General features: G+C 37.1%; 6 protein-coding genes across 6 annotated transcripts; all 6 read right to left on the reverse strand.

The window, feature by feature from the left end:
- Positions 1-6,211: 6,211 nt before the first annotated feature.
- On the reverse strand, positions 6,212-7,144 carry LOC121454231 (olfactory receptor 5B3-like). Its single transcript, XM_041661487.1, has one exon. It carries the CDS (start codon positions 7,142-7,144, stop codon positions 6,212-6,214), a length of 933 nt encoding a protein of 310 aa, XP_041517421.1.
- Positions 7,145-18,436: 11,292 nt separating this feature from the next.
- On the reverse strand, positions 18,437-19,393 carry LOC121454726 (olfactory receptor 5B2-like). Its single transcript, XM_041662157.1, has one exon. It carries the CDS (start codon positions 19,391-19,393, stop codon positions 18,437-18,439), a length of 957 nt encoding a protein of 318 aa, XP_041518091.1.
- Positions 19,394-29,886: 10,493 nt separating this feature from the next.
- Positions 29,887-30,813, reverse strand: LOC121454226 (olfactory receptor 5B3-like). The gene has a single exon (XM_041661473.1). The coding sequence runs from the start codon at positions 30,808-30,810 to the stop codon at positions 29,887-29,889; it is 924 nt and encodes a 307-aa protein (XP_041517407.1). The 5' UTR covers positions 30,811-30,813.
- Positions 30,814-43,715: 12,902 nt separating this feature from the next.
- Positions 43,716-44,642, reverse strand: LOC121454223 (olfactory receptor 5B3-like). Its single transcript, XM_041661471.1, has one exon. It carries the CDS (start codon positions 44,637-44,639, stop codon positions 43,716-43,718), a length of 924 nt encoding a protein of 307 aa, XP_041517405.1. The 5' UTR covers positions 44,640-44,642.
- A 10,889-nt stretch (positions 44,643-55,531) lies between these two features.
- LOC121454298 (olfactory receptor 5B12-like) lies at positions 55,532-56,512 on the reverse strand. Its single transcript, XM_041661563.1, has one exon. It carries the CDS (start codon positions 56,510-56,512, stop codon positions 55,532-55,534), a length of 981 nt encoding a protein of 326 aa, XP_041517497.1.
- Positions 56,513-64,751: 8,239 nt separating this feature from the next.
- On the reverse strand, positions 64,752-65,699 carry LOC121454232 (olfactory receptor 5B2-like). The gene has a single exon (XM_041661488.1). It carries the CDS (start codon positions 65,697-65,699, stop codon positions 64,752-64,754), a length of 948 nt encoding a protein of 315 aa, XP_041517422.1.
- Between the last annotated feature and the right edge of the window lie 6,390 nt (positions 65,700-72,089).

The following is a 72,089-nucleotide window of genomic DNA, read 5'->3' on the forward strand; positions in this document are numbered from 1 at the left end:
AGATATTCCATACTTTCTTCATCCATTCTTCCATTGAAGGGCATCTAGGTTGTTTTCAGGTTCAGGCTATTACAAATAATACTGCTATGAACATAGTTGAACAAATGCTTTTGTCATATGATAGGGCATCTCTTGGGTATATTCCCAAGAGTGGTATTGCTGGGTCCAGGGGTAGGTTGATCCCAAATTTTCTGAGAAACCGAAACACTGACTTCCATAGTGGTTGCACAAGATTGCATTCCCACCAGCAATGGATGAGGGTACCCCTTCCTCCACAGCCCCTCCAGCAAAGGTTATCGTTGTTGTTTTTGACTTTAGCCATTCTGACAGGTGTAAGATGATATCTCAAAGTTGTTTTGATTTGCATTTCCCTGATTGCTAAGGAAGTTGAGCATGACCTTAAGTGTCTTTTGGCCATTTGAACTTCTTCTGTTGAGAATTCTCTGTTCAGATCAGTGCCCCAAATTTAATTGGGTTAATTAGCATTTTAAAGTCTATTTTTTTGAGTTCTCTATATATTTTGGAGATCAGACCTTTGTCTGTTGCGGGGTTGGTGAAGATCTTCTCCCAGTCAGTAGGTTGCCTTTGTGTCTTAGTGACAGTGTCCATTGCTTTACAGAAGCTTCTCAGTTTAACTAGGTCCCATTTATTCAATGTTGCCCTTAATGTCTGTGCTTCTGGGGTTATACATAGGAAGCGATCTCCTGTGCCCATCTGTTGTAGGGTATTTCCCACTTTCTCTTCTATCCTTTTCAGTGTGTTCGGGCTGATATTGAGGTCTTTAATCCATTTGGACTTGAGTTTTGTGCACCGTGATTGATACGGGTCTATTTTCATTCTTCTACAGGTTGACATCCAGTTGTGCCAGCACCATTTGTTGAAGATGCTTTCTTTCTTCCATTGTATACTTTTAGCTCCTTTATCAAAAATGAGGTGTTCATAGGTTTGTGGGTTAAAATCCAGGTCTTCTATATGATTCCATTGGTCGACTTCTCTGTTTTTATGCCAGTACCACACTGTTTTCATTACTGTAGCTCTATAATAGTGTTTGAAATCATGAATGGTAATGCCTCCAGACAATCTTTATTATATAGGATTGTTTTGGCTATCCTGTGTTTTTTGTTTTTCCATATAAAGTTGATTATTGTCCTCTCCAGATCTGTGAAGAATTTTGATGGGATCTTGATGGGGATTGCATTGAATCTATAAATTGCCTTTGGTAGAATTGCCATTTTTACTATGTTGATCCTCCCAATCCAGGTGCAAGGGAGGTCCATCCATTTTTTGGTAACTTCTTCAATTTCTTTCTTCAATACCTTAAAGTTCTTGTCAAATAGATCTTTCACTTCCTTGGTTAGATTTACCCCTAGATATTTTATGCTGTTTGTGGCTATCGTGAATGGTGAAACTTCTCTGATTTCCCTCTCTGCTTCCATATCCTTTGTGTATAAAATGGCGACTGATTTTTTGGAGTTGGTCTTGTATCCTGACACATTACTAAAGCTGTTTATCAGCTGTAAAAGTTCTTTGGTGGAGGTTTGGGGGTCGCTTATGTACACTATCATATCATCTGCAAATAACGAAAGTTTCACTTCTTCCTTTCCAATTCAAATCCCCTTGATCCCATTATGTTGTCTTAGTGCTATTGCTAGAGCTTCAAGCACTATATTGAAGAGGTATGGCGAGAGTGGACAGCCTTGTCGTGTTCCTGAGTTAAGCGGGATGGCTTTGAGTTTCTCTCCGTTTAATTTGATGTTAGCTGTCGGCTTGCTGTATATAGCATTTATTATATTTGGGTATGACCCTTGTCTCCCTAATCTCTCCAAGACTTTTAACATAAATGGATGTTGAATTTTGTCGAATGCTTTTTCATCATCTAATGAGATGATCATATGGTTATTTTCTTTCAGTTTATTTATATGCTGGATTACATTGATAGATTTTCGTATGTTGAACCAGCCCTGCATCTCAGGAATGAAGCCTACTTGATCATAATGGATAATTTTTCTAATGTGTTCTTGGATTCGATTTGCCAGTATTTTGTTGAGGATTTTTGTTTCGATGTTCATGAGTGAGATCGGCCTGTAATTCTCTTTCCTGGTTGAGTCTTTGTGTGGTTTTGGTATCAGAGTAACTGTAGCTTCATAAAAGGAATTAGGTAATGACCCTTCTGTTTCTATATTGTGGAATACATTAAGGAGTATAGGTATTAACTCCTCTTCTAAGTTCTGGTAGAATTCCGCATTGAAGCCCTCTGGTCCTGGGCTTTTTTGGTAGGGAGGTTTTTGATAACAGCTTCTAATTCTTCGTGACCAACAGGTCTGTTTAGATTGTTCACCTGGTCCTGGTGTAACTTTGGTATATGGTATTTATCTAAAAAAGTGTCCATTTCTTTTACATTTTCCAGTTTTGTGTTATACAGGCTTTTGTAATAAGATCTGATGATTCTCTGAATTTCCTTTGTGTCTGTGGATATGTCCCCCTTTTCATTTCTGATCCTATTAATTTGCACATTCTCTCTCTGCCGTTTGATTAGTTTGGATAGGGGTTTTTCTATAGCTTTCAAGTGGGCTGTTAAGTCTTCAATATGTGCTTTATCTGTTTTCTTCAGTGGGCACTTAGTACAATGAACTTTCCTCTTAACACTGCTTTCATAGTGGCCCATAAGTTCGAGTATGTTGTTTCTTTATTTTCATTGAATTCAAGGAAGACTTTAACTTCTTTCTTGATTTCTTCCTTAATCCAGGTATGGTTCAGTAGTTGACTGTTCAGTTTCCATGATTTTGTAGGCTTTCTGGGGGTAGCATTGTTGTTGAATTCTAACTTTAATCCATGGTGATCTGATAAGACGCAGGTGGTTACTAATATTTTTTTGTAACAGTGTAAGTTAGCTTTGCTACCGAGTATGTGGTCAATTTTCGAGAAGGTTCCATGAGCTGCAGAGAAGAAGGTATATTCTTTCCTCTTTGGATGGAATAATCTATAGATGTCTGTTAAGTCCATTTGCTTCATTACCTCCATTAATTCTCTGATTTCTCTGTTAGGTTTCTGTTTGATTGACCTGTACATTGATGAGAGAGGAGTGTTGATGTCTCCTACTATTAGTGTGTGCTGTTTGATGGCTGCCTTGAGTTTTAGTAATGTTTCTTTTACATTCGTGGGCGCTTTTATATTAGGGGCATAGATATTCAGGATTGAGACTTCTTCCTGATGAATTGTTCCTGTTATGAGTATTAAATGTCCCTCTCCATCTCTTCTGATTGATTTAAGTTTGAAGTCAACTTTGTTAGAAATTAGTATGGCCACACCTGCTTGTTTCTTAGGTCTATTTGCTTGATAAGCCTTTTCCCAGCCCTTTACTCTGAGTAGGTGCCTGTCTTTGTGGTTGAGGTGTGTTTCTTGTAGACAGCAGAATGTTGGATCCTGTTTTCGTATCCAATCTCTTAGCCTGTGCCTTTTTATAGGTGAGTTGAGCCCATTGACATTAAGTGATATTAATGACCAGTGGTTGTTAACTCCGGTCACTTTTTTAGTAGTAGGGTTTGTGTGTTTCCCTTTTTTGAGTTGTGCTGGTGAAAGGTCTCTAGATGACTGAGTTATTGTGGGCATTGTTGGACTCCTTGGTTAGTGATTTTCCTTCTATTATTTTCTGTAAGGCTGGATTTGTGGCTACGTATTGTTTAAATTTGTTTTTATCCTGGAAAATTTTGTTTTCTCCATTTATAGTGAACGAAAGTTTGGCTGGATAGAGTAGTCTGGGCTTACATCCATGATCTCTTAGTTTTTGAAGTACGTCTATCCTGGACCTTCTGGCTTTCATGGTTTCCATAGAGAAGTCAGGTGTAAGTCTGATAGGTTTACCTTTATAAGTAACTTTGCCTTTTTTCCTTTGCGGCTCTTAATATTCTTTTTTTATTCTGTATATTTTGTGTTTTGATTATTATATGGCAAGGGGATGTTTTTTTTTGATCCAGCCTATTTGGTGTTCCGTATGCTTCTTGAACCTTCATAGGTACCTCTCTCTTCAGGTTGGGAAAGTTTTCTTCTATAATTTTATTAAGTATATTTTCTGGACCGTTGAGCTGCACTTCTTCTCCTTCTTCTACTCCAATTATTCTTAGGTTTGTTCTTTTTATTGTGTCCCAAATTTCCTGAATGTTTTGTGATGAGAATTTGTTGGTTTTGCTGTTTTCTTTGATCAGTGTGTTTATTTTCTCTATGGTATCTTCAGTGTCTGATATTCTCTCTTCTATCTCTTGTAATCTGTTGTTAGTACTTGTCTCTGTTGTTCCTGTTCGTTTATCCAGATTTTCCATCTCCATTCTTCCCTCGGTTTGTGCTTTTTTCATTGCTTCCATTTCATTCTTCATGTCTTGAACGTCTTCCCTAACCTGTTTGATTGCTTTTTCTTGTTTCTCTTGTCTTTCTTGTGTGTCTTTGAGCGATTTATTCATTTCCTCTACCTTTTTGTTTGTAATTTCTAATTGTTTATGGCAGTTTTTCACCTCCTGTTTAAGGTCCTCTATTATTTTCATATAGTTCACTTTTGAGTCGATTTCTTCTATTTCTTCAGGAGTAGGGTGTACAATTCTTCTTATTTTGGGATCGCTGGGTTCTGGTGGTGTCATGTTGCCTTTCAGGTTGTTGGAGGAATTCTTGCATTGGCGCCTTCCCATCTCTTCCTTCAAATGGAGCCAGGAGAGGCCTGGTCTCTTGGTCCAGTCTTTGCTGTGATTGACTCTCTGGGTATATCTCTTCAGTGTAGAAGTAGGAACCATTCCCGTCCAGATGGGATTCCTCAGCAACCGTCCTGATGGGATTCCTCAGCAACTAAACAGGGCCGCCGGTAGCCCAATGATCCAGGGCCAACAGGATGATTGTAGCAAGGGGGGGGGGTATCCAGGAGCTTGCAGGAAGCCTGGCGCCGGAGCTGAATGTGCCCGGGCTCCCTTACAGGGGACCCTGAGGCCTGCCCGGTAGGCAGGCACTCACCGCTCTGGGTGGGTAGCCTTAGTTTAGGAGCTTAAATCTGTACTTGAGCACTGGTCCTAGCATACAGCAGGGCAGGGTTTGGGAGGGGTGCTGGGGGGGCTGGGTCGTGCGAAAGAAAGACGGCCCTGCAGAAGGAGCTGGGGGAGGGGGGTTTGTGCTCTCTTCCGGGACAGTCCGCCCCTAGATAGCACACACTCACCCGTCCTGATGGGATTCCTCAGCAACTAAACAGGGCCTCCGGTAGCCCAATGATCCAGGGCCAACAGGATGAATGGAGCAAGGGCAGGGGGTGGTATCCAGGAGCGAGCAGGAAGCCTGGCGCCGGAGCTGGAGGTGCCTGGGCTCCCTTACAGGGGACCCTGAGGCCTGCCCGGTAGGCAGGCACTCACCGCTCTGGGTGGGTAGCCTTAGTTTAGAGCTTAAAACTGTACTTGACCACTGGTCCTAGCATACAGCAGGGCAGGGTTGGGGAGGGGTGCTGGGGGTGCTGGGTCGTGTGAACAGATTAAGTTATTTTAAATAGTCCCTTGTAGATATACCTTTGGGATGAAATGTCTTCAGATGATTAGTGTTTCAGAAAACGTGCACAGCGGAAATATATTACAAGAAGGAATGGTACATAACATTAAAATATTGACTCAACTAAATTATGTCAGAATTTTTGGAATCTTGACAGGAGACATGTAGAATAGAGAAATATTTCTTTTTGTATTGATGTCATAAAAAATAAGGTAAAAGCCATTTTTCTCATTTTATATACTAATTATAAATATAAGTATTTAAGTTAACAAGGAAGTTCATAACAACTACAATGAAAAGTAAAAATAAAATAAAACAAAATAAGAAAACATTGAAACATCCTAGAGGACATCCCTAGAAGTATATTTCAATGAGAATTAAGACTCCAGTCAAGTTGACAAAAAAGATTAACTATTACAATACATGAAAAAGAGAAAGCAAAAAGAAATCATTGCATAATAATGATAAAATGACTTTTTGAAACCTCAAACTCAAAAAATATAAAATATTTGTATTGATGTATTACAATTCTAATTCTAAATATAAAGTTTTCTGATTCTTGGAAGAAAATGATGTTCAGGGGCATAATGAGAAGTCAGATATTGAACTAGTATTATTAAATACAATTAAGCATGAGATCTGACAAAAATGAATTTAAATCGTCTATACCACAAAACATATTATGTTATAATCATAATGATTATTTTTCCTTCAGAACTATTTTTATAAATGCTCTCTTGACCTCCTTGTTCCTCAGGCTGTAGACTAGAGGATTCAACATAGGGATAATCATGGTATAGAACACAGACACAATTTTGTCAGTGTCCATTGCATGTCTAGAGCTGGGCTGCAAATACATGAATATTATTGTCCCATAGAAAATAGAGACTGCAGTGAAGTGGGAGGCACAAGTAGATAAAGCTTTCTGATGTCCTGCTCCTGAATGCATCTTTAAGATCGTTATAAAAATTATAATATAGGATACTAATATTATTATGAGAGCAAAAAATATATTGAAGCTAGCTAGAAAAATAAGAACCAGCTCATTTACACGTCTATCAGAGCAGGAGAGAGCCATGACTGCTGGCATTTCACAGAAAAAATGATGAACCACATTAGACTTACAGAAGGAGAGACTGAATGTATCTCCAGTGTAGACTGAGACATTCAAGAAACCAAGAACATAGCAGGCCATGATCAGATACACACACACACTTGTATTCATGGAGGAAGCATAGTGTAAGGGCTTACACACTGCTGCATAGCGATCATAGGCCATCGAAGCCAACAAGAAATTTTCCACAGTGGCAAAAGCTGCAAAAAAGAACATCTGAGCAGCACAGTCATTGTAGGACATGATCTTGTCTCCTATTAGGAGCCCAGACATGACTTTGGGAGTAACAGCTGAAGAGTAGCCAAAATCAACCAGGGACAAGTTACCAAGGAAGTAGTACATGGGAGTGTGAAGCCGAGAATCCAAGAAAATCAACAGGATCATCCCCAGGTTACCAATCAGGGTAATGATGTATATGAGAAGGAAGGTGATAAAGAGGGGAAGCTGCAGGCCTGAGTCATTGGTCAGTCCCATGAGGATAAACTGTGTTACTTCTGTCCTGTTTTTCATCATCGTCATATTCCAGCCACTTGATGTTCTGTGGCAATGAGAAAGAAAATGAATATTAAAATAATGAATATGAAATTGAGAAATATAAACACAAGGTATAAACATTAATTGAATTAATAATTTATTGGAAAGATTCTCAACCAAGTTCTTGACTTTGAATGCCAATTTAATGTGTTTGCTACATATATGTTCACATGCTATTAAATCTAAAAGGTAATACATTTAAAAGTGGTATTCATCAGTGTGCACAGAGTGAAACACTTTGGAGAACCTTCTCCTAAAAGGATGTTCTCATTAACCTCTCCTCATAGAGCTAAAGAAACTATGTAGAAAATGTAGAAAAACTGAAAGACCCAGAGAGATGGGTTGCTCTAAGGAAACAGTATCTTCCACACACAGCAAGACTGATATACATGTGAACTCACAGAGACTATGTCAGCACTCAAAAGTTACAACCAGAATGGGCCCTAAAATGAAGATGGGACAGTAGATGCAGGCCTAAACTTCTAAACAAGACACAACCTGTAAATGGCACACACTGGAAAAGAAAAAGTTACTTTTCTACAATAAAGTCTCCAGAGAAGTTGCCATTAACAAGAAGAATTGGATTATACACAAAGAACATCAGGGTCTTTGTGAGATTTTTCTCAAATATTTGTTCTGTTGCGTTTTGATTGTTTAGTTTGGTTTTCCTTTTGTGAGATTTTTTTGAGAAAGACTGAGGGAGAGAGAGAAAAGACATAAAGTTGGTTGGGTAGAGAGGATCTAGGAGTAATTAATTAGAGAAAAACTTTATCAAAATATATTGCAAAAAAATTAAAAATTAAAAATGTTTTGTACATATTCTAATTAATGAACAACAAATAAAATAAATGAACAACAAATAAATATATCTTCCAGTTCACCTCTGAACTCAATTAAGTTCAATACTTGACATTTGTCACCTGCCGACAACCAATTTAAATAGTTAGATTGCACTTATTATCCTCTCTCAATGATATGAATTCAGAAAAAAAACACTAAAACAGGTCTCTGTTCATTCACTCAAGTGTATTTTGTCACTTAAACAAGGACTTTTTCCTTTTCTTTGTTATTTATGTTTTGAGGTTATTTTATTGCCTCCTGTGATATAGAACCATATTCTAAATATAATAGACAAACATACTCTAAATATAAAACATCGGTGTCATTCATGTCAGTTTTTTAAATCTTAGCTTTGCATATCACATGAGAGCAATCAATAAATTGCCTATGGTGAAAATGTCTATACTCACTTAGAACTTAGTTTTAGGAAACTACTGAACATATTTTTACTTTTTCAACAACTCAGAGTGGATACATCTGCCCCTGCTTTGACATAAATTATACTTCTTACTGTATATTCACCCTTTACCATTTTCTTGTGGAGAAACACTTAGTCTTATATAAAGTCAGCAATGGAATGATGCTTATATATGATTACAAGTACATGCTTTCCTAGTTGTATTCAAAAGTTTTTAAGTTCTCTGTGCAGAGAAATTAGAAGAATGAGCACTAACATAGATCAATGTCTAAATTAACCATTATTAATTTCTGCTTTATAGGTAATATTATGAAAATGTTGCCACTGCCACATATTTTGTAAAGTCTGGCTGTAAGGCTGAATAAGAGATATCAGCGAAAATCTCAAGAGAGAGTTTACAATTTAAAACTATATCAGTCTAATGTTTATCTTTGAATATTTTTTCTCACCGATTCTGAAGCTCCTATCTAATTCTCTGGTCCGATGTTAACTATTATCACTCAAAAATAAATTGATCATTGAAGCATGGCCTGAATTTCATTCCTTCAAAACTGCAGTATGAATTTGTATTTGTGTTTCATACCCACATGCAAATCTGGAGGAAATTATACAGACCTATGAAGTGCTAGAGACTTCTCCCAGGAGTCTGTCTATAGCTTCTGTCCCTTCATTATGTGGAGGAAGCAATTAAATGACCCAGGGGAATCACATTAGTTACTTTAATATGCACACATAATTTTGCTTTACTCTTATTAATTTGTTTTGAACTTTAAAATTAGTAACAAATCTTTTTATTTTACTTTCTTTTGGGTACATTCTATGACATATCAAGAAATCTTAGGAAATAGTTTTAATGGGTGATTTACCTTATTTTTATTTTTATTGAAAAGAGTTTCTTCTCTTATATAATATATCCTAAACAGTTTCCCTGTGTATTAAATAAGTGTGCGAAGTAATAGACTTTTCATTATAGCATTTTCCACCTTTTTTCTGGTTGGCCCACTTCTGTCAGTCCATTACTCCACCTCCTTCCACCACTGCATGCTGGTGCTACTCCTTTCCCCAATAATTCTCCTTTCTCAGAAAATACTTTCCTCACTTGATACCTCTAAATGGGTCACAGTGTTGGATGGGTATACATAAGCTTAGGAGAGAGAAGAAAAAGAGTATAGAAAGTCATAAAATAAAGCTAATGCTTTAAAAAGGGGGGGGGGGGTAAAGTCTTAAAAGAGACAGTGTACAGATAGTCATAGATAAAAAGAAGTAAAGAAAAATAAGCCAGGCAAAAATGAAAAATTCACAGAGAGTCTGGATTCTGTATATTATTGTGTTTAATTTTTTTTTTACTGTGAAGGAGTTAAGTGCAGAGACATTTCATTGTATGAGCTGCTAGGCTAAACCACCATGTACATTATTACAAAAGTATAATGGTTTCAGAATTTGGGTCTAAGGATGTGATGTTTTGGAAAAGAGGTTCTTCTTTTGTTTTCAGAGGATGAGACCCTGTGGATTGCTTCTAGACCAATATGGTATGACAGACCATGCCCTCCTGAAAGGTTGTTGTAAACACCCTTAAAAAATTACTTCACTCAACTGCTGATTGAGATGTACCTAGCATACAGGATACACCATAAAAAACCTGATTAACAGCGCTTCCATACAGCACGAAGCAGTTTGGAGAGAAAAACTATGCCCATATTCCCAAATATTGTTTATAAATATTCTTTTACATTTAAAGGGGGCTATGATATAGATATGAATAATTTGCATTGGTATAAATCTTGATTTATTGATACAAACTTAAGGTCAATTTTGTTATAAGTGTATGTATTTCTAATCTTGATTAAAGTATTGTGAATGCGTAGTTCATTTAAAATGTAATGTATAATTAGAAAATATAGGTTGTTAATGACAATCTTCGATAATAGTTAAGTTTGTAGTCATGTTAAATTTTCTAGATGTACTAAGATATATTTTAGTTAGATAGGCATTCTTTATATCTTTCAAAGAATATGGCATTTAAAATGCTTTAATAACTTAGAACTTCTCATGACAATGAGACATGTCTGCTCCTGGCAGCACCAATCTACTTCAAGAGGAAGATGGTCATCAAAGAGGCTCCTTATGGAGTTGGTTAGCCATTTGGGGAAAAAACTTCTCTTGCTTGGACTGATGCATAAAATGGACATGAAGAACCCATAAAGAGATGACTGCTGAACTTGTCTAAAGATGAGATGATACTTCAGGGTTCCTGTTTCATAAAAGAGTCTGTGAGACATTCTGCAGGACACAAAAGAAAGTGACTGAACTGTCTTTAAAATTTGCTGCTTCATGGAAATGTCTGCTGGATACTATGGACCTGTAGGCTGAAGATGGATGCCCCAGCAGTACAGAAGAACTTTGGGTGACTGTACAGGCAGCAAGATGTCTCTGTCAATTCTTGAGTTTTAGAAGTTGCTTACTTCCAGTTTACATAGGTAATATTATATCCTATCTTTGATAAGAGTTGAAGAATAGATAGTTATAGTTTTCCTTTGTTATGATAAAAGATAAAATAGATATAAATATTGTAACTGTAATTCTTGCTTGATAACTGTTTTGTTATATGTAATTTTACTATGTTAAAGTTAAAGCCTTCCTTTTTGTTTAAACAGAAAAGGGGAAATGGTGTAGGTAGGAGGTCCTTATGTTTATGTGTTGCTTTCATTGGTTAATCAATAAAGAAACTGCTTTGCCTGAACTTAGGTAGAAGACAGAACTGAATTCAGGGAGGAAATAAGAGTCAGAGAGCTGCCATGGAGACACCAGGTCAGACATGCTGAACGGTAAGCCACGACCTCGTGGTGACATAAAGGTTAATCGAAATGGGATAAATAAAGATGTGAGAGTTAGCCAATAAAAGGCTAGAGATAATGGGCCAAGCAGTAATTTAATTAATAGAATTTCTGTGTGGTTATTTCGGGTGTAAGATAGCCGGGCAGCCAGGACAAACAGTGGGCCCTTTCCCTGTAACATCCATTTCTTTGAGAGAATTTTTCATTTTCTCTTTACGGGCCTCAAACATTCTCCTAAAGTAATTTTTGGGGTTATTTTCTTCCGTTTCATATATGTTTGGTTGCTCAAGTCTTGGTGTTGTAGGGCCACTAGTTTTTATTGGTGTCATGTTGCTCTTTGTGGGGCTGAGCGTATTCTAACCATGTCTAACCATCTCTTCCTCTGATTGGTGTAGTTGGGGCTGTCTGTGACTCTAGTGATCAATCTTTCAGGTGCCAGTGGATCCAAGGCTCAGATGGTTGCTCCTTGTGTTGCAGCCAGAGCCATTGTTTCAATAATCATGGAGGTCACTTGGTGTTCCTGGAGGTCACTCAGCACTCCATGGGGTTGCTGTGCAATATCAGGGGTACACATGGAGGTTGCTTGCTTGGGGCTGCTTCCACTGAGGTCACTCCCTTGGGTTTGCTCTGCATGGGTCACTGGCTCAGGCCTGCTTTGGTGGAGGTCACTGGTTTGGGCCTGTTCTAGTAGAGATCACTGGCTCAGGCCTGCTATCTCAGAGGTTGCTTATTCCCACCCAGTCCCATAGAAGCCTCTGGCTTGGGACATCTCCCTCAGCAGTGGCTCCCTTGTACCTGCTCCTGTGGATGTCGCTGCCTCAGGCCTGTTCTGGTGGGTATCACTGGTTGAGGCTTGCTTTGGTGGAGGTCACTGGCTCAGACCTGCTTCTGTCGATGCCTGGGCCTGCTCTTTCAGAGGTTCCTGACTCATGTCTGGACCCACAGAGGACTCTGGCTTGGACCTGCTCCCTCAGAGGTCACCCCCTTGAACCTGCTCCTATGGGGGTTGCTGCCTCAGGCATACTCCAGTGGCTCAGGCCTGCTACCTTAAAAGTCACTGATTCATGCCCAGTCCCACAGAGGCTGGCTCAGGCTCACTCCCTCATCAGTGGCTCCCTTGTACTTGCTCCTGTGGAGGTCACTGCCTCAGGCCTGCTCCAGGGGAGATTGCTGATTTAGGGCTGCTCCAACAGAGCTTACTAGCTCAGGCCTGTTCCCATAGATGTCCCGGCCTGGGCCTGGTCCTGCAGAGGTCCCTGGCTTGGGCCCTGTCCCTTAGACTTATCTGGCTCAGGCCTGCTTCCTCAGAGGTCTCTGCCTCAGTCCTGAACCCGCAGAGGTCTCTGGCTTGGGCCTGCTCCCTCAGTGGTTCACTCCCCTGTACCTGTTCCTGTGGGGATTGCTGCCTCAGGCCTGCTCTGGCAGAGATTTTTGGTTCAGGTCTGCTGCTGCAGAGGTTGCTCTGAATTTTACGAATTTTCTGTCTCTTCTTCCACAGTGATTCCTTAGCCTTGAAAGTTTGTAAGGATACCCCTCTTAAGGATTAGTGCTACAAAGTCTCTCACATTCTGCAATTGTCCAATTATTAGTGATTTTAGTGAAAGAAGAAATTTCTATGATGAGGGTTGACCAATGTAATGATCTACAGGTACATCATAATTCATCATGGTCATTTCATTGCTGTGTTCATTAATAATAGTATGTTTTCCCCTAGGGCCCATGCTTACCAATCATAGGTTCTTGGCCCCTTTAGGTTTGTCAAGCATAGGTTCCATGTCATGCAGAGAACCTAAAATCCAATCCAAATGTTTTTGGCTTCTCTCATACTGTTTGTGTCAGTGATGCACCTGGCAGGCAAGTAACTGTGCTGTCTCTCAGAATTGGTACTTATGTCAGGCTGATGATTGCTTTTCTCCTCTGGTAGCATGGGTAGTACCTGGCAAACTATGAACTCTAGTCATTAGGGGTGAAGCTTCTAGTTAGGCAACAGTTTAATTTCTCCATTTGTTCCAGTAGATATTAGATGTTAGACAACATAAGTAAATGTTGTCTTCAGCAGTAGGGCCTTACTGTCAAGTTAGAAAGGTGACCAATAGCATTGACAATAAACTGTGAGGTTTAGAGAGGTCTATGGATCCCCTTTGGCCAAAGACTGCGTAAAGCTCTGACCAATTTTGGGTAGTAGGGGTCTCACTAACTAATATATAAGTTTACGTGGGACATTTTTCTCCCCCCACATATTATAATGCAATTTCTATCCCTTTCATATATGTGTATATTTTAGAAATCATTTACAGTAGTTGTTCTGCACATAGCTTTGGAAATATCTTTAGTGTTAATTGTCCCTCCCCATATTTATTCCCTTCACTCCCATTCTAATCTCCCAGTTAATTCTTTCCTCTGGTTTTCTCTTTATTATTTTATAACACTATATTCTATTGTTCTTCCCCTCCCCACTCCATGGCTATTTACCAGCTTCTTAACCTCCATGGTTGTAATAAATGAAACACACATATCTAAAGCTTAAAAGAGGCTATATGCTATAAAAGAGACAATTCTTGTGTTTCTAAATCTGGGTTGCCTCACTCAGATTGACTGTTTCTGACTTCATCTCTTTACCTCAAATTTCATTTTTCTTAACAACTAAATAATATTCTATTATAAAAATGTATGACATTTTCAACACATATTCATTATCTTGTGGATATCTAGGATGCTTTCATTTCCTAGAAATTATGAATATGACATCAGTGAACATTGATAATCCCCGTTCACACTGATTTTCATAATAAATATACATATATATATATATATTGTTTCTTTCATTTCTTTAAGAGAATTTTTCATTTCATCTTTAAGGGCCTCAAATATTCTCCTAAGGTTAATTTTAGGTCATTTTTTCTGCTTCAACTGTACTGAGGTGTTCAAGTCTTGCTGTCATAGTTTTTGTTGGTGTTGTGTTGCTCTTTTTGGTGTTGAGTGTGTTCTTACCTTGTCTACCCATTTTTCCCTCTGATTGGGGTAGTTGGGGCTGTTTATCTGGTTATCATTCTTCCAGGTGCCAGTAGAGACAAAACTCAGATGATTGTTTCCCATGGTGGGGTTGAGGCCATGGTTCCTGTCACCTCAGAGGTCACTCAGAGTTCCCAGAGGTCACTTGGCACTCCTAGAAGTCACTACGCAATTCTGAAAGACTTTAGTCCTACTCCCACAGAGATTGCTTGCTTGGGCCTGCTCCCACAAAGATCAGTTGCTCAGGACTGCTCTCCTGGATATTGCTCTCTCATACCTGCTCCTGTGGAGGTTGCTGGTCTACTAAATGTTGTAATCTTAGGAAAACATAAGATGAGGTTCATCTTAGTTCTGGTTTAAGATAAGGTACAGACCATCATGGCTGTGTGATAACAGCACATCTATAGTTAGGAGAAACACAGATAAATTCTTGGGCCCACGCAAAATCTACTCTTCACTTATGCTAAAATAATAGTTCATTGGAAGGTACCTACAGTCAGAGTGATCTTTCTCTTTCAAATGATACTTTCTAGATATAACTTCATAGATAAACTGAAGGTTTGTATCCATAGTGATTCTAAATCAATACAGGTTCAATAAAGACTAAGTACCCTAATGACATAAAAAGTACAAATAAAATGATTAAAAGGAACTATTGCTAATGTTTTTTTAGAAAAAAAAAACAAAAAATCATTTAAACACACATTTTTGAAGTAATGCTTTCTTTTTCCCTAGGAAAACAAATAAACAACAACAAAAATGCTCTTACAGAGAGAAGGGTAACTTCAGAAACCAGAATTAGTATGGGTTTTAATAATATAAGTAGTGCATTAAATGACTCAATAAGTATCATTCTAATGTTGTGTGTCATCCTTAGTCATCAGAGAAATGCAAATCAAAACAACTCTGAGATTCCACCTTACACCTGTAAGAATGGCCAAGATCAAAAAGACTGATAAAAACTTACGCCGGTGAGGTTGTGGGGTAAAGGGAACAGTCCTGCATTTCTGGTGGGAGTAAAAGCTGGTACAGCCCCTTTGGATATCAATATGATTATTTCTCAGAAAATTAGTAAACAACTTTCCCCAAGACCCAGCAATATCTCTTTTGGGTATATAGTCAAATGACGTTCAATTGTACCACAAGGACATGTGCTCAACTATGTTCATAGCAACATTGTTTGTTATAGCCAGAACCTGGAAACAACCTAAATGCTCCTTGACTGAAGAATGGATAAGGAAAGTGTGTAATTTACACAATGAAGTACTATACAGCAGAAAAAAATAATGACATCTTCAAATTTGCAGGCAAATGGATGGAGCTAGAGAACATAATGAGTGAGGTAACCCAGACCCAGAAAGACAATTATCATATGTACTCACTCATAAATGGTTTTTAAACATAATTCAAAGATAATATGCCTACAAATAACAATTCCAGACAAACTTTACAACAATGAGGACACTAAGAGAGACATATATAGATCTAATCTACATGGGAAGTATAAAAAGTCAAGATCACCTGAGTAAATTGGAAGCATGGGGACCATGGAAGAGGGTTGAAGGAGAGGAGAGAGGAAGGGATGAGAACAGAGAAAAACATATAGCTCAATAAAATCAATTAAAAACATTAAAAAAGAAAAAAGAATTTTCTGAGTAAAGAAGTAAAAAGAATATTCCTCAAAGAAGTCACATAGTTCTTGGTGTGTCTCTGTGTGTGTTTGTGATTGTTTAGGTGTGTGTGTATGTGTGTGTGTGTGTGTGTGTGTGTGTGAGAGAGAGAGAGAGAGAGAGAGAGAGAGAGAGAGAGAGAGTAGTTTAAGTGAACTTAGCCCACATGGGGTGATGATGATCCCTCAGAATGGGCTAGCTAACAAAACCTCAGGGCTGGACATGGAAAATCTCCCTTTCAGCTCTCAATTAGGGATTCCAAGAGATTCTCTCAAAAAATATAAGCTATTGATATTTCCTAGAATGTGAAAATAAGACCTTGTTGATGAAGGTCTTATACTTCAGATACAGAACTTGGAGAAATAAAGCTGGTGATGACCTGGAAGCCTGCTCCCTAAGGACAAGCTTTTATAGTGTCAGAAGGTACTATGTAAGTAGCCAAGGAAGACCAAATTGAAAGACATATGTAATTTTGTAATACTGACACAAGTATTTTGGGAGAAACCAACAGGGTCTCAATAGACTTAAGGTCTTCTCAAGAGGAGGAAACTTACAACTGATACTGTAAAGTCAGTCAGGAACCTATGGTTGGAGAGATCATAGAACCACAGGAGAACTTACTACTTCTGAATGTCTAAATCAATGTAGCTTCCATCTCTGTTCTAAATACTTATCCTTATACCCAAAGGTAACTGTATCTTACTCATCATCAACAAACGCTGCTTTTTGCATAAAATAGAGGTTACTACAGAGATTCACAATTTACAGTGTATACCCAGCACTAACTGGAACATCTATAACATCCTGGAATTTTGAGAACTATTACTTCATGAATGGAATAACAAATTACACATGGATACAAAATCTTGTGGGTTGATTTATATACTAATGAACTATTTGAACATTAAAAATAAAATTATGAACATTATATTTTAATCGCATGTGAGCAGATACCTATGAAGGCCAGAAGAGACCAACAGATCCTTTGAAGGTAAAGTTACAGGAGGCTTTAGCTACCCAATATTGGTGGCAGTAACCAAACTCATGTCCTCTGCAAGAACAGTGCACACACTTTAACTGATGAGCTACCTTTACATCCCTCATTATCTTAATACTATTATATTGATGGTACTCTATTTACTTTGACAAACATGGTAGTATATATATTCTACTAAAAACTTTGAACAATCATAATTAATTGTATGGTTTATATATAAAAATATTTGGCAATATATAAACAAATATAAATATTTTAAAAGTTCATATCTAATGCTTTTATGCATTGGAAGTGGTTCTTGTTCAAAGTATGTCTTGCTATTTATGATATATTACTAGAAAAATTACAGGGTTCAAAATGGTCTAATGCATTAAAAGAATTCCAGGAAATCACTTTGCTTAAAAGTAAAGAATAATAATTAAGTCTACTGAATAAAAATGTTTCAGTGAAGTAGAACACACACATGTGCATGTGCATGTGTGTGTGGTCTCTTAATGCATAATATATTAATCTAGAAAGTAATATTATGCCCAATTAACTACCATAGCTGATAATTCAAAGCTTCAGCATATGTGTACAATTTATTCCAATGTTTGCTTGTTTTATTCAACCACTTAACACGTATTTACTGAGAAGCTATTATGAAACTCATAAGGTTGACAGTGTCAAGAATTCCATGTAATCATTGCTGATTTAAACTTGAATGTTTATAGTAATATTCTTGTATGTTTAAATGTTTTTATTCTCCAACATGTTCTTATAAATTATTGTTCCAAAATTAAAGCATGAATGCATTTGTTGTATGAAATGACTCAGTCAAACAGAAATTAGCCATTTATATAACATACTAGACTTATGTATCTTATCAATGATACATACCATCAAAACGAGCATTTTATTTTAATAATTTATCACATTTACTTAATTAGAAATTTATTTCTATTCTGTTGACACATCAATGGATTAGACTATGGCCACTTATCTAAATTATATATTTTTTAAAACTTACTTTATCAATATTAGACGTTTGAGAGGCCACCCTCACAAAAAAAAATCATGCTGTCTATTTGGGCATCCAGTAATGCATTCAAATTAACACATGAAATAACTTCTACAGTAACCATATTATATTTACCTCCATAAAATCAGCATATCCCTGTGTATCTGTATCATGGGAGACCTGTATAAATTTATTTCATGGACTCCTTTAAGTATTTGTCTTACATTTTCATTGACATGTGACAAATATACAAGCAAGATGAGTGAATATATCAGTGTGGATGAGGGTTTTGGGATCTTGACCTCCAGACACATTAGCTATTGTATTTCAGTTATGTCTTTCTAGGTATATAGTGTCCTGTTTTAGCAGAAATCAGTCACTGCATATACCAAAACAATCACCTTAGAACTTCAAAATGGACCACAAATGTAACTCAATAGATAAAGAAGATCAGAGAGGAATAAATCCGTGGTTGGCATTCCCAATAGTGTAGAAATGAAATTTTCCTAAAGATTAGTTTCTTTCCAAAATATGAATGTGTTCTTTAGCTTTAATAATGCATTCTTGACCTCTTTGTTTCTTAGACTGTAGACCACAGGGTTTAGCATTGGGATAACCATGGTGTAGAACACAGATGCAATTTTGTCTGTGTCCATGGAATGACTGGAGCTGGGCTGTAAATACATGAAGATGACTGTCCCATAGAAGATAGAGACTGCAGTAAAATGGGAGGCACAGGTAGATACAGCCTTGCGATGTCCTGCAGCTGTGCGCATTCGTAGGATGGTGATAAAAATGAATATGTAACATATCCAGATGACTATGATAGCAAAAAAGATATTGAAGCTCACTACATAAACAAGAAGCAGCTCGTTAATATGTCTATCTGAGCAAGAAAGAACCATAACTGCAGGAATATCACAAAAAAAAAAATGATGGACCACATTGGATTCACAGAAAGAGAGACTGAATGCGTCTCCAGTGTAGATGGAAGCATTTAGGAAGCCTAGGATAAAGCAGCCTATGACCAGCCATGCGCAAACACTTGGAGTCATGGTGGTGGAATAGTGTAGAGGCTTAGACACTGCTGCATAACGATCATATGCCATTGAGGCTAGCAAGTAGTTTTCCACGCTGGCAAAGGCAGTGAAACAGAACATCTGTGTAGCACAGTCATTGTAGGACATGACCTTCCTCCCTCTAAGAAGTCCAGTCATCACTGTTGGAGTAACAGCTGAAGAATAACAAAAATCCACCAGAGACAGGTTACCTAGAAAAAAGTACATGGGAGTGTGAAGCTGAGAGTCCAGGACAATCAGCAGAATCATCCCCAGGTTGCCCACCACGGTGATGGTGTAGATGAGCAGGAAGGTGATGAAAAGGGGAAGCTGCAGATCTGGGGCATTAGTGAGTCCTAACAGGAAGAAGTATGACACTTCTGTCCTGTTCTCCATCCAGCTCATTTGAGATCACTGAGTTCTCTGTGGCATAAGAACTAGAAGGAAAGAACAATAAAAGAAAATGATATGAAAACTGTAAATTATGTCTAGAAGCCATTGAGGTATGATTTCTGTCTTAAACTTCTTCAGAGAAAGCCCAGACTTCAGAATCAAGTTGAATGCACTAATTATATAGTGCTATTTATTCTACAAAATGAAGAATCCCAATAGATAATGTACAGAATTTTTAAACTTTATAAATTGAGATGTTGACAATTTAATAATTTAATAGAAATTACTTGTTTGGCTGAATCTTTTGCCAAGTAATCTCTCTTGAACTCAGAACAGATGATACTCCCATATAGTTCACCTAAGAACTGTTTGAACATATTTGAAGTATGTTTACTGCCTCTTCTTAAGAATATATAAATTTGTTTGATTGTCACTTTTATGTAAATTATAAGGTACAGGAGGTTAAGCAACTTATTCTAGTTACTAAACTATTGATTGGCACTGTTTTCTTTGGACTCATGCCAACCATTAAATGATTCTGTGTCTGTTAACTCTCAGTTTGAAATGAATTTAAATCACATCCAACCACCTGAATTCATAATTACTCTTTTGTCACCTTTCATGGAAGTCAGTATTTACATTTTCATAATGAATTAATAAAGTGACTGACCAAGTGGTAGTTTCATATTTTCACCATACAGTTTCCTTTCATTGCAAATACAAAAAAAAAACTCCAAATGATCCTTCTCTTAAAAGCAAAAGTGTTTTTAATGAATTTAAAATTTCTTAATTAGACTAGATTGAGATAGATAAAATATTATCACATAACAAAGTCAAACAAACAAGGAGATAATGATGGCTAATCTTCACCATCTCAGACAGATTTTCACCATCACCAATATCTTTATGTGTTGAGAATTCATAGTTACATCATAAACTTATGAATTTATTGAGTTGTTTAACTCTTGTGAACAGTAGTTTTGGAGGGATAGTTGGAGTTATTGGAATGAGATCAACCTGAAAATACAGTTTTTCTGAGTGAATGAATCAAGTGGTTTGGCAGAGACACTGCTGAAAAAGACAAATATTTGAGCAATTACTTTCTATGTCAGAGTCACTGTAGCCCCATTTCTGTGACCATCATTTTCCATCCACAGAATAAAGACAGTCACCTTTATGTAATACCCAATTTTAATTCAGTACATAAAACACATATGGCAGGAGTGTGCTGGATGCCATCAAACTAGTATTAGGATGGGGCACGGGACTTCACATTAGTTAGAGCAAGGCAAATACTAAATTTAGTACAGGGCTTCACTTGCATGTCCATCTTGAAGTCTTGAAACTTCATTTTCCATTTTGTCTTTTCTCCCACATTCCAGCCACTGAGTATTTCAATGCTCTCTAGGGTTTCTCTACCTTTACTCAAAAAATAGTATTGTCTTTTTATATTTTCATTTAGAATATGTTAATTTTTCCTTGAAGTCTGTATTTTACTTTAAGAGCCATGACCTCTTAAAATCCATTCTTTATTTTATTAGTGGTGTAAAATAGACTAAATTACAGATCAGTGGTAAAATGTATTTACCACAGATCTATTTATTTCAAAGCTCCATAGTTTTAAAAACAATTATTTGAAACTGTACTTCTACAGCAAAAAATATTATTTCAAATATTCTTTCTGTTTTGAAAACCCTAGTAGGATGTCTACCCCAAATTGACTACTATCCAAATTGACTACTATTATTTACCACTATCTTTATCAACAATCTTTAACAAGTTCATCTACTAGCCTGTCCTTGAAGATATCATGATACCCAATTTTAACACAAATGATGACAATTAGCATTTGCTACAAACATTAGTGAAAGAGTTCTTTATAATTCTTCCCCCCCCCCGTGTGTGTGTGTGTGTGTGTGTGTGTGTGTGTGTGTGTGTGTGTGTTAGGTATTACTATATACATTGGCAAGGAAACTTAGGATTTCAGAAGTTACACAGGAACTATAGGATAGGATCCAGGTTCAAAATGTTAAACAACTTTCCAAAAGTAAGCATGAGATTAAAATAACTTTGAAATTAAGCTTGAGGATTATTCGTTTATAATTTATTATGACCTTTACAGCTTGGCAAAGTTTCATTCTACCTTTCTTATTTTTATCTGTTTTAACTCTCAATGAGACGAAAGGTTATATAGAGCATAAAACCATTTTCAGCCTGCCTGTATTTAGTAGTTGAAAGAACTTCAATTTATAAATAAACCAATAAAGTCTCCATGATATACATTAAGACATTTGTGTCCTACTCTTGTCTCAATGTTTTTTAAAAAAATAGTCTTGAACATCTCATTTTCATATAACTTATATCAGATGCAGGCAGCTTGTAGTTGTATGAATTTCAAGTATGTTTCCCACTTAAGTTAAAACATACTATAAAAGCAAAGCATTCTGAGAAAACCAAAACAACATACAATACAAAACAATTTTAAAGTCATAAGATTAGCTACTTAATATTTCCACAATTCTATTATAGGTATTTCAACTTCTCCAATACAAAGAAAATTGGCAGAAGAACACAAGCATGAATCAAGTTTCAAATCAACATGAATTCTTTCAATTTTGTTGCCCTGGGAAGAATCACTTACCTGCTCCTTATTGGTAAAATGGGTATGATACAATTTCTTCTCTTATACCATGAGTATTTTGGCAAGTAATATGGAGTAGGTAGCTATTTACAAAGATGGTGTAATTCAAATATCAGTAACTTAGCAGTGAATATGAGCAATGTACATTATATCCATTTAGAAAATGTCTTCATGAAACTCATTATTTTGTATAATCATTATACACTGATAGTAGAAAAGTCCATCAATGTAACTTTTATATTTAGAAATTTCTTTGATGCAGGCTAAATTTCACAGCAAGACTTCAGGTAAGTAGAAGGCATTTTTTTATTCACAAGGAATTCAATCAGATGAGTAATATTGTCCAGTGAGTCATTCCCTGCAGGATGTCTTTTCTAAACAATGAGATTTGGAGTCATGTTGGGATTTAGAGGCCAGAGCGAGGGGAATTTAAGAGATTTACACAGATATGGTGAACTCTGGAGATTTCCCCATGAGATTACTTGAAGAATTCTTATCCAGATTTTCTAAGGAAGAGACAATTAACCTGCCTGCAGGGACCAAAAATGTTGTTATATTTTTTTTAAATTAAGATTTTTAACTGATAAATGAAATTGTGTAAATTAATGAAAAAACATGAGACCTTTCTTTTCTCTGTTTTATGTTTCATTAAAAAAATCTATTCTTTAACAAATTAATTATTGTATATTATGTGTTCTTATTACTCTCACCACATTCTAACTTGTCTTCCTTCACCTTCTGATTCCCAAAAGTTTCCTTTTCACATTCATGACTTTGAGGATTCATTGAGTTTGACCAGAGACTATGTGTGTAGCCTTAAGTTTGGAACTATCCATTGGTGCCTTCAGGACTCACCATTGGGCACACAACTGAAGAATATGATGGTCTATCCCCCAGAATCCAGCAATAGCCAAGAGTTCAGGGAAGTGTAGAGTTCTATGAGACCTTCCTCTAGCCATACAGACATTGAAAGGTCCAGTTCAGTGCAAGAAAGTTCAGGAAGCCACAACTATTGTAAGTTCACAATTGCAATGGTTATGCCATTCTGAAGACACTTTCCAGATCTCTCTGTTTTCTGGTACTCACATACATTCTGCCTCTTTCTCTGTGATGTTTTCTGAGCCTTTGAAAGAGTGAAATAAATGGCCTTTTTATTTTTTATTTTTTACTTTTTTTTTATTGAGAAATGGAGAAAAAAAAACAAGTTTCCACCTCCTCCCAGCCTCCCATTTCCCTCCCCCTCCTCCCCCCCTACGCCCCCTCCTCCCACCCTTCTCCCCCTCCCCCCACTCCTTTCCCCCTCCCTCTCCAGTCCAAAGAGCAGTCAGGGTTTTCTGCCCTGTGGTAAGACCTAGGACCTCCCACCTCCGTCCATATCTAGGAAGGTGAAAATCCAAACTGGCTGGGCTCACACAAAGCCATCACATTACGTAGGATCAAACCCCCGTGCCATTGTCCTTTGCGTCTCATCAGCCATCATTGTTCGCCATGTTCAGAGAGTCCAGTTTTATCCCATGCTTTTTCAGTCACAGTCCAGCTGGTCTTGGTGAGCTCTCAATAGATCAGCTCCACTGTCTCAGTGGGTGGGTGCATCCCTCGTGGTCCCGACTTCTTTGCTCATGTTCTCCCTCCTTCTGCTCCTCATTGGGACTTTGGGAGCTCAGTCCAGTGCTCCAGTGTGGGTCTCTGTCTCTAGCTCCATCCATCACCAGATGAAGGTTCTATGATGATATGCAAGATATTCATCACTATTGCTCAAGGATAGGGTCATTTCAGGTTCCCTATTCTCAACTGCCCAAGGAACTAACTGGGGACCTCAGTTTGGGCACCTGGGAGCCCCTCTAGGATCAGGTCTCTTGCCAACCCTAAAGTGGTTCCCTTAACTAAGAATTGTGGTTCCGTGCTCCCCTGTCCAACCTTCCTTTATCCCAATCCTCCTGCTTTCCCAAGGCCCGACCTCCTTCCCTTCTAACTTTTCTCTCCCCATCTCCCCTTACCCCCAACCCACCCCACCCCAAGATCCCAATTTTCTCCCCGGCAATTTTGTCTACTTCCCTTAGCCAAGAGGATAACTATATGTTTTTCCTTGGGTTCCCCTTCTTATTTAGCTTCTTTAGATTCACCTATTGTAGACTCCGTGACCCTTATTTATGGCTAGGAACCAATTATGAGTGAGTACATCCCATGTTCATCTTTTTGGGTCTGGGATACCTCACTCAGGATAGTGTTTTCTATTTCCATCCATTTGCATGCAAAATTCGAGAAGTCATTGTTTTTTACCGCTGAGTAGTACTCTAATGTGTAGATATTCCATACTTTCTTCATCCATTCTTCCATTGAAGGGTATCTAGGTTGTTTCCAGGTTCTGGCTATTACAAATAATACCGCTATGAACATAGTTGAACAAATACTGTCATCTTACACCTGTGAGAATGGCTAAAGTCAAAAACACCAACGATAACCTTTGCTGGAGAGGTTGTGGAGGAAGGGGTACCCTCATCCATTGCTGGTGGGAATGCAATCTTGTGCAACCACTATGGAAGTCAGTGTTTCGGTTTCTTAGGAAATTCGGGATCAACCTACTCCTGGACCCAGCAATACCACTCTTGGGAATATACCCAAGAAATGCCCTATCATATAAATGGCCTTTTTAGAGATGAAAACTCAATGTCATTTATTCTTAGCAACTTTAGCAATCGTAAGTCTCCTTATTAAGCATCGTTCATAGCAAAAAGAAACTTACGTGATTAAGGCAGTGAGTAGCATTTTTCTTTTTTTTTAAAGGGGATAAAAAAATAATTTATTCTAAAGCAAAATATCTCACCTCAAAGAGGGTAAAAACTAATTTATTCTAAAGCAAAATATGAGGGACCATGGCCAAAGAACACAGATTCAGGTCACTCCAGAATTTGTGTTAAAGTGTGATTGCAGTTTCATGAAATTTTTTTTAAATAGCATATGATAAACTTTTTTTTTGAGAAAAGGAAAAAAAAGTATCTGCCTTCTACCAGCCTCCCATTTCCCTCCCCCCTCCTCCCGCCCTTCTCCCCCTCCCTCTCCAGTCCAAAGAGCAGTCAGGGTTCCCTGCCCTGTGGAAAGTCCAAGGTTCGCCCCCCTCCGTCCATGTCTAGGAAGGTGAACATCCAAACTTGCTAGGCTCCCACAAAGCCAGAATATGAAGTAGGGTCAAAACCCCATGCCATTGTCCTTGGCTTCCCATCGGCCCTCATTGTTCGCCATGTTCAGAGAGTCCGGTTTTATCCCATGCTTTTTCAGTAACTGTCCAGCTGGCCTTGGTGAGCTCCCAATAGATCAGCCCCACTGTCTCAGTGGGTGGGTGCACCCCTCGTGGTCCCGACTTCTTTGCTCATCTTCTCCCTCCTTCCGCTCCTCATTGGGACCTTGGGAGCTCAGTCCAGTGCTCCAGTGTGGGTCTCTGTCTCTATCTCCATTCATCACCAGATGAAGGTGCTATGGTGATATGCAAGATATTCTTCAGTATTGCTATAGGATAGGGTCATTTCAGGTTCCCAATCCTCAGCTGCCCAAGGAACTAACTGGGGACATCACCATGGGCTCCTGGGAGCCACTCTAGGTTCAAGTCTTTTGCCAACCCTAAGGTGGCTCCCTTAACTAAGAATTGTGCTTCTGTGCTCCCCTATCCAACCTTCCTTTATCCCAGTCCTCTGTTTCCCCAAGTTCCCCCCCTCCTCCCCTTCTCACTTTTCTCTCCCCATCTCCCCTTACCCCCATCCCACCCCCAACTCCAAGATCCCAATTTTCCCAGCAATACCACTCTTGGGAATATACCCAAGAGATGCCCTATCATATGACAAAAGCATTTGTTCAACTATGTTCATAGCAGTATTATTTGTAATAGCCAGAACCTGGAAACAACCTAGATGCCCTTCAATGGAAGAATGGATGAAGAAAGTATGGAATATATACACATTAGAGTACTACGCTGCGGTAAAAAACAATGACTTCTCAAATTTTGCATGCAAATGGATGGAAATAGAAAACACTATCCTGAGTGAGGTAACCCAGACCCAAAAAGATGAACATGGGATGTACTCACTCATAATTGGTTTCTAGCCATAAATAAGGGTCACGGAGACTACAATTGGTGAACCTAAAGAAGCTAAATAAGAAGGTGAACCCAAGGAAAAACATAAAGTTATCCTCTTGGCTATGGGAAGTAGACAAAATTGCTGGGGAGTAGCATTTTTCTAAGGTTAAGACTGAGGTTTAGTGTTTTTCTACTGTTGTAAAAACAAAAAATTAGAAAGTGATTTGTCACCATATCAGCTTAGAAAAATATTAGCAATCTATTGACCTCCATGACCTCTTTAGTCATTTTTTTTCTTTTTCTATTATAATAGTAGTATCATACATGAATTCCATTTTATAGAATAGGCTTCAAATCCAGAGGACTTTAAGTTACCCCCATAGCCAATCTATGTTTGCACCAATGTATCTTGTCTGGTAGGTGGGTATTGTTGTTCATTGTGTTCAAAGCTATGGAAGACAACTGAAGGCTTCTGGCACCATCTAGAACTGTGGTGCTCAGTTTCAGTCTAATTTCTTTATGATACAACAAATGAAAATACTATCTTCAACAATAAAGTCTTATCCACTATTTATACTGAGTAACCAAGAGGAATAACAAGAGTCTGTATAGTTTTAAGGGCCTCCAAAGACTCTCCGACCAAAAATTCATAGGGCAATATTTCACAATCAGTCCTGGGAATTTTGTAATTCAAGTTTTTAAGAGCCACACTATTTAGCAACACAGGATATCTACCCTCTAAAGCATTCTTCTTTTTGCTTGTAGGTTTTCATTAGGTTATAAACAAGTAGGTTTCTACACCTACCTGTGGGTCTCAGGTAATTTTTTTATGTATTGTTGTTAGGGACTATGCTGGTTTAGTGAATTAGGAGATCTAGAGTTTTCTTGCAACAACCATAACTTAACTAGCACTAAATGGTTATCTAGGATTTGAAAACCAGGAATGGTATCCTTCTTGTTGACAGGGTCTCAAGAGTAATTAGAAAATTGTTGGTTACCACCAAAGTATTCTTGTCACTATTGCACCCTCAGGGTTACTATGCAATGTTAGTATTTTATGTGGGTTATAGGCATCATATCTGGGTAGGATTCTTGGTTGTCTCCATCCTTTTGAAACGTTCATGGTGCCTTCTGGTATAATGAAAATTAGTCTGGGGGGGATATTCAGGTCTGTTTCAGATCAGGGGTTTATGGTCTCTGTTTCTGAAGTGCATAAATACCAGCAATAGTTACTATCTTTTCACCTCTAGGGGGGCGGATGAAGGCAACAACAGCAGATTGTATGGTTTGGGTGTCTCATGAATATTATTGTCCAACAACTCAAAATAATTCTTTTCATTTCTAGTATTGATGTTTCTGTTAGATAGACTTTGGCTTTTGGAGGAACCATTGTCAACCCATACGAAAAAAAGTGTTTTTGACTATATATGTATGTGTGTGTGTGTGTGTGTGTGTGTGTGTGTGTGTGTATGACTATATGTGTGTGTATATATATATATATATATATATATATATATAATTATGTATATGGTAGGGTTTGTTTGAGTAAATAATTAATAATATAGCTCCTTATGACTTTTTCAGACTTCTTTTTTTTTTTTTTTGGTTTTTTTCGAGACAGGGTTTCTCTGTGGCTTTGGAGCCTCTCCTGGAACTAGCTCTTGTAGACCAGACTGGTCTCGAACTCACAGAGATCCGCCTGCCTCTGCCTCCCGAGTGCTCAGACTTCTTAATAGTTGTTTTATACACCTCTCTCTTTCTTCTATCTCTCTATCTTCATCCTAAATTTCCCCCCTTTTGCTAATTTCCATATGATTTTACTTGCATCCTGATATTTCCCATCAGTCTCCTCCCATGAAGACCAAGAACCATAACCAATGAAAATGCACAGTTGTGAAACCCCATCCCAGTAAATACATATACAAAACACTCATGCCCTTAAGTCTCAGAAACATTGTTGAAGAGGATGTAGAATGAGTGTAAGATACAGAATCAGGGAGTTTGCTATGAGATTCTGTCTCCTAGTAACAACAAAACCTATGTCCATGAAGTATCACCTACATGATTGATCAAATGTGAACTGAAAAACTATAACAATGAACATGCCAAAGTGGACCCACAGTGCCTCAAGCCTACTGACACAGCTATAGGCACCTGAGAAAAATTGGGATCATAAAAGTAGTTTTACCTATGGAGCAGCTTCCCAATTTGACATTCAGTACCAAGGCATGAAAACATACATACAAGTAACATTAAATGGACTGAACTGGCATATTTAGGAATATAAACATATATATATATATATATATATACTCATGTATGCATGCAATAACAAATGGGCTATGAATTTGCAAGACAATAGAGGGGGTATATGTAAAAGTTTGGAAGTAGGAAAGAGGAGTAATAAATGATATAATTATGTTATAATCTCAAAAAAAGAAAAAAATTGAAGCAAAAAGAAGTAGGTTTCTACCTGGTGGTTTCACACACCCTTCATTTACCTAACTATCTTCTGTTCCATATTCTCCCTATCCCTGATTAAGCCTTATTGATCTCAAGTCACATTAATGTTGTTTATAAATAATTGAATATTTGTATAAATCATTATTATATATAAAATATTTGAGTACTATATTTTCTTTATTGTACCATCACCTGAGAACATTTATATTTTCTTTCCATTCCCTGAGTATTATGATAACCACTGGAAGGATTGTGTAGTGCCATGATTTGTTGTTGGGTCCAAACTCATTTTATTTCTTTTGAACGCTTACTCAGTAGCAGAATATGGGTTCTCGCTAAAATTATATGTGGTAGTTATGTTAATCATATCCCAGGATTCCAGATACTGGGCATACTTATCGGATTTCACATAACTGCTAGGGATCAAAACTCATATTTGTACAGCAAGCTCTTTATCCACTGAGTAATCTCCCAAACTTTGCAGATTAATTGTTTTTGCTCTAAATTCATGAGATTAAGAAAGATGGTAAGACCTATGTTGAACCAGTTCTATGATAAACAGTCCGGAGGTAGAGCTGAATGAATCAACTTGAGCTCAAATACCTGACAATGATGAGGAAAAACTATAATTATTGTATTCTTGGAAACTGAGAAAATGAGTGGGTATGGGAGAAGAAAGGGGATAAATATCACTTAATAACTAATTTAAAGAAGGAGGTAACTCCTTTTTCCACAACTTTCTAGTTTATCCAGATCAGCACTCCTTGGGTTAGATGATGAGGAAAACTGACATTTTTAAGGTAACTCTGCTTGTTTCAAGTAGAACTCTTTAAATATAACCTCATATTCTAGTCATTAAACAACATTAAATGTTTTCTATGTTCATTTGGATATCTCTATGAAATTAGCACAATTAAATGAACACAAAGGTAGGCATATAATACAAATTAATGTTACATTTTATTCTGAGAATTTTCTGACATCCATTTGTATAAGTCGTCCCTTTAACTGTTTGCTCAATGCACCTGTATACATAGATTTATATTGATGTAACAGGAAAATATTGCATAAAAAGTGATTAATTATGATAATGTAATAATTTAGGTATTTCACAATCTATCCTGAATTTATCACATATATTTTATTCAGGTTTCACTCCTCTGAACAAAACATCATCTTTTTGACAGGAACACACATTGCAGGGATAAAGATGTCACTTCAAGTTACTGAATTCAATGTAGCAGGGAAATATGCGATTCAGTATAGAGTTAAGAAGAGAGAAATTATTCCAGATGGTGTGTATCCCAAAAAGTTAAAATTAAAGCTTCAGCATTATTTTGACCTCAATACAATCTTTGTGAATGCATTCTTCACTTCCTTATTCCTTAGGCTGTAGACTAGAGGGTTCAACATGGGTATGACCATGGTGTAAAAGACAGATACAATTTTGTCAGTGTCCATGGAGTGACTGGAGCTGGGCTGCAAGTACATGAATATGAGTGTACCGTAGAAAATGGAGACAGCCGTGAAATGGGAGGCACAAGTGGAGAGAGCTTTGCGATATGCTGCAACAGAGTTCATCTTTAGAATGTTGGCAAAAATGAACGTGTAGGATATTAAGATAAGTATAAGAGCAAAAAAAATATTGAAGCTGGCCACATAAATAAGAACTAGTTCATTGACATGTCTATCAGAGCAAGATACAAGCATGACTGCTGGAATATCACAGAAAAAATGATGGACCACATTGTACACACAGAAGGAGAGAGTTAAAACATCCGCAGTATAGATGGAAGCATTCAGGAAACCACAGATAAAACAGCCAATGACTAAACATGCACATACATTTGTTGTCATGGTGCTGGCATAGTGTAGGGGCTTACATACTGCTACATAGCGATCATAGGCCATTGAGACCAAAAGGTAGTTCTCCACATTGGCAAAGGTTGCAAAAAAGAAAATCTGAGAGGCACAAGCATTGTAGGACATGATCTTGTCTCCTGAAAGGAATCCAGCTATGACCTTTGGAGTGACCGTTGAAGAGTAACAGAAGTCCACTAAAGACAGGTTACTGAGAAAAATGTACATGGGAGTGTGAAGCCGAGAGTCAAAGAGAATCAATAGGAACATCCCCAGGTTCCCCACCAGGGTGATGGTATAGATGAGGAGGAAGATGATGAAGAGGGGAAGTTGCAGGTGTGGGTCATTGGTGAGTCCCAAAAAGATGAACAATGTCACTTCTGTCTTGTTCTCCATCAATGATATCAGTTAGTCAACAAGAGGCCTTAAATGATTTTTAAAAAGAGAGACAAATAAGGGGCAGGAGAGATGTTTCAGCAGTTTTAAGTACTGGCTCTTCTATTCCAAATGACTCAGCACCTACATGACAGTTCACAACTGTCTGTAATTCCAGTACCAGGGGATCTGACACCTTCTTCTAGCTACTTCAAGCATGAGACACGCATGGTGCACAGACATACATGTAGGTAAAGCAAAAATACACATAGAATTATTTTTTTAAAAAACTTTAAGAATTGGTTCTTAAAGGAATTAGAATCTGTAAAATCCTAATTCATTTTCTACCAAAATAAAAATTATTTATAGAATTATATGTGTGTTTTAACCAGATGCAGAAAGCTTAATAAATGTGTGAAATGATTCATTTTAATTTATCTATGTGCCAGTTCACTTTTCTTGGGCTCTGTAAAACTAACATTACTGGCTGCTCTGAAAAAAAAAAACAAAAAAAACCTATAGAAACATCCTGTTCTCTGTCAATGACATAATGACTTTGATAAATTGCTACATCCATCTAAATTTTGAAGCAAAAGAGATAAAAAATTTCTACATATTTGAATAACATAATTTCCAATTTTTGTTTTGAATATTTTCACCCATTGCAAGCTAATGATCAAAAATAATTTACCTTAACTATAATGAATATTTTTTCTTCTGTTTATTTTCAGTGAACTGAGTGTAATTAAGATATATATTAATTTTAATTATAATTTAAATATAATCTTGGTTACTATATAGTTGTTCTCATTAAAAATCAAGTAAATGAGTTCTCCAAAACTGTGAAATGTTTGTGCTGAGTACTAAAAGGTTCTGAATGCAGTAATGAGCTTTAATTGCATTTTAACTTTTCTTGGCACACACATTGTCATGCCTTTAATGTAGCAAATCTCCATACATTGATAAGGATATAACCAGAACCAAGAAGTTATGATTAGTTCAACTAAGGCTTTATCTTGAATCAATATTTCTAAATATTGTACATAATAGATTTTTTGAACTTACAGGTATGTTAGAAAAGTGTTCAACCTCAGAAGCAGTTTATAATTAAAAAAAAAACATTAACTTAAACCCAGAGAGATCAAGTTCTTAGAAGAGATACATATTGAGATCATCCAATGACTACCTAGAAAGTACCTAACTCTTCTAAATACAGTATAGCCATCTACAAAATAAAGACCTACTTGGGATATTATTGTGAAAGCATAATAGGGTATCAAAGGCAATGCATCCTCTCCAGCATAAGTTGCCATAAATGTTTTTGATCTTGGCCATTCTTACAGGCATAAGATGGAATCTCAGAGTTCTTTTGATTTGAATTTCTCTGATGGCTAAGGATATTGAGCATTTCCTTAAATGTCTTTCAGTCATTTTAGATTTATCTGTTGAGAATTCTCAGTTTAGGTTTATATTCCTTTTTTTATTGGGTTCTTTTGATGACCAATTTCTTGAGTTCCTTGTATATTTTAGAGATCAATATCACTTTTGGGGATATACCCAACGAATGCTCAATCATACCACAAGGACATGTGCTCAATGATGTTCATAGCAGCATTGTTTCTCATAGCCAGAACCTGGAAACAACTTAAATGCCCCGTGACCAAATAATGGATAAGGAAATTGAGATATATATACACAATGGAGTATTACACAGCAGAAAAAATAACTACATCTTGACATTTGCAGGTAAATGGATGGAGCTAGAACACATAATACTGAGTGAGGTAACCCAGACCCAGAAAAACAAATACCATATATGCTCACTCATAAGTAGCTTTTAGACATAAAAGAAAGGAAACTAGCCTGTAGTTTCACAATCCCAGAGAACCTAGACAACATTGAGAACCCTAAGAGTGAAATACATGGATCAAGTCTTCATGGGAAGTGGAAAAAGACAAGATCTCTTGATTAAATTGGGAGCATGGGGACCATGTGAGAGGGTTGAAGGGGAGGGAAGAGGAAGTGAAGTAAGGGAGGAGAGCAAAGAAAAATGTATACTTCAATAAAATCAACAAAAATTATAAAAAAGAAAATGGTTAATAAGCAAGCCTTAGTGAGTACTACTGATATTGTCATTACTATATGAAAATAGCATACAGGGCTTTAGTTCTGAGTAAGCTTAAATCTTGAAAACTTTTACTCCAAATTGCCCTTTCTGCATTTGAGTCCCTGGGATTTTCTGTGCCTTGTCATGAATCTTAGTTTGTTTTTACTCTAAGAATATCAATGTTTGTCACCATTCTTTTTTAAAGTTTCATTATTATAATCAATAATTTTAGGTAATACATTCCTCTTTTGCTAATTTTTAGTTTTACTTTTCTCTGAACATCACCCCACAGAAAGAACAGAGATTCTGGAGCCCAAGTTCCTAGCATATGAGCTTTGTTTATCTCATAGGCATAGTGTTCTTATGGTCTAACAATACTTAAACTTTCTTGTTTGGCTTCACATATTTGGAAGACTATTCACTCTGTTATTTCCCTGTGATTATTTACACGAACATTTGTCCACTTTAATTATGTACATATACCCTGAAAACGCCAGTCCTATGTCATATGATACCTCCTATCATTTGCTATATTATCTACAAAGGCTGTGTTTGTGTGTATGAGTGTTTGTGAAAAGTAGAAATGAAAGTACTGTTTCCTACATTATTTGTAGGAAAAAACTAAAAACTAAGAAGTTAATGGTAATCTCAGTCTTTGTAAGCAGTATGAAAAACACACAAGATGCAAGAGTTAAAGCTTCCATCCAGCAATGAGCCTGAACTCATAACATAGGTGTTAAAATGTGGCTGAGAGAATATTTGCTTATTTCTAATTCTTTATCTGTGTGCAGAAAAATTATTTTATCTTCTAGGCTTGTATATTTTGATTGTTTTTTAATCTCCAAGTAAATTTAACATATAGTGATGAAAATAAAGCTACATCAACAAAATTACATTTTATACTCTGAGAATAACTAATTATATGAATCATTGTCTTTTGCAGTATTTTGACATCTATACCTAGACTCAGTTTTAGAAAAGCAACCCTTAGCTTTTTAATTGTTTTAGTCCTCAAATTTTTTTTTTAAACAACTGTTTTCAAGTAACTTGTAGTAGGTATACATAGCCCATTTCCTTTCAGGAATTATACTTCTCACTAATGTAGATGGAAGCTTATTAGTCCCAAATAAACACACAAGGGCTTTTATTAATTATTAACTGTTAGGCCTATTGTTTGGGCTTATTACTAACAACCTCTTATAACTTAAATTAATGCATAATTCTTATCTATATTTAGCCATGTGGCTTGGTACCTTTTTGCAGTAGGGCATTCTCATCTTGCTTCCTCTCATTCTGGATGAAGCCTCTATCTCTGCCTTTCCTCTTACCAGAATCTCTTACTCTGGTTTCCCCACCTACACATTCTGCCTGGCTACTGGCCAATCAGTGTTTTATTAAACTAATACAAGTGACAAATCTTTACAATGTAGAAGAGCATTATCCCCCAATCAATGTTTCAATCTTGTCTAAAAGAAGAGGGTAAGACAGAACTTCTGCAAAGAGTAAGCTCTTAATTCACCATGTATTACTCCTCTTCCTTTGGAAGAGTCACTTACCTCCTTATAATGAATACATACCACAGGAAACCAGACAAGATTACCCCTCTCCCATAGTTCACAGGTTGTGTCTGTATATAAAAAAATAAAGTCTGTAAGAAAACCCATAAAGAATTTGCCAGAGAGGAGTTAATCAATGGGATTTTTTTGAGTGTTTTCCTTCAGCTTACTTGAAGGCCCATAGCTGATCTTCAGGTTAGTTCAAAGACCTGCATGTGTTAAAAATGACTACCATTCAGAAAATAAACATCTGATGATAATAGCAAGCAGTATGTCCCCTGGTGTGCCACATTGGGATTTCAGAGGCTAGTGCATAGAGAAGTAGAGAATTATAGACACTTAGAGAGCTCTGGAGAGTTCCCCTAGAGCATATCTGAAGATGTGAATTCTGTCTTCTTAAGAAAAAAGCAATTAACCTACCTTGGGGAACAAACTAGTTTCTGTATGTTAGAAGTTAAATCTCCTTTTTAATAGATAAATAAAAATATAAAAGTTATACATATTAAATGAGGTACCATGTGCAATATTTCTATACATAATGTCTTTTGTAAAAGTTCAATGTAGATTAAGAATGCCTGTCTGCTTAAGCACTATTTCTTTATGGTAAAAAAGTCTCAGCTTGCCTTTTATAATTAACTCAGAGACTTTTTCCACATAAGTTTTCAGTTTCTTACTTGGTTTATGTGGTAAAAAGATCCATTCCAAAATAATATCATCTCTCTGCATTAAAATTCCTGTAGGAGAAATTTTTGATGGTAGTATGACGAGAATACAATCGAGCTCTGGATTCACCCTGTCCAAATGTGCCTGTTGTAATTTTTCCTCAATCATTGTCAGTTCCTTTTCTGCTTCAGCTATTAATTCTCTGGGACTGTTTAAATCTTTATCACCATCCAAGGTTTTGTTCAAATGAATTATTAGTTCAGGTGTTATTCCAATAGCTGGTCGTAGACTGGAAATGTCTCCTAACAGTATTTGAAAGTCATTAAGAGTCCGTAGGCGATCTCTCCTAATTTGTGCTTTTTGTGTCTTAATTTTTTGCAAACCTATTTTATAACCTAAATAATTAACAGAATCTCCCTTCTGAATCTTTTCAGGAGCGATTTGCAATCCCCATTTAGGTAAAGGTATCTTTATTTCTTCAAACAGTCTGTTCAAGGTATCCATGTTTGAATCGGAAAACAAGATGTCGTCCATGTAATGGTATACTATAGATTTGGGAAATTTCTTGCGTATTATTTGCAATGGTTGGTTCACAAAATATTGGCACAGGGAGGGGCTATTTAACATACCCTGGGGGAGAACGGTCCAGTGGTACCTCCTCGAAGATTGAGAATTGTTATAAGTAGGCACCGTGAAGGCAAATTTTTCTCTATCTTCTTTTTGCAAAGGTATAGTGAAAAAACAATCCTTTAAATCAATAACTATGAGAGGCCATCCTTTTGGTAATAAAGAGGGCAAAGGAATTCCAGATTGCACAGGGCCCATAGGTTGAATAACCTTGTTGATGGCCCTGAGATCTGTCACCATTCTCCATTTACCTGATTTTTTCTTAACCACAAATACAGGAGAATTCCAAGGGCTGGTAGATTCTTCTATATGTCCAGCATCTAATTGTTCTTGTACCAGCTGTTCTAAAGCCTGTAACTTTTCCTCAGCTAAAGGCCATTGCTTTGTCCATATTGGTTTCTCAGTCAACCATTTTAGAGGCAAGGCTGTTGGTATCTCTGAAGGGACATCAATTGCTTGTTCTTGTACAGCCCGAATGGCCGGTTTTCTCTGTTTGTAATATCTTTTAATATTATTCTCAGAAATATAGGCTCTAGAAGTAGCAGGAATGTTAATTTCGGTATTCCATTGTTGTAATAGGTCACGACCCCATAAATTCATTGCGATATTGGCTACATATGGCTTTAATTTTCCTATTTGTCCCTCTGGCCCTATACATTCAACCCATCTCATGCTTTGCCTTACTCGAGATAGGGTTCCAATTCCCAGGAGCTGAACATTTACATTCTGAAGAGGCCAATATGGATGTCAAGATTCTGGGGTAATGATACTTACATCAGCACCCGTGTCCAGCAGGCCAGTAATAAAAATGCCATTTACACACACTCTCAGTTTAGGTCTTTGATCATTTATAGAAGTTTGCCAAAACACACGTAACTTATCTTTCTGATCATTATTGCTTCTAACAGTAGGCATGGGGCTTCCTAATTGTCCTGATGAGGCACGTTCTCTGCAGAAACTGGAAATGACTGAACCATGTTTGCCATGGGGGCCTGTGAGGCCCCCCTCTCACGTTTCCCGACTGTATCAGGTTGCCTTGTCTATCTCTTGTAGACCTGCATTCATTCGTCCAATGTCTGCCTTTTCCACATCTTCTACATAAACCTGAAGGCTGAGTCCTCCTATTTCTGTTATTTCTAGAAGATGCATTATTATTATTATTTCTGAAAGATGCATTATTATTATTATTTCTGAAAATCCGTTGTCTACAATTCCTTTTCATATGACCCATTTTGCCACAATTAAAACATTTGGTATTCTGGTGTCTCCTTTTACCATTGGAAATTGCTTCTTCTACCCATGCTTCAGTGCCATAATCAAATGTATCAACATTGAGTGTATGCAAGACCCATTCTTCCAAAGGCGCTGATCTGAGCTTTAAAGGCCCCAAAATCCTTTTGCATTCCACATTTGCATTTTCATAAGCCAAAGACTCAATCATTATACGTCTTGCTTCTGGGTCAGATATCCCTATTTGTACAACCTTAGTTAATCTTTGTAAAAAGTCACTAAAGGGTTCTCTCTGACCCTGTTTAACTCTGACAAATGATTCCATTCTCTGTCCTGGGTCTTGTACCCTGTCCCAAGCCCTTAAGGCTGCTGTAGTACACATGGAGAGTGTGTTTTCATCCAAATTAGCTTGTTCCTGAGGATCGGAAAAGGGCCCTTCACCTAGAATTTGATCTAGGGAAATGTCAATTCCCTTCGCTTTTTCCTGCTGTTCTAAGAGTCTAGCCTCTTGCCTGAATAAGCATTTCCATTTCAATTGTGGTCCACTCTCAAGTACTGCAGAGCTCAGCTGGAGCCAGTCCGAGGGGGTTGCTCTGCTTGTCATGGCCCAAGATCTTACCATCTCTTTAACAAAAGAGGCTTGCATCCCAAAAGTCATAACAGCCTGTTTAATTTCCTTGAGGTCATTCATACGGACAGGCTCCCATGTATCCTCCTTGATGACCCTAGGGTTTTTGGAACCAATCACCTTCTCTGTTGTTATTACTGGAAAGGCAGGTAGAGCTGTAGGTAGAGCTTTGTGGAAACTGTCCTGGAGAGACTTACCCACAGATGTAGTTAAAATTTGCCTTTCTACCCTTTGCTCTTCTTCATCAGAATTTAGAAATTCCTCAATCTTTTCAATTCTATTCACCATTGCCTTCTGCAATGTCTGAATCTCCTGTCCATAATTATGTTCCAAAGCCTTCATTGAGGATTCTACAGTATGAAGTTTGTCCATTAGAGATAACATCTCATCTTTGGACATAATTTTTATGGCATAAACCGTGCCTTCTTGTATTGACAATCTTTCCGTCAATCTGTCATAAGCTTTAGACAAAATCCAATTGTCACATCCAGCAGTTTTGATTCTCTCAGTTAATGTTTCATTTCCTACAGAAAGGGACTGAATCTTCTTGTCCAAATCAGCTGTTCCCTCTTCCATAGTAATGAATTTCTCCTTAACATCAGCCTGGAGAACTTCAAACTGATTCTTGAGAAGATTGTTATCAGCCTGGAGAACTTCAAACTGATTCTCGAAAAGATTGTTATCAGTCTGGAGAACTTCAAACTGATTCTTGAGAAGATTGTTATCAGCCTGGAGAACTTCAAACTGATTCTTGAGAAGATTGTTATCAGCCTGGAGAACTTCAAACTGATTCTTGAGAAGATTGTTATCATTCTCAATTGTTTTTAAGCGTTCAATCTCTGCCTTAAGAATCCTGGATTCGTCTCGTAAAGACTTTATCATATTTCTATTATCAAACCATTTGGTGCCAATGAAAACTATGAATCCCAGAAGGATCCATAGATGTGGGGTGATAGACACCTCTTGTAAAATCTCCCACATGGTACAATTAAAAAAAACTGTTAAATTCTTGAAAAAAAAAAACTTTCAAAATCCTTTGTTCTAGAATTTTCTTTTCATTTCTTCTAGTCTAAGTAAAAACTTTCAAAATCCTTCATTCTAGAATTTTCATTTCTTCTAGTCTTTCCAAAAACATAATACATCATTGTTATCTATAGTAACCTTTGTGCCCAATAACACATCTCAGCTTCTTGTTCCTAGCCAACTGTAACTTGCTATAATATTAATGATTCTTGATTATTTTTATGTAATGTCCTTTATAGTACTATACAGAATATTGTGTTTCACTTTTTACAAAAATATATGCTAATTTATATTGACCAATATTTTTTTAAATTTCTAATACATTTGTGTGTTATTACGTATTTATTTACTCATCTATGATGTTTGTATATAGACCTCTGAGAATAACTTGTAGAAGCCAGTTCTCTCCTTCCTGCATATGGGTCCCAGAATTTCAACAAAGACCATCAGGCTTGAAAAGCAGCTCCTTTATCCATAGAGACAGCTCACCATAGCCCGCATTCATCAGTTTTCAATGGACTGTGTAATTATTTTTCTACTCTGCAAATCAGAAATACCTTTACAGATGGACAATTTGCTATTTTTTCTTATTTTGTAATTTTTTCTTATTCTGTAGACTATTTTGTTTGCAAAGCAGGTTCTTTCTACATTCAAACAGTCATATTTTTGTTTTTGTTTTGTCATTTGTTTTTTTATGTCCTTACATTTCCATGTCCTTACATTTCTATGTTCTTGCGAGAGAAGGATGCCATCCACAGTGCTCAAGCCTTCCAATACATCAAAGTCATCCCCTGCAGACACAGATTAATCTAGACAATCCCTTAGTACTTTCTACTTCTGATTTCTTTTCTTATTTCTCCTAATTTCTCTCAAATTCAATGCTCTGTCCTCTTTTTCTTTGTATTTGTGTGTGTGTGTGTGTGTGTGTGTGCGTGTGTGTGTGTGTATGTTCCAAAATATATCATACATTCTATTCAGTCTATCTGTTGTTGCTTGTATGCATATGATTTCATTTTTTTATGATGACAGTAAAATTTGGGAAAAGTTTTTAATGCTTGTTAGAATTCATTTGTGATGTCACCCAGTTTGTTTAATGGAATGTTTTGTTATTAATTCAAATCATTGGTTATTAATGTTCTGTTAGGTCCATTGATCATGTTTTATTGCATTTAGTGAGCAATGTTGTGAATAAAGCATTTGGAGCTAGAAAGATGGCAATGATTGGAAGCTCAGGGTGTCTTTGAGGGGTCCCTGGCAATGGGACCAGGATCTATCCCTGGTGCATGTGCTGGCTTGTTGGAGCCTATTCCCTATGGTAGGATACCTTGCTCAGTCTTGATGCAGGTGGGGAAAGTTGTTCCTGCCTCAACTTGATGTGCCAGGCTTTGTTGACTTCCTATGGGAAGCCTTACCCTTTCTGAAGTGTGGATGAGGTATGGATGGGCAGAGGAGCAGGAGGATGGAAGGAAGGGGGAACTGTGATTGGTATACAAAATAAATTTTAAAATTAGAATAAAAAAAGCTGTTTTATTCATGTTTTATCCATCCATATGCTGAATTTTAGTCCTTCTTATGCATTATTACCCTTCTTATCCCAATGAAACCCTTCTTCTCAACAAGTTTCCTTGCTACTTTCATAGCTTTTTCTCCCCTTTTCTGCCTAGTGACTTTTTTAATGTTTTATTGATGTTATTGAGCTATACATTTTTCTCTGCTTCCCTCCTTTCTTCTCCCCCCCCCTTCTACCCTCTTCCATGCTCCCTATGCTCCCAATTAACTCAGGAGATCGTGTCGTTTTCTACTTCCCATATAGATTAGACCCATGTATGTCTCTCTTAGGGTCATCATTATTGTCTAGGTTTATTTGGGTTGTGAATTGTAGGCTGATTTTCTTTGCTTTATGTCTAAAAGCCACTTATGAGTGAGTACATAGGATGTTAGTCTTTCTGGATCTGAGCTACTTTCATATCTTTTATGTGTCAGTCACAGAGTTAAAATAAGTTTGCTTATATGAGTGTTGGTACAAAGTTACTTACTGAAACTGAGCAACTTGTAGTTGAAAAATATAATACCCCATTCAATATTAACTGCTAATAGTCATCCTTGATGGGTAGAGCCCCATGAGCCTTTTTCTTTTCCAGTATGAAATATTGAGGGACTCACTCTTATATGGACCTTATGCAAGTAACTTCAACTGCAGTGAATTCATGGGCATGTCTAGAAGTCTTGTCATACCTAGAAGACACTGTTTCCCAGATGTCCTCTCAACCTCTGACCCTTAACAGCCTTTCTGACCCCTCTTTCTCAATGTTCCAAGATCTTTAGGGGAGGTAATATATATTGACTGTTTAAAGGATGAGCAGTCTACATCCAATAGGGAAGAATTCCCATGTGTAGACTTACAAGATATTTTGCCATAAGTTCACTTAATTATAGAAGCCAAAATTACCCACTTGTGGAGGCCCAAAAATATGATCTTATTTCCACATTGACCAAAGGTTAAAGACTTGGAACTTACCTCTAGTTCCTTCAAGGTTATTGTGCTTCTACCTCAAACAAAGTTCCCACCTAGATGTAGTCAGAGAGTTATGCTCTCTCAAAGTTATTGTCAACAGGTGTGGCTAATAACCAGACCTTATACTCCAGGATTAGTGAAGTAGATCTGTTCCTTCCTCAAACAAAAGTCTAAAGATGCAGTTCCCTTAAGGATTTCAGGGAGTGGTTTGCCTACAGAATGTTTTGGTCTAGGGTATAAGCATGACTTATTTTGTTGTAGCAACAGAATGTCTAACTATGAATGCAACCTGTGACCTTCAATTAGTATGTTCATTTCCTCGTATCATATTAATGCAGTCTTTTGTCTTATACCTACCTTTTGGGGTCAGGGGTATTTTGAGCAGTTGGAAATTAAATGCGGGTGAATTTTCAGTACTCACTGGAATTCCCTTCTGATATTATCTTATACGCTTCTCCATTTTATTATTTTCATTTGCATCTTCATATTCTTTACTATATTTCTAAATCCCCGAGACTCTACTCTGGTCCCCAACATCCACTGTATTTTCTGTGAAGGCTGGAAACCAGGAAGGCTAACGGTTTAATTAAGACACACTTCAAAGAACTGAGAAATGGAAAGGGGGGAGAGATCAAGGACTTGTGAGCTGGTAGCTCCACTATCTAGAAGTGACAGAAGAGAGACGTCTCTCTCAGACAATAATAGGAAGAAAGAGAGAAGAAGAGGAGTGGAAGGATGAAAAGAGAGATGGAGAGAGGCAGAAAAGGAGAGAAAGGAGGGGAGTTTTTACTTCAGTGAGCCTTCTCAGTTTGAATAATGGGCACCCACATTGATCAGGACAAATCTTTGCTGATCCCACAGCTTCCAGGAGGAGTTCCTTTCAGAAATATTATTATAAGCTCTCAGAAAGACATAGGTTGGGACATCCTTGTTACTGAATTTTTCCATTGATCTTTCTTTTCTTCTGTTTTTAATCCTGACACTGTTTTGCCATGTAACTTAAATTTATTTCAAAACATTAATCCATGCGTGTCACCCTCTTCATTTCTGATAATCCATGGATTTACTAATAAATTTGTCAAGAATAAGTTTTATTACTAAAGTATAACATAATAAAGTCAAAATAGAGCATAAAACAACCATATAAAAGCAAAGTACATTTCTTCCAAATATTGGCCACATCTGTGTCCATATGCCCTCCAACATAAAGGACTTTCAGTGGGCTCCAATGCATAGTCTGTTCTTATTCCTACAAACATTTGCAGTAACACAGGTAGAAATGAATTGCTAACTGATGTGTATCTTATTTGTATTTGATAAGAAAATCCCAGTACCATTAGCAGTCTCACTTGGATATTACGACTCTGAATATATCTGTATTCCTGTTAGGTATCACTTCAGGAAACTGAACTCAGAGTTGGTTTTTGTAAGTCAGGTCATATCAGAGAAACCATAGAAATCACTGCTCCATGAACGGGGGAATAGTTTTTGTTGTAAATAAGAGATAAAATAGTCAGATGTATCTGAAAGAGTCCAAAGCAGAAAGAATAAGAAACAGACTAGACATGGTCAAGGATATCTTTAAAAGAAGTAAGAATAGCAAGAGAGAGAATAGCGGCATTAGTGAGGACAAGGGAATAATTTTGCCTTATATAGGGAACCAATTGATATCTTGGAGGAGGGAAACCAGCTACACACAACAACCTGGGAGCTATCATAGTGGAGGAGGAAGAAAGGTGAAAAGGGCCAAAATTCTAGACTAGACTTTGAAATGCATAACAAGTATGTACAAGTAGGGATTGAAAGAGTCTAGAAGCCAGCATGGATTTTTATATACAATGGCATTTATAGCCAAGAAAAATGACTTTCTAAGCCGGGCGGTGGTGGCGCACGCCTTTAATCCCAGCACTCAGGAGGCAGAGGCAAGCAGATCTCTGGGAGTTCGAGGCCAGCCTGGTCTACAAGAGCTAGTTCCGGGACGGGGACCAAAGCTACAGAGAAACCCTGTCTCAAAAAACCAAAAAAAATGACTTTCTTACAGAACCCCAAGTGTTTGTAGGTTCCTGATGAATACTGACCTTGGGCTTTTATCTGTCTGCCAGAAATCCTTCTATAGTCCAGCTTGAGCTAAGCCTATGCTGTCATTTCTGTACTTATGCACTGACCCATGCAGTGTGAGAAACTGGAATTTCCTTTCAACATGAGAATTTTTTAATGTGATTAAAGTTGACTTAGTGAGTAAAGGTGCTGTTTGTCTAAGCTGAGAGCCTGTTTGATCCTCAGAACCTGTGTGGTAGATAAAGAGAGAGACTGCCTTTCACCAGTTGTACTTTAACCTTCAAATCAGTTCTCTGAAATGCCTGTCACACATTGTACACTCATACATGCACACACACACACACACACACACACACACACACACAAGTGATGGATAGATAGGTAGATAGATAGATAGATAGATAGATAGATAGATAGATAGATAGATAACAAATTAAATCTGATTCCATGGGAAAACATGTGAGAGAAATAAATCCAGGAATTGCACACCTCAAATGTGTAAAATCAGTATTGTAAATGCTATTTTGCCCTGAAAACAATCTTTTTGAACGCACTCTTGACTTCCTTGTTCCTCAGACTGTAGACCAGGGGGTTCAACATGGGGATGACCATGGTGTAGAACACAGATGCAGTTTTGTCAGTGTCCATGGCGTGACTGGAGCTAGGCTGCAAGTACATAAAAATTACAGTACCATAGAAAATAAAAACAGCAGCAAAATGGGATGCGCAGGTGGAAATGGCCTTCTGATGCCCTGCTGCTGAGCGCATCCTTAGGATGGTGATAAAGATCATTAGGTAGGATATTAAGATGACAATGAGAGCAAAGAAGATATTGAAACTGGCTACACAAACAAGAATCAGCTCATTCATGTGTTTATCAAAACAAGAGAGTACCATGACTGCTGGAATATCACAGAAGAAATGATGCACTACATAGGGCTCACAGAAGGAGAGACTGAATGCATCCCCAGTGTAGATGCAGGCATTCATGAAGCCACAGGCATAGCAGCCTGCAATCATGCATACACACACACCTGTAGTCATGGTGGTAGTATAGTGTAGCGGCTTACACACGGCTGCATAGCGATCATAGGCCATTGAGGCCAAGAGGTAATTTTCCACAGTAGCAAAGCCAGTAACAAAGAACATCTGAGTAGCACAGTCATTGTAGGACATGACTTTGTCTCCTACTAGAAACCCAGCCATAACTTTCGGAGTGACTCCTGAAGAGTAACAGAAGTCCACCAGTGATAGATTACCAAGGAAAATATACATGGGAGTATGGAGTTGGGAGTCCAGGACAATAAGCAGGATCATCCCCAGGTTCCCCATCAGGGTGATGGTATAGATGAGGAGGAAGATGATAAAGAGAGGAAGCTCCAGGGCTTGGTCATCAGTAAGTCCCAGCAGGATGAACCCTGTAATGTCTGTGCTGTTCTCCATTAGGGTTACTAGAGAATCAAAGAATGCACTGTATCAAAGTGTCAAAGGTTACAAAAAGATTAAGAAGTTAAATTGAACATCACATTAACAAGCAACATGTACTTTGATATTTTGTATAAAGGCATGATCTTGAGAGAAATGATTGCAACTTATAGGGCTAAAAGTTATTAAATCTGTAGAATCTTTAACAATGTTCCGCCCAATTTCAATTTTATAGATTGTTAGCAAACATGTAAACAGTTTAAGAATCTAATCAAAATGTTTTTCTGGCTGAATCTATTTTCTAATTCATTACTCTTTAGTTCAGTCAAACACGTGTTTCTCATTTGCCAAGAACTGCCATAAAAACTTTACGGTGTATTAATTGCTTCCTCCCAACAGAATTTTGAGTTTGACTGCCTGTTCTAATCTTATAAATTAGGAAGCACAAAAGGTTGAGACATTTATTCATATTTATACAAGTTTATATTGGTGATTTTTGTTCAGCAGTCAAGTCATTTTCTGTGTGTGTGTGTGTGTGTTTTGTGTATCCTAATCTATTTTTATTACTTTAAAAAAATACCAATCCAAATTTCTACTTCCTCCCCTCCTCTCACTCCCCTCCCACTCCCTCCACACATCCTCCCACCCAGCCCCAATCTTAAGAGAGGGCAAGGCACCTTGCCTTGTGGAAAGTCCAAGGCCCTCCCCACTGCATCTAGGTTGAGCAAAGTATACATCCAAAGAGAATAGGATCCCAGAAAGCCAGTATGTGCAGTAGAGACAAATCCCAGTGCCATTGTCATTGTCCCCTCAGTCTTCCCCAACTGTCAACCACATTCAGAGGAACTAGTTTGATCTCGTGCTCATTCATTCCAAGTCCAGTTGGAGGTGGTGAGCTCCCATTAGCTCAGGCACATTGAAGTCAAGTCATTCTTATAGCTATTCTAAGTCACTTCTAATTCTAATAGTCTAACATATTTAACTGAACTTATGCCAATGTACAATTTCCACTTTGGTTCAGTCTCTATTTTGAGTTTCATAATGAACTAAGTGATTTCACAGGTAGCAATTCTATCTTGTTAACTGAGTATTTGCATTTCATCAATGGAACAAGAAACAAACCCAGAAATGAAGGTACAAAAGTACCATTAATAAGTTAATAAGTCCTGAATTGCACTTTATCTCCACCAACACACACCCATTTTATGCATCATACAGCTAGGACACATTGATAGCATTGTGGTTTAAAGCATAAACTTTTGACTAAGTTGAAGATAATACAAGGTGTACTCTGAAATTATCTTCATACAACTCAATGCCTAGTGGATATGGTGGGATAACTAACAGGATGGAAATGAATAACCTCAGAAAGATTCTTACTGAAGATCTGTCATCAGATATAGATACAGAGTTCATCTTCCTGGAAATGGTGCACATAAGATTGGACATTTACTACACCAATCCTGATCAAAATTTCCTGAGTATCTTGTTCTCACATGCAAAATGTAGACAGTGATGAGACCTGCTTAGAGATGTTACTCTGAGAATTTAAACAACTAATATGTAAAAGGCAGAAAAATGTGTGCTCAGCACAGTCAGGAAAGTTTTGTTTATCATGTTACTGTTAAACTTTCCTAGTATTGTATATACTGGTTTGATCAATGTGGATGCAGACACACAAGACTTTGATTTTCAGTAAAGATTTCCCATTTTAAAATTTTTCTCTCCAATGTGGAAGGACTTGGGAGAAGGGAAAATATGACCAAAATACATTTAAACTTTAAAATTATTTTAAATAAAAAAAACAAAAATGAATAGCTGTCTCCAAATTGTTTCTTGTTATATTAAAGCCACTAGGATTTTCTAAGCTTTCTGATGGTGTCAGTCCATCCTTCTTCCACAAATGTGATTGGTGATTCCATGATTCAAGGTGAGTCTGTATTTTACTTTTGATATGATGAATTGATTTTAACTAATCATCTCATCTCCAATCAATGGCATACCTTAGCCAAACTAGAGTCCATAAGTTGAAATATTCCTGAATTATGGGATGTCTTCACCTCACAGATTTACTTTGATGGCAAGTTCCATCCTAGATGCTATTATATCTGAGTCTCTTCTCATGTAGTAAGAGTATATTTAATTTCTTGATTATAATTGAAGCTTTTGAAGAATAGTCATCCAATTATAATTATTATTCCTGACTTTTCATCCTCATAACATCAATTTATAAGATTGATTTGAACATTGTTTTCTATCTTTAACAAATACAATATTAACTTAGAAGATACTTAACTCTACAACCAGTAATGAAAGTTTTTATAAATATGTCTGTAAGTTCCTGTGCATCTAAGTTTTGGGAGACAAGTAGCATTTTCATTCTTTACTATTAGGAAGTTGACAATTGAAATGTATATATATTCTAAAAATTATGTGTCCAGTTTTTTAAAAAAGGTCAAGATTCAAAAGTTAAAGGTGTTTTCAACATAATTAAAATTCCGTGAACTGTATTCATACCACTGTCAACATGTGTAGGTGTATTAGTGTTAATTGGCATGAGATCACAGGGCAAAAGTTAAAGTACACTTCAACTCTTGTCATGAAGGAAGCATTCTTTCACTTTGAAGATTATATGTTTCCTTTCCTTGTTGCTTTCCTCTAATAAGAAGCAAATGCATAGTTAACAATGTGAGAGTATGGCCTAATCATCTAGGATAATGTATGCTTTGTTTTGTTCAGCATTACTGAGAAATAAGCATGATGTGTCATAAGAATATCTACATTCCTTATTATGGAAATTTTTATATTTACCTCAGATTTTGAAAACATATTGAAATCATCTAATCTTCTTTTAGAATAATCTACAGTGAATTTAGTTGCCTTGATGGTTTTGCAGACAAAAATTATGAAATGTTCATGGAGAATAGATGCTTACCAGTTTTCTAGGAGAGAACAGTCAATCTAGAATAACATTCTGAAATTCCCAGATCAGCCATGGAATACCGTGTAAGTGCTGTGTGAGAAGCTCCCTCTCAGGCAGTGGTGAAAAAGTCCCAAATACTCTACTACAGTGAATGGAGAGGGAAAGAGTATTAGCACTGATTAAGGCCCGGTTACTCCATTAATTCTTGGATCTCTGGAAGAGTCTCTGACTTCATCCTAACATGCTTCATGGACACAATAAAATTGTGTAGCCCACAAATTGTGCCTGTACATAGTGAAGATCTACAAAGCTTCTCATGAAGAGGTTAGTAATTAAAAGTCAATCGGTGTGAATTTATCTTTGTTTCTCTAGACCTTAGTTGAAGGCTTGTAGCAAATCCTCACTCAGGACAAGAAGACCTGTAGATGCTAAGAATGATGATCATTCAGATCAAAAACTAATGGCCAGTGAAGCATGGCATACGGTGTGTTCCTCCTAAAATGACATCACTTTGAGTTAAATTACACATAGAGGCCAACACAAGGAGACGTGGGGCCTCCTAGAGACCATGAGACCTCTAGAGAGTGATTCAATGAGATTGTCTAAACTTCCTAATCCTACAGAGTAGAAGCAATTAAGTTGTCTGTGGAGATTCAGCTAGTTATTTTTATTGTACACATTTTTATTACTTTTCTTTCTTTTCTTCTAATTGATGAATAAATTGTATACAGAAATATCTCACTTTCCAATGTGTAGCTCTGGAAAATCTCATTCAAATAATACTCAGAAAACATATACAGTGTCATCTAAGTCAATTGTCTGAGCTTCTCTTAGATAACTTTCCATCCCAATTCTTTGATAACTGGATTTATCCAAATATGTTTGTCATGCCATCATTAGAGCATCCTTACAAGAATAACTATGACTGAATACTGTGAAAAACTATACACCAACAAAATGGGTAACACTGTTAAAATACAAACTTGGGATAATGTTCATTCTACCAAAATTGACTCCAGCAAATCTGTTTCTAAATATTTTTATATCCATAGAAACGTGCTGCTCCCATCCTTTGTCAGAGAACCTTCTTTTTGCAGTGGATATTGCTTAATGGAGAGTCTCATAACTGACAAAAAAACAGAGAATAAGTGGCCATGAGCACTTAATTTGGAAGCAGCATCCATATCAACTTTCCAACCCAACCTTTCTTCTGTTTCTTCCTAAGATACCAGCTCTTCCTCCTCCTCCTTCCCCTCTCCCTCTCTTTCTATCTATCTATCTATCTATCTATCTCTCCTTTCACTCTATCTCCCTCCTTCCCTTTATTCTCTTTAATAAAACTCCACACTCAAGCTTTCTCTGCATGGAATATTCTATCACTCAAAGCAGTTTGGACCTCACCCAACATGGGACACACTGCCAAGGTCCCTCTAGCACTGTATCATAAAAATGACTCCATACAAACATCTGACAGGCAAGTGACCTTAGGCTACTCCTGTACAAAGATCTTTCAAGCCACAAAGAGCTGAGACTTAATAGGTTTAGAAGCTGCTCCAAGCCTTTTGCCCATCTGTCTTGCCTCATCATAAGGGAAGAAGACCCCAGTTTCTAGTGTTTAGTATTTGGTGCTCATAGACAAGACCTTAATTTGTGGCCTTTTATCTATTTTTTAAGTTTAAATATTAATAATACAAAACATTTTATAACTTAATATGTCCTATAGCCTTATAAATTTAAATACTTTAAAAACTGTTCCTTAAAAAATTCTAGCTTTTTAAAATTTTCTATAAAACTCTAAAATTTCCTCTAAAAAAAGTAAAAATCTCTCAACTGTGTGTTCCTGCAATATCAAAAATAAAGTTTTTTTTCTTCAGGATGGAGAAAGCAGTGCATAGCCACAATCTACATAAGGCATAAAACATCCTCCAATAGTGTAAAGAATCCAAAGCTCACTATCTGTGACTCATTAACAATCTGTTTGTTCTCTCAAGAGGTTTTCACTCACCTCTTTGGCCTCACCCTCAGCAGGATATATATGTCCTGCCTTCTAGATCTCAGAATACTTCATTTCATTGTGGCTGGCACTTTTGATGACTATAACATGGCACTAGTATTTCCAAGACTGCTATGGTCCACCATTGCAACTGGGCTCTCTTTAGCAACTTGCCCTTCACATGTTTGCAACTGTGTTGAACCATTATCACCTGGGTGATTCTTAATTAACACAGTTTAGCTGCCAGAGCAAGGTACTTTCTTGCATTTAAAAGCATGGAAGAGCAGGTTTAATAAATTATTAAGCAAGCATTGTTTTTAAATTCTATTGTTCATAACCTTGTTTTCAGTACAGGACATGAATTATCATTCAAAAATACATCCTCCAAAATATCTTAGAGACCCATTGCCTCCTTGGTAGATCACATGGTCACCCTTAATCAAGATGATGGTGCCATCACATGACAACTGAATTCAGTTCTGACTAAGAGGGACAGGCTTGTTCAGGATCTGCTTGGATTTAGATATAGGCAGGGGAGGGAAGGAATACTTCAACAAGTGTTCTGTTTGGGAGCTAGGGATGAGTCTGAGAGAGTGGGGTGTGCATAGGAGGGAAGTGAGTCTTCAGTTAACTTTATTGTTTTCCCAACCTGATTGGGTAGTTCATTCACAGAGAATGCCTGCTAGTGTTGGAGGCTGGATACTGGCTCCTAGGCAAAAGTGGCTTGAAGGTTAGCAGTTGGAGCCTTTTAGATTTGGGCCATTTCCCTGGCCTGCTTGGCTGGTGTGCTTACAAGAAATGCCTGCTGTTGCTGGAGGCGTAGGATACTGGGATGAGTTGGAGAGGGAAATAGATGTTGCTTGGAGAAATCCATTGTCCTTAGTGAAAAATTTAGTAAAGGTATAGATACTTTATGCAATGGTACTCTAGGAAAAACAAGCTACCACTAAAATAATTTAATGAATTCATGCAATTACACAGATTTACTTGCTTTAAAAACACCCAAAGGAAACAATACCAGCATATCAAAAGGATATCTGTGTGCACTTACACCCCAGGGAAATTATTGCTTCACAACATCTAAGATACAAAATAAGCCTAAACACTGATCATTGAGTAAATGCACCTTTAACATGACATATAAACACATGGAATATTATTATACTTCCCACAATGATGTTTTCATAACTTTTGCATCAAAGCTGTTAGATCCCAAAATCACAATGTTAAGAGAAATAAAAGCAGGAACATAAATACTACACTATCTTCAATATGTGAATATTAAGTGATAAACTGATTGTTAAAGACTAAAAAAAAGTAATAAGTTCTAGTACTCCTCCATAACATGTGAGACTACAACTCACCATAATGCTGTAAGATAAATATTCAATGGTTCCAAAAACCAAAGCTATTAAAGGAGAAACCATCAATTATCCTATTTGGGTAATTACATACTTGGCAATATCTATATAATATCACAGTAAACTATAAATTCATCCTAATTATTATATAATAATAAATGAAATGTTTATAAGGTCACACAGTAATTCACAGGCATTGGAACTGGGTTGGAGGTCTGTCCCTGTGACTCTACCAGGCTGCATGTGCCTTTTGTGGAACATAGGTCAAGGATCATAGGGACAGACCTGATTTCTTGGCTCTGCTAAGCCATAATAAATTTAGTAGAGACTTTTCCATCCAGTCTTCCTCTGTGACAATTCCATGCCTCACCCAATGCTGTCTAAAATATCTAGTGTTTATGTGGGGTGTCATTCTGTATATGTGTTGCTTTTACTGGTTAATGATTAAAGGGGAGATGATGTGGGATTCCCCTCTGTATGCTGTGAATATGTTTCATTACCATTGATTAAAAAAGAAGATGCTTTGGTCTATGGAAAGGCAGAATATTACCAGTTTAGGAGAGATATAGAGAGAGAGTAGGCACAGTAGCTGCCAAAAAAGAGGGACACTAGAATCTTACCGGTAGGCCACAGCCTCATGGTGATATATAGATTAATAGAAATAGGTTAATTTAGGTTTTAAAAGATAACTCGGAATATGTCTAATCTATTGGCCAGACAGTGTTGTAATTAATATAGTTTCTATGTGATTATTCGGGTCTGGGTGGCCAGAAAATAAGCATGCAGTCTCTGTCTACATACAGTGGTTTGAATGAAAAATGTTTCTCATAGGCCCATGTATCTAAGCACTTGCTCTCCAGGGGTGGCACTGTTTCAGGGAGTTTGTGGGACCTTTAAGAGATGTAGTCTTGATGAAGTATGTCACTGAGGGTAGACTTTGGGGGTTTATAGCCTTATCTTACTTCCCATTTACTCTCTTTGATTCCTGTATGTGGCTGAAATATGATCAGCCATCTTTTTGCTCCTGCCATACCTTCTCACTGTTATGAACCCTCAGTCTGGCACCATGAACAGAATAAGGTATTTCTTCTAAAGACTGTTTTTGTAGGGGTATTTTATCATAACAACAGAAAAGAAACTAATAAAAAATATTTTAAAATAGAAGTGACAATAAAATTTATCTCTACTCAGCTTCTGTTCTCTGCACTCTTACAGAATTAGCTTCCAATGGATGCCACCACCATTATTCCTATAATTATACTTGCAAAATCACTGAAGTGAGCTTGAATCAGGATTGCTACATAATAGGCATCCCACTGGGATGCGAAAAGCAGAGACATTTGTGTTCACCTTAGGTATCATAGTCCAAGGTCTCATAGGAACCATGCATCATTGTCTCAAAACTGTCCATGAGGTCCTCGCTCTATAGATCTTTGATAAACAGAACAGGCTCTCCAAATGCTTTCAGGATAATTTTCTCATTGTTTTGCTGAATGTCATTTGATTTCCTTGTATCCATATAAATGTCCTTTATCCATATAAATGGTCTCCGAGCCACACTATTGGTTTTACTTCTAAATATAATTTTTATTCTTTAAGTAGCTGGACTCAAAAATTCTCAGACCTTTGCATTCTGTATAATGAACACTTAAATGCTTAGTGATCTCTTCTGCCATTCTAATATGTATCCAAAACCCTTACAAGTCATGCCACATTCTGTTAGTTTGCCTTTCCACCTGTCAAGTGAAGACAGGGTACTCATTCCAGAGGATGCACTTCTCACCAGACAACTGAACCAGCTGGTACCTTAATCTTGAAACTACCTTCAAAGCTAGAAGGAAACTTATTTATTCTTTTATATCACCAATTTCCAGGTGCTCAGGTATAACCTAGGTAGAAAATGTTGGTAAAAATTCAACACTATTATATTTCAAATACATAAAAATGTATAGTTTATTTCGCAAGTAAATTATGAGTAGAAAGTGGAACAGATTTGAGCTGAATAGCGACACTAGCCTTAATCTTGTGAATATAATTTTCAAGGTAATTCCGATGAGCATTCAGGAGACAAAGGTAATAGAACATCAGTCTTTGGAGAAACTGCCTAAATATTCGTGATCAGAGTGCTTGTACGTGGACAGAAAATCAAAAGCTGTTCTTAAGGGATCAGAAAAAGTAATAAGGAATATATTAATAGGAACTAGAAGAAACTAGGCAATTGTTTACCTGTTGAGCAACCCAGTCTAAATCTAACTTGTTACTGCAAGAGTTCTCTAGGAATTAAATACTATTTTCATATTGATAACTCTCAAATGTATTACTTCATTTTAATTTTAAATTTGTTCTGGGGCATCCAAAAGAAACTTCAGGTTTAAATGTTCAAAATGAAGCTCACTTCCTCTTTCTGCTACTAACTTTATACTATTATGATATTTCTCATCAGCCATTTACTATTCTACTTACTTAAGCAACCGGATTACTAGTTTGTCACACTTGCATCCAACAAATTATTTACTTTTCAGAAACATTGAAATAATCCATAATGGTAATAAAAAAACATTAGGTCCATTTCGTGTGTGACTTAATCTGTGTCTACTGTTTCTCTGTTGATTTTTGTCTACATGCCCTGTCTGTTAGTGAAAGTAGGATATTGAAGTTTCCTGTTACTACTGTGTTATAGTTAATCTCTAGATTAATGACTAGTATTGGATGTATCAAAGTTTAGAATATATATACATATATATATATGTTCAAAATCATAATTTCCCACTTATTAATTGCTCCTTTTGTCAAAATGAAGATTTTTTAATCACTGTATCACTTTATCACTTCTGATTAGTTTTGACACGAAGAGTGAAATTCAGATTTTGTAGTGTTATATATGATTCGGGAGATTCAAACATAAATTACATCATTATATTTGTTTAATAAAACACATAATATTTATGATATTTATGCAAATTAAATTCATAAGTAAAAGTCCTCAAGTGATTACTAGCAAGAGGGAATGATAAGAATGATGAAGAGTGACTGTGTTAAAGAAGTTACTCAAAGTCTATTAAAAGAAGTTCTAGGACAGGAAAATATAAGATTCAGTTATTTTTTAAACAAGTTTGATAGCTTAGATTCAGACAGTACTTCTCAGACTGTTCACTCCCAAACTCTACTTTTTTTCTCTTCCAGAATAATTAGATTTCAGGTAGTCACTTTGTCATTCAGCAAGACATTTAATACCAATAGCAATTGGTCATGTCCATGAGACAAAATTCTGGATAGAAGATTGTGCTCTGCAGTAGTGTGCATAACCAGTACCTGAACCGGCAAAGAAGACATTGCTCACCTCTTTTCCTTTTATTTCCCTGGATAAACAAAGGAATGAATAAGAGATACTTTTACTACTCCAAAAGATGAAAGAATGAGACAATGGGAACAGACATTCACCCTAACATAGCATATAAAACATAACAGTCTAGACAGTTCATTTACACAATTCTACATGAGTTCTGCTATTTGAGAAATAGTGTATATTTATGGCTTCATATTTTGTGTCCTTTCAAATAATATTTTATCAATTCTTTAATATTTTCATACGATATGTTTGCACATAGCCACCCATCCACCAGCTCTACTCATAACCAGCCTCTCATCCTTTCCCACCAAACTTTGGGTTTTATTTTTCTGCCTTCTAGCATATAAAAGTCTAATGTGTGATCCCAAACAGTCTTGGGAATGAGGCCTGTTCTTGTGTATAGCTGATCTGCTCACAATCACATGACTAAAGAAAACAGAAGTTGTTAAATTCCAATAATTCCTCAGCTAGCAATAAGTTTTTGTGCCCACTTCCTCCTCCTAACCTGGAATTTTTTATGGTTGAGCCTATGCAGATGTTGTGTGTGCTGGTCACAATCATTGAGAGTGCCTATGTATAACTGCCATGTTGTGTACAGAAAACACTGGTTGCTAGATGTGTCTCTTATGCCTGCCTCTTAAAAATCTCCCAGTCTTCTTTTTCACAAAGATTCTTGAAGATTTGGAAAGGAGGTCTGATATGTATATCCCAATTAAGACTGAAAATCTACAGCCTCTTATTCTCTGCACGTTGGACATTTTTTTTTTCTTTAGGAGACTAGCATTATTGTTCCACATTTGCTCTGATCTAATGAAGCTCTAGTCACCCCAAAATGACAAATTCTTACATCCTCTCTCAAAATTAGTACCTCCTTCATATTTGAATCTTGGTAAGGCTTAACTGTCGTCTTCTGGGGTAGAATGGTAGAGGAAATGAATACATGTTCTACTTGACATTTGAATAATTCTGTGAGTTATATAATAATCTATGAGAATACTGCCTGAAAATGCCAAGTAAGCCAGCTGAATCATGCTCTAAAGGATAAGAGATCTAGTGAAGATGAACAAAGATTGCCTAGAATATAGCCAGTATCATTAACATAAAAGAAAATGAGACTATTCTGGACCGCCCAGATTGGCTGAAGTAATAAAACATGCAAAAACTCATGAGTGAGCTTAGACTAGAAACAAAGGGGCTTCCCTGTCCAGACAAGTATATATGGTAGCAAACCATCGCCTTGAGCCACTAAATGAAGGAATTTTCTGCTACACAACATATAAATGATTAATTGCAAAAATTGTGTAAATCTCTAATTAAAGCTAGGTGTTGAGCAGACTTTATCTTCTCAATGGTTTTCTTTAAGGCATTATGGACCTCTTTATTTCTTAAGCTATAGACAATTGGGTTCAACATGGGAACTACTATGGTGTAGAACACGGATGCCATTTGATCATTGTCCAAGGAATGACTAGAACTGGGCTGTAGATACATGAAGATTATAGTTCCATAGAATATGGACACAGCAGTGAGGTGGGATGCACAAGTAGAGAAGGCTTTCTTCCGTCCTTCTGCTGAACGCATCCTTAGGATAGCAATGAATATGAAAGCATAGGAGGTCAAGATAACTATCAGAGCAAAAAAGACATTGAATGATGTTATGATAAAGAGCACAATCTCATTCACATATATATCAGAGCAAGAAAGATCCAAGATTGGAGGGATATCACAGAAGAAGTGATGAATTACATTAGAATGGCAAAAGGAGAGATCAAAGATAAACCCGGTATAGATAGAAGATTCAGCTAAGCTGAACACATAGCAGCCAATCACCATGTGAGTACACACACTAGTAGTCATGGTAGTGGTATAATGTAAGGGCTTGCAAACTGCAGCATGTCTGTCAAAAGCCATGACAGCAAGTAGGAAACAGTCTACACTCGCAAAAGACACAACGAAGAACATCTGGGCAACACATCCCCCATAGGAGATAGCTTTATCCCCTGTGAGAAGCCCAGCCATCACCTTTGGAGTCACAGCTGAGGAGTAAACACAGTCTGCCAGAGAGAGATTACTGAGGAAAAGGTACATGGGAGTGTGGAGACGGGAGTCCAGCCAGATCAACACAATCATGCCCAAGTTCCCGAGCAGTGTGATGAGATAGATGAGGGTGAATGTTGTAAATAGGGGGACTTCCAAATCTGGGTTGTCAGTTAGTCCCAAGAGTATAAATGTACTCAGTCTGCTGCTGTTTGCCACATACAACATTTCGATATTGTATTTTACCTGTCAAAATCGTGAAAGGACATGAACAGGTTGATGAGTATGTCTTTCTCAGAGCGCATGAGACACTGGGTTCAATGCTCAGTAATCCCCACAAGTAAGCACATGATATAACATGAGAACACAGCGTAAAGAGTTGTGGATTTATATTGCTCAAAATACTACTTAATGTATAGTTAAAAGAAAATGAATAATCATTATAGCATTCTAAATATATATGATGTTACTAATAACAGCAATGATGTATGCACATGTTATTGGAATATAGAAAATGAGAAAAAATTGTTTGAACCTTATCACTCAAACAGTTCATGTAGGTAACTGTCTAACTTTCATTGAAATTTTCTTAGGCAAAATAAAACTTTCACAAATATTAAATGCTAGCAAGGATAGTGTTTCCAAAGTAAAAACAAAGAGGAATTTTCAAATGCTATCTTGTGCTACAGTATAATCTGTTGAAGTTTAAGTTTGACCACTTACCTTATTCAACTACATAATCTCATTATAAAATAGCCTCCATAGTTTTTAAAGTCCATGGTAAATATCTGCTGTAAATATGATAAATCCTTCAGCAAATAAATATTTAACACCAGAATAATTCAAACTTGGTCTTATTACTCTCTTGCTCCACATGTAATCCATGAGCATACAGTTAATGCTCTCTTCAACATATATCCTCAACGCATTCCTCAGTCACTACCTCCAGGAGAGCTGCTTCCATTTGGGTCATAGTGGAAAGAACCGGGACTTCAAATTAGTCTCTAGGACAGATGGGATAAAAAAAAAACCACATATCATATTCAAATATCTGATCTTAAAGAAGGTGGGTCTGACAAATAAGTATTCAAGTTTTGTCTTTTCATATAGGGAGCACATCTTGCTCAGACTACATTTTTAAATTGTTTGTTACTTATCTTACAATTCCACACATGTATCATATCAGTCATTCCTGTTACTCTCTCCTGTCACCATGTCTCAACTTCTTTTAACAGTGTTCAACCCCTCTCCTCTCTAGTGGTGTCTTTCCCAAATTCATGACTTTTAATTTTGTTTTGTGACCCAGGCCATCTGAGTGACCATAGGATTAGGACTAAACATTGTAACATACTGTGGCTAATGAAGGATGCACACTGAAGGTAATATCTAACCCCTTTTCTGAATCTAGCAATAATAGCTTAACAGTGAGGGATAGTGTCCCATAAACCCTTCTTCATTCATGACTGTTACTGAGTCCATTCTTTGTAACTCTAAATATAACACTAGCAACAATCTTCTTTGGGCCAGACACTGTTGTCCTATGTCTTATAGATTCACACTTTAAACATTCTAAATTTAAGCGTGAGAACCTAAACAATAAATTCTTTGGTTATAATGCTAATTCTCTGTGAGTCATTATACTTAGAATAGAGCTAAACATATAAGAAAATGCCATTCTACCTGGGAAGCAAAAATAGGAAGATTGTGAGTTCAGTCCTATGTGGATGACAGAGTGAGTTCAGGGCCAGCCAGAGTAACTCTGACTCTGTCTAATAATAAAAAATTAAAAGTAAATAAGAACAATGGGTGGGAGCAGAACATCCCAATAAAAAGTTTATCTGCCATGAACAGAATCCTGGGTTAATGGTCCAGTACCACAAAACAACAGAGATTGAAACACATAAGATAGAGAAAGAACAGAGAAGCATATAAAGGTACAGAATGACCCAAGAAGTATAGAAATGTAAGTCAATCTGAGATAGCAAAAGTGCCTGAGCTGTACTCTCTATGAATTTGCCTAATGTGAGTGTTTGAGAATTTAGCTATGACAGGTTTTTCATGGTATTTTATGAATTAAAAGTCATAATCCATTAGTGGATGGTAAAATTAAATGATGAACTGAACCAACAATTTAAAAAATTCTGTTAAATATCATGTGTATTATTATTAATGGTTTCCTTTTTGCTTGGTTGGTTTTGTTTGGTTTTGTGTTGTTTTGTTTTGTTTAGTTTTATTTTTTTGAGACAGGATTTCTCTGTGTTACAGTCCTGGCTATCCTGGAACTCACCTTGTAGACCTTGAACTGGCCTTGAACTCACAGAGATCCACCTGCCTCTGACTCCTGAGTGCTGGGATTAAAAGCGTGCACCAACACCACCTGGACAGTAAATGGTTTCTAACACAGGTGACAGGTGTTTTATGTCACTGCTCAGCTTAATGCTTGCAAATATTAACTTATTTAAGACAAAAGGAATAGAAGAATAAGCCTAAAAGATGAGGGGAAGTGGGAATATGTGGGAGCTTTACTTATTCCATGAATGTATTTGTGTTGGTGTACCTGAATGTGTGTGTGTGTGTGTGTGTGTGTGTGTGTGCGTGCATGTGTGCACGTGTGTGTGTGTGTAGAATGTGTGTTTCTTGTGTTCCAATATAAACTGTACTTCTACCTAGAAATTCCATATTCACATAATGCTTGATCATGGACCCATAAAAATCCATTTAAGTACTGTAATAATGTTGCTTTAGAAACATATGCTAAATGGCTCAACAAAGAGGAATGTTGTTGTTTATAGATAGACTTCATTAAGTCCTTCATTTGTTTGCTTAGTGTGTCAAAACTCACTTATTGAGCACACTCCACGTCAAAAACACTATCTTAAAAATGGATTTCAAAATATATGATAATGATGCCATCTTCTATTTGGAAATATCCTTATTGCCTCTTTTAGAGTAAGCATTTGTGATTCCTGACACTTGGTAAAAAGGTGTGAAGCCAGGAGGAGATTAGATACTAGAAAGATAAGCTCTGATCAATCAATAGGAGAATAGATATCCCTGCACCTTTGCACAGCAGATATGCTGTTTCTGCAGTCTGAACAAAACAGATTCAGCTAGAAACCTACCTTGTTCTTTAAGGAGTTGGCACTGTGTCATTTGGGATCCAGGTGGAAGACCCTCTCAAAGAGGGAAAGCTTCTGATGAAGAAGTTATCTCCTAATGACTAGTTGAACAACGAAGTTCTCCAGAGACAGACAGATACAAGGAAAAGGTGATTATTTTGTAGTGGTTACAAAATAGTCTCTAACCTGACACACAGGGATGCTGTGAGAAAAAAAAATAAGAGGTCTCTGATTGCACTCTGTGAAGTGTCCAGCAACTCTAAGAGGAAAGAGTACACCATTGTGAACTGGATATTAATTTTAACTTGAGATTTGCTTGAGCTGGATGTTGTTGATGACTCATAATAATATGCAATTGTGAAATAAAACTTCACAAAAGAGCAATTTTCTATTTTTCAATAAATAAGAAAATGCCTTTGGCACATAGGCTATTACTTCTAAAATGATGTCATATAGATTCATGTCGGATACTAGACACCAATGTCTTGAATTCAAAGAACTTATACATGCACAAAGTCCACAGAGAAATTGATGCCCAGGAGGACATCCACAGATCTTCATTCCATTCAGCTAGAGAAGCAGTCATCAAATTGTCTACAGAGACATACCTACATCAGTATTTTGAGGGAAAACAGTCATGCCTTACACTACCTGGAGCTTGTGTGTGTGAGTGTGTGTGTGTGAGTGTGTGTGTGTGTGCACATGCACACACTTTATTGTGTTGCTACATCATACAAATGAAATATTCCCTCTTAGAGGAAGTAGGGAACTTCATAAGATTGGGGAAGCTAATGAAACTTATAAATGTGTAAGTTTTACATGTTTCTCAAAGCTTAGAAAGTTACCAAATGCATGATTCCATAACTTCAGGTTGTATAAGCAGCTAGCAGTAACTCGGGGAAGAGAGACTTGCAGCTCTCTACAAGCCGTATTCAGCTGTTGTGTTTCATATGTGCTGGTGTGGGATTCCAGGCATGCCGCTGCCTTTGACACTCTCATGACTCTCTACTACAAGGAATCTCTCATCATCCTCCTTTAAGGAGCTGCGATGTACTCATTTGCAAGGGAGATTTTTGATTAAATTAATTTTTGGTCTGTTCCTGGCACCCCACCCCCTTCTCTCTTCAATGATTTTTAATTAATTTTTTACAACTCTTTTTTTCTCCCCCAACCTCCCCTCTGCACCCCATCTGCTCATTCTCATTTCCATTCAGAAAAGAGCAGACCACCCATGGATATCAACCAAACATGGCATGTCAAGATGCAGTAAGACTAGGCACCACTCCATATATTAAGGCTGGACAAGCAACCTAGTACAAGGAATAGGGTTCCAAGAGCTGGTAAAAGAGTCAGAGAGTTCCCCTGCTATCACTGTTAAGAGTCCCTCAAGAAGATCAAGCTACGCAAGTAACAGACATGCAGAGAGCCTAGGGAAATCCCATGTGGGCTCTCTGGTTGGTCCAGTCTCTGTGACCCCTATGTTCCCAGGTTAGTTGATTCTGTTGGTTTTCATGTGGTGTCCTTGACCCCTCTGGCTCCTAATTCTCTTTTCCTCCTCTTCCACAGAATTCCCTAAGTTCCATCTATTGTTTTGCTCTAAGTCTGTGCATCAGTTTCCATCAGTTGCTGGATGAAGCCTCTCTGATGACAACTGGGCTATGGAGCTTTCTCTTAGATGAAAAGATGTCCATTCATGTCTCTCTAGGAAAAACAAATTATGCATCATGAGTCTGCTTTTATTCAATTCAAATTATTTTTCTTTTTATTACTTCTTTTAGCTCCATGTTGTTAGTTTCAGAAAAAAAATGAAATTTGAAAATATGAATCCTTTCACACTGCTGGTAGGAATGTAAATTAGTGTGTCCACTATTGAACTCAGTCTGGAAATTCTCTAAAAGACATTGAAAGAAAAAACTCTTATGATCTTAATATGCTCCTTCTCGGTATAAATGTCCACAAAATAAGTCAGCTTTTTCTAAAGATACTTTCATAACCATGTTTATTGATGATATGTTCAAAATAGTTGAGTTATATTATTAGATGAATTACCAGTCAACAAATTAATAAACTAAATAGATCAATGATGATCAAGATAATAGGTAGATACATGATAGATAGGTAGATAGACAGATAGAGAGAGAGATAGAGAGATAGATAGGATAGTGCATTATTAAACTTTAAAGCAAGAGTAATTCATTTCATTTCTAAATTAAAATGATCCATCATGCAAGTGAAATAAAGCATTCAAAGCATTCTATCAATACATTTCTCTCATATATGATATTTAGAAGTAAAAATATATAAAAATAAAAGTGAGAATTATATATAAATAAGGGATAAAGTAGCTAATAATGAATAATAGTGTTAGTAAATATGATCCAAATATATTCAACACAAGTACACAGTCCTATTGAAAACAATCTACACATTCTGTAGACTTGTTCATAGACATTAGATAAAGGAAATACAAAATAGACTTGAGCAAGGGGTAGTAGGCTTCTGTGAGTATATTTTCTTTTTATATGTATATGGCTCTGGTATTAGCAGAACCTTCATTATAAAATAGGAGAAATGTCATAACATACACAATAGTGCATCACCACATTGCTACACTAGCTTCTGATGTTTGAAAAGAAGATTGTTTTGTGCCACTATATTTTGATTTCTTTATTTTAACATTTTAGTTCAGTCAAATTATTCCAATGTCACCAGATTGGATTCATCATCTTAAGACCACAAATTCTTTGTTTCTCCTTTTCCCAAGAGTTGGTAACTCTTTCTTCATACATAAATTCTAAGTCAGAGATAGGTCTTGCATTAGCCAGTGTAGGATAATATTTTAAAAAGAGGAATTTATGAGTTTAGAGGTGATGAAGTATTTTACTTTCAGATTTTGAATATAATCTCTTGACAGTATCCTACATACAAGTTGCCTCGGGCACTAGAAGGCAGACTATCATATGGTGATGCAGAAAATAGACCAGACAATACCCAAGTTCAATACCAATAAAAGAGTAAAACTATCTTAGGCCTTCAAGTTCAGTTGACCTTGTATAATATAAAGAACTTCATGGGTGAACATAATGAAAATAGAATTGTGTTGTTCAAATTATTATATAAAATACTAAGTCATCGTCTTAAGACATTAAATTTTGAGAAAGCTTGTTACACAACAATAGATAACTGATTAACCATTGTTAATTGGTTTTTGGGGAGGGGGGTGGTGACACAGGGTTTCTCTGTAACTTTGAAACCTGACCTGGAACTAGCTCTTGTAGACCAGGCTGGCCTCAAAAAAACATACAGATTTTTATTTTATTTTTTATTTTTTTATTGAAAAAAAGGAAAAAAAATAAAAATGGCAATTCTACCAAAAGCAATCTATAGATTCAATGCAATCTCCATCAAACTCCCATCAAAATTCTTCACAGATCTGGAGAAGACAATAATCAACTTTATATGGAAAAACAAAGAACCCAAGATAGCCAAAACAATCTTATACAATAAAGGATCATCTGGAGGCATTACCATCCCTGACTACAAACTCTATTACAGAGCTACAGTATTGAAAACAGTGTGGTACTGGCATAAAAACAGAGAAGTCGACCAATGGAATCGTATAGAAGACCCAAATTTTCACCCACAAACCTATGATCACCTCATATTTGATAAAGGAGCTAAAAGTATACAATGGAAGAAAGCATCTTCAACAAATGGTGCTGGCACAACTGGATGTCAACCTGTAGAAGAATGAAAATAGACCCATATCTATCACCATGCACAAAACTTAAGTCCAAATGGATTAAAGACCTCAATATCATACAGATTTTTAAATCTCCTGGATTCAAATTGAGTACTGACAAGCCTATAATCACAGTACACAAAAGTGAGAGGCAAGTGAATCTCTGTGAATTCAAAGCCAGCCTGTCTTTCATCGGGAGTGCCAGTTCAACCAAGGCTACACAGTGAGACTCTTGTCTCCAAAAACAAACAAAAAAAAAACATCATAACAGGAAAGAAAGGGGGGAAAGTAACAAATTAGGACACTGAAAAGTTGCCTTTGCATGCAAATAACTAGTTTTACTATTGTCTCTGTTCTGTTAACTTAGTCAAGGTATCTGACTTATAGTTTGAATTACTTTAAGACTTTTCTGTGCTTCTTTTCTATTGTATGTATTGACAGACTTTTCTGTCTTTAAAAACAACCTTCCTCAAGACCCAGCAATACCACTTTTGGGTATATGCCCAAAGAATGCTCAGTCGTACCATAAAAACACATGCTTAACTATGTTTAAACCAGCATTGTTTGTCGTAGCCAGATCTGGAAAGAACCTAAATGCCCCTCGACTGAAAAATAGGTAAGAAAAATATGGTACATTTACACAATGGAATATTACACAGTAGAAAAAATAATGACATCTTGAAATTTGCAAACAAATGGGTGGATCTAGAAAACATCATACTGAGTGAAGTAACCCAGACCCAGAAAGATTAATCTCATATATACTCTCATAAGTGGTTTTTAGACATAAAGCAAAGAAAACCAGCCTACAATTCACAATCCCAGAGAACCTTAGACAACAATGAGGACCCTAAGAGAGACATACATGGGTCTAATCTACATGGGAAGTAGAAAATGACAAGATATCCTGAGTAAATTGGGAGCATGGGGACAATGGGAGAGAGTTGAAAGGGAGGAGAGAGAAAGAGGGGGGAGCAGAAAAAAAATGTATAGCTCAATAAAAATCAATAAAAAAGAAAAAAAGAAAAACATTTTTTAAAGACAGTGATGGGGATATAGTGCACCTGGCGAATGGCATTTCTAACATGCAGAAAGCTCTGGGTTCTTTCTCCAACACCACATAGAGCCTGGCTTGGTGACTCACACCTACAATCAGCACTGGATATGTAGGGATTACAGAAATTCAAGGTTAATGTTGGCTATATGGTGAATTGAGGCTAGTCTTCATTACAGGAGACCATGTGTAAAAAAGATAATCAAAAAAAGTTAGGAAAAGATATTTTGGCTAAGTGTCAGTGAAACAGACTTTTTAAAGGAGTTTGCTGAAGTGTCATTTCTTATTGACTTGGAGGGAAGAAAGCAGAAAGATACATACACATTGCCATATTTGCAGTAATTCTGCTTTGAAACTTTGTGTTGTTAGCAAGTATCAATTACTACCAAGTGTCAGTAGAGTACTTGTTCTTAAGTAAAAATAATCATCAAGGAAAAAATATAATCCTTTAGAAAACTAGAATAAACCAAAATAATACCTGAAAATTTTATCAATATTTTTTAAAAATAACTATTGACAATAAAAACGTATAATTTAAAATTTAAAATAAAATTAGGAGCTTACCAAAGTCTTCATTTTCTCTACAACTTTCTTGAAAGCACTATGAACTTCTTTATTCCTTAAGCTATAGACAATTGGGTTCAACATGGGAACTACTATGGTGTAGAACACGGACGCCATTTGATCATTGTCCAAGGAATGACTAGAACTGGGCTGTAGATACATGAAGATTACAGTTCCATAGAATATGGACACAGCGGTGAGGTGGGATGCACAAGTAGAGAAGGCTTTCTTCCGTCCTTCTGCTGAACGCATCCTCAGGATAGCAATGAATATGAAAGCATAGGAGGCCAAGATAACTATCAGAGCAAAACAGACATTGAATGAGGCTAAGATAAAAAGGACAATCTCATTCACATGGATATCAGAACAAGAAAGAGCCAGGATTGGAGGGATATCACAGAAAAAATGGTGGACTGTATTAGAACGGCAGAAGGAGAGGGAGAAGGTGAATCCAGTATGTACAGCAGACTCAAATAAGCCCCAGGCATAGCAGCCAATCACCATGTGAGTACACACACTAGTAGTCATGGTAGTGGTATAATGTAAGGGCTTGCAAACTGCAGCATGTCTGTCAAAAGCCATGACAGCAAGTAGGAAACAGTCTACACTCGCAAAAGACACAAAGAAGAACATCTGGGCAACACATCCCCCATAGGAGATAACTTTATCCCCTGTGAGAAGCCCAGCCATCACCTTTGGAGTCACAGCTGAGGAGTAAACACAGTCTGCCAGAGAGAGATTACTGAGGAAAAGGTACATGGGAGTGTGGAGACGGGAGTCCAGCCAGATCAACACAATCATGCCCAAGTTCCCGAGCAGTGTGATGAGATAGATGAGGGTGAATGTCATGAACAGGGGGACTTCCAAATCTGGGTTGTCGGTCAATCCCAAAAGGGTAAACTGAGTCACTTTAGTGCCATTCTCCAAGTATGACATTTTGAAATTGTGTATCACCTGTCCAAACAAATAAAGAAAATAAATATATTGCTGATTCATAGGAATTGATGCCAGAGAACTCCTGTTATTCAAATGATATTATCTGCATAATCTCACTACTAAAGCAGGATTCTCAATAACTTTTAGACTGCCTTAATCTTATCACTTCCTTACAGTGTAATCTCTAGAGCCCTCTGCATGGTATCTGTTAGTTCCCCACAGCACTCCTTTATTTAAATGACCACTCAGGTGTCTTCCAGATTTTATTCACATATTCTCATTTCGGTTGAACGTTTCAACAATAAACTACTCTGGTTTTTTCATAACTGTCATTTCAGAGTCAGGTATAAAATAACTAAACACCATGTACTATGTGACTTTAAAATAATGGATATTAATATGTTTAATCTTCCTGTCCTATTGTATAATTGCTTGAGGACAAGAGGTACATCACTGCCTTTCTGGATACATCATGGTGAAATATGAGATATTCAGCCATACAGCTGGAATCTGTTTGAGAGCTAAAGAAATATACTCATCATTTGATCCTTCACAGTCCTCTATGAAAGACATACCCCAAAAGGGTACAAAACTCAACACTTATTTACCATTCAAATAAACACTACACTGAGCAACCTACACCTACTTCACACCCTTGAGGGAAGCAGCAAAGAATCAGAGAGATGTTCATTATTAATTATCCCTTTCAACAAACATGAACAACCCAAGAATTTAATCAATTTGAAAAATGATCACTGTGCTTCCTAGTTTTCCTATGTTGTGTAATTCTTGTGGGTGTTTTTAAAAGTGCTTTGGAACCATACAAGCATCCTAAGATACAACATGCTGTGATTGAACAGAACAGTCTCTGGCACTCACCTGTGTGTTCTTTATTCCTGTTTTATCCACTTACAGATCACCTAGAATTATGTAAGTAGCGACCTTTCTGTGTCTCAGTTTAAAATGAAAAACGTCCTTCACCAGGATGTTCGGAAAATGTAACTAGTTGATAGGTTTAAATCACTAAGATTTCTGCCTCATTGTTAGAACACAATAAATCATAAGTATATTACCATTAAATAAATGTTACTATTAATAGAGTAATAATAATAAATACAGTAACTTGGAGGAAAAAACAAAATATCAAAAGAAATTCAACACAAATATTTTAACCATATTTCTTTAAAAAAACACTATGTAGGTAATTTTTTAGCTTAAATTCAAACTTGTTTAATTATATATACAACTTTGACAATTATAAACAATATAAATTTAACTCTGAGACACAAACAATGAGATGCTACCCTTTTATTGCATGACAATCTTTTGAAGGTTGTAATATTATATTCAACAGTGTAATCACATCATGAAATATCTTCACAATTTTCGTCATTGTGTACCCTCAGCCTCCTTATCATCGACTCTCTGTGCCAACTGGTATCTTCTCCATGGAGGTAGATCCACTCCAAAGGTCAGAGAATTCAAGCACACTTCTGCTCCTTCTTTTGAATTAGAGGGTTTGACAGAGGGAGTGGCTGCCTTCAGGATACTTGGTCTAAGGTGGGCTCACTGCCTAAACAACAGAATGCCCTTCTTAAGAATTCAGTACTTGATGTTTCAAAGCAAGTAACTGTTCTGGGTGTCCATTGTATCCCGTTAAGGCAGTCTTTGGCCTTCTCCCCCGCTTTGAATTGGAATATAAAGTGTATGGAAAATTAAACAAATGTGAACTCAGTACTTAATACTCAGAACTCAATATACAGGAGACACTGAGTGACTTCCTGATATTATCCTATGTCTCTGTGTTTCTTTCTTATGTCTGTTCTTCCTACTTAACTTTTCTAATCCTCATGACCCTACCCTGGAACATAAAAAATGCAAGGAGTAAAAAAAAAAAGAAAAAAAAATGCAAGGAGAGTAACTGCTGAGCGAGTGAGCCAGAGACCGCTGGGAGTCTGGGCATGAATCTGGGACTCCAAGGGAGTAGGCAGGAACCATAGATCTCTTCAGGGCCAGGCGCTGAGTCTGAGAGCTCAAAGGAAGTAGGCCTGGTCCAGGACCTCTGTGGGTCATCAAAGGGAATAGGCAGGAACCTGAAACCCCTGCCCGTCTGAGTCTGGAATCTCTGAGAGTGTAAGCCTGAGCCAGGTCGTCTGGGGCTCTGGGCCTGGGAACTCTGAGGCAGTAGGCCATAGCCAGAGACCTTTGCAGGTCCAACTCCAAACCATGGACTACTGCAAAAGTGGATTCAGACCAGGAGTTACAGAAACAGGCCAAAGCCAGAAACCTAAACCAAAGTAAGCCTGAGGCTGGAGCAGGATTGAGGCAACAAATTCCACAGAAGTGAGTCTGACTGAGCTATCTAGGCCAAGTGGGCCTGAGGAAGCTAGCTCCACAGGAGCAGGAGTCGGGAGTCAAGCCAGTCCCAGGACACCAGCAGATCAGGACTGAGCCAGTGAACTGGTCCAGAGCAGACGGGAGACAGCAAACTCCACCAGAACAGGTACAGGTGAGTAACTGCTGAGCAAGTGAGCCAGAGCCAGAGATTGCTGACTGTCCAGATGTGAATTTGGGATTTTCAAGGGAGTAGATCTAAGCCAGGACCCTTGTGGGTCTGTGCATAGGTCTAGAACCTCTGAGGAATTAGGCCTGAGCCAGTACCTCTGTCAGTCTGGGCATGAATCTGGGACCTCCAGGAAAGTAGACAGGAACCAAGCATGAGACTGGGACCTCAGAGGGAGTAGGCCTGAGGCAGGACCTATGTGGGTCCAGGCATTGGTCTGGGACATCAAAGGAAATTGGCAGGAACCTGAAACCTCTGCAGGTCCAAGTGTGAGTCTGGGACCTCTGAAAGGCTAAGCCTGAGCCAAGTCCTCTGGGCTTCTTGATGCACCCAAGCCTGGGAACTCCAAGGCAGTAGACCGGAGTCAGAGACTTTTGCAGGACAAATTCTGCAGGAAGGATCCAGACTGGGATTTACAATAACAGGTCAAACCAGTAACCAACCAGGTAATTAGAACTAGAACTATGGCACTGAATGTACCATGAGGAACAACCATCTGAGCTTTGGATTCACTGGCGCCTAGAAGATTATTCAAAAGAATCTCAGACAGCCCCAACCACACCTACTAGAGGAAAAGATGAGAAGAAAAGGTAAGAACACATGCAACACCAAAAAGAGCAACACAACACCGGTAAAACCTACCGACCCTACAACAACAAGAGTTGAACAACCAAATATAGATGAAGCAGAAGAAATTGATCGAAAAAATAAACTTCAGGAGAATGTTTGAAACTATCAAAAAGGAAATGAGAAATTCCCTCAAAGAAATGGTGGAAGAGACAAACAAAAAAAAATGGTAGACATCAGCAAATCCCTTAAAGAAAACAAAGAAAAAGAAATTAAACATATGAAAGAAACTATTCAAGACTTGAAAACTGAGTGAAGTTATGAGCAACTGTAAAAGAAGGTCATCATTCTGAACACTGACTTTATTCTTAGCCAGAGATATAATTTTTAAAGCTAGAAGCTTATAATGATATGCAAATGTGTGTTTAAAACAACTTAGCATAGAACTGAAGAGGTAGGAAATTGGTTAAGAGCATGTACTACTCTTTTTATTTACTAACAGAAGGTCTATGAACCATATTTTGTATGTTACACATATTGAAAACAGAAAAAAAATTATAAAAACCCAGAAATCACCTTTTTTTCCCCCCAGAGTCTGACTATTTAGCCCAGACTCACCTCTAACTTGTGATCCTTCTGCCTCAGCTCCCTGAGTGCCTGGATTATGTGTAGACCACCAGAACTGGCTAAGAGGTTACTTCATATTGCAACACACAATTTCCTGGAGAGGTGAATTGCGAGACCAGTGGTTCTCAGCTGTCGTAGGAGTATGTTTGTTTGTTCCCAGCTGCCCAGCCCCAAATAATCACACAGAAACTATGTTATTTACAATACTGTTGGACCAATAGCTTAAGCGTATTTTTGGTTAACTCTCCTATCTTTGGGAGTGTATGATTAAACACCTACCTTGGGATCTGCTCAACCACCGATAGCTCCAGCACTAGGATTTGTAGGCATCTATGTTCGCATTGCATACATGCATACATGCACACAGTTAAAAAGTAACAATAATAAATCTTTAAAAACAAAACTGCTGAGAAAAATAACAACCTTTACATTAAATCCCGCAATGACCACCAAAAAATCTTTGGCTGTTCCAGTGAAAACAGTGTCAAATAAAGCCGTGCTGGGATTCTAGAGAACAAAAATGGGATCAGGAGAATTTATTCAGACATAAAGTCCTCCAGAGACTACATGCCCAGGAGGACAGCAACATCTGTCACTCCAGTCACCTAGAGAAAGAGCAGTTAAACTGTCTTTGGAGACCTAGCTCAGTTTCTTATGAATAAAAATGATGTATTACTTATATGTTGTGAGTTCTCTTTATCCATATAGTGCACTTCTCTTTTTTTAGTTGAAAACATTTTATTTTTCCAATATTTCTTCTTAAACCTGCATCCTGCCAGTGGAAAATATCAAAAACTAACACTTAGAGCCTCATGAAAATAATTTAAATAAAGTTACACACTGTGAAAATCAGATAGGAGATTCTTCAAACAATTAAAATAAAATTATTATATAACTATATATAGCATTTCTGAGCAGATACTCAAAAAAATTAAAGTCAGCTTACTATAGAGACACACTTGCACACCCATGGTTACCACAGCTTGGTTCACAGTGGACAGGTTATAAATCAGTCTATTTTCCCAATAGCTGATGAATGGTAAAGGAAATGTCTCTTCTCAGTCTTGAAGAATGAAATCACGTTTTCTGCAGAAAACTGGATGGAACTGGACATCATCATGATAATTGAATGAAATAATCCAGCTATTATGAGAGCAAATAGTTCCTGTTTTCTTTAATATGTGGAGCAAGAGGAAAAATAAGCAAAAGGAGAGCTATAATATACTAGAACAGGAAATGGAGTATAAAAAAGATAAAAAAAGGAAAGTCTATGTGATTAAATTACACTATATGCCTAAATAAAATTTATAATTAAGCTCATTAATTTGCACTAGTACAGCAATAAAAAATTCTTAGGGAAAATTATTCCCCCTCATGTAATTAATATTTGCAATTTACATCTTCCTTGTTGTAATAGTAATGCATGTAAGTATATATTTGTGAGTTTAATGCTGATATTCTCTTTATACACGTATCATGCTTCCATATAATTGACTTCCATCCCTTATCTCTTATTTTCCCCTTTCTCCCCTCTGCCCTCTTCCCACTCTCTTTAATTACTCATCCCTAGTTGTCAATTTACTTACTGCTTTCAGGGTGACTTTAAAATATTTGTTATTTACTTTCTGGCATAAAAAAAGTAAAAGTAAAAATCCCAGGCAAAGAGATCAAATGCTGGCCTCAAATCCAATCAGAAAAAGAATGTATTTTCCTGATAACAGCCCTCCCCCTGCACTATTACAACAGTGCAATTATCCTGGCAGGTCTATACTGTAGCAAGCAGAATTCTGGGTAAGATCACTGCTCTCTTTTTGCCACTATCAGCCTGAATAGGACCTTCCAGTCATAGGAAAGGTAGCCCTCAGGGAGAGAATTTTCTGATCAGTTTGAGAATGAATTTGCTTTATCCTGAAACTAAAATGTGTGGCATCTCCAGCATTATTGTCTTACCATCAGTTATGGTGTACAGTCACAAGCAATGATAATAGGCTTTGTTGGACAGGCCTAGGAGGAGTTGGAAAGGAGAGTCAGAAATGGACATGATCAACAAATATTGTATATATTTATTGAAAAATGTAAAAATTGATAAACAGGCCAATACTGGACATAGTGCCTGATTTTTCAAATGCATTGCAGAACCAGAGTATTAAAAACAACACGGTATTAGCATAAAAGTAAATATGTAAACAATAGAATAGAATAGAGCAATCTGAAATAAAGTAGGGAGTGACTGAAGAAAGTACCCAAAAAATACTTCTGAGCTAAGCACTGGTGGCACATGCCTTTAATCTCAGCACTCAGGAGGCAGAGACAGACTGATTTCTGTGAGTTCAAGGCCAACCTGGTCAACAGAACAACTTCCAGGACAGACTCCAAAGCTATACATGTCTCAAAAAATAAAGAGGGAGGAGAATGACTTCTGGCCTTTACACACAAGTCAACCACATGCTCCAGCGTACTTGTATACAAAAAAAAAAAAGCCCACACACAGAAATAAATGAAACTACAAATTATGATGTCATATGACTTACCAGAGACCGGGGACTATCTGACAAACAAGATAAGATAAAATTTCAAAAAATAATAAAAATTTTAAAAAGGAAAGCTCTGACACATTATGAGACAAGGAACGT

Source organism: Microtus oregoni, unplaced genomic scaffold (assembly GCF_018167655.1).
Source record: "Microtus oregoni isolate MIOR12 unplaced genomic scaffold, Mior012 000012F_ref0000307, whole genome shotgun sequence".
Lineage (NCBI taxonomy): Eukaryota > Metazoa > Chordata > Mammalia > Rodentia > Cricetidae > Microtus > Microtus oregoni.

Excerpts from the sequence above, each read along its gene's own strand:
- LOC121454226 (XM_041661473.1), bottom strand. The coding sequence starts at position 30,810 with ATGGAGAACAAGACAGAAGTGACATTGTTCATCTTTTTGGGACTCACC.
- LOC121454231 (XM_041661487.1), bottom strand. The coding sequence starts at position 7,144 with ATGACGATGATGAAAAACAGGACAGAAGTAACACAGTTTATCCTCATG.
- LOC121454298 (XM_041661563.1), bottom strand. The coding sequence starts at position 56,512 with ATGTTGTATGTGGCAAACAGCAGCAGACTGAGTACATTTATACTCTTG.
- LOC121454223 (XM_041661471.1), bottom strand. The coding sequence starts at position 44,639 with ATGGAGAACAGCACAGACATTACAGGGTTCATCCTGCTGGGACTTACT.
- LOC121454232 (XM_041661488.1), bottom strand. The coding sequence starts at position 65,699 with ATGTCATACTTGGAGAATGGCACTAAAGTGACTCAGTTTACCCTTTTG.
- LOC121454726 (XM_041662157.1), bottom strand. The coding sequence starts at position 19,393 with ATGAGCTGGATGGAGAACAGGACAGAAGTGTCATACTTCTTCCTGTTA.